Below are 72,089 nucleotides of genomic sequence, written 5' to 3'. Positions count from 1 at the left end.
AATATCTTCACCTCTTGTCTCCAGGAGCATCAAGTTGAGCATTGAGGAAACCGATGGATTTATTAATCTATCTAGAGGAAAAACTCAGGAAGGAAGGAATGAAGAAAGGAGCGATGGAGCAGCGGAATCTCCTGATCCCTCCCGTAAACAGGTCACTGACCAAATGAGAGGATCCCAGTCATATGAGCCGTCTAGATCAGTGGTGTGGAGAAATGTAACTAAGAATTTAAGGCAGATCTGCCAGATCATCTGGAAACGTCTCCAGCGTCTCTACAGACATTGCTCTGAAGACCCGACTGTCTGTAATTTGCTGGTGTTGGTGCTCAAATGCTATAACTGTAAACTAACCATCACAATGCCATGGCCCATTCTTAGATTTGGTGAGTATTACTTTGTCATCTATGTCTTCATCTGTCTCATACTAAGCATCCATGCCAACATCTGTTCCCACGTTATGGATCAATCCATCCGTAAAAGGATCTCTCCTTTAAGATAATCACAGAAGATGCGGAAACAGAAGATAAAGCTGGATAACAAAGTAATGGTAGTGGGGCTGCCTGCCTAGTATAAAGTGGTTGTCTACCAGTATACAGAGGCTGCTGTAAAGAGGTACATAATTTTCTGTGCTTGTATGGTTTGTATCAGCACCATGAGGTCACAGTGTGGTATTTGATATTAATCCATGCTCAGTCATATACGAGTAAAAATTGCCAACGTGCCATCATGTTGAATTCAGGTAAGATCCACGTCTGGTTCATTCTTATAAACATCAGGGATCCACATTGTCTGTGGACAGGCGGATGCGTCTGTCAGTTATCACACCCCCAGCTGTGCTGAACACCCATTGTGATAACAAACCTGCTGTGGGGCAGGTAGGGACCTTTAAAGCATGCCGCGCAAGCTCTGGCTACAATTCCAGCTTAGGCACCCAGAAATCAAAGGGGCCAATGCCATGTACATCCATGCAGGAACTGACATACTCTTAGACCATCATGGATAAGTGCTGCCTGTTACTGTCAGTGCTGCCAAAAAAATGATGCCACACCTCTGTTAGACATTTCCACTGCCATCAATGGTGGTGCTGCTACGGTGGCTTCCTGCTCATCCGCCATGAGCCGCAGAGTTGTGATCCATTACCAGATGCATTCTTGTGGCTAAGAGGAAATGCGGTGCTAATGCTGGCTGCTTAGTATTCTGTCCTGATAGTCCTACAATTTGAGGTCTCTCTTCGCTGCCAAAATGAGATTTGTTATTTTGACCTTGCAGCATGGATCAAGTAGAGTGACCACCCAGTAATGATCTGTTTTGATGTGGGCTATGCGACTGTCCTTCTGCAAGCACTGCACTCTTTTTGCAAGGCCCTACACTAAAAATGGCACAATAGCATTAACTTTGATAGTTCGATAAAGTCAAAGACCTACACTTTGGTTGAGAATTTTGTGTATAATAGAACCAGGGAAAAGCGTGCACTCATGGGTGACATTGGAAACCACCTTTCTGGAAATAGAGTGCTGTGTGGCACAGAGTGCTAAGGCAGCAGAAACACAGTCCTAAGCTCTCACTCATGACCTGAAGGTTGTGAGTTCAATCCCCATTTGGGTTAGGTAGCCAACTCAGCCTTCCAAGGTTGGTAAAATTAGTACCCATCTTGGTGGGGGATAATAATTTACCTGAAAGCACTGCGGAATAAGTTGGTGCTATACAAATGAAAAGATTTATTTAGTTTTTTTATAAGCCTCTCCATGGCAATCTGGTCTTTTGCAGCAGCCCCCAAGCTGGTGCTACAGCAGCACACTCCCAGCTGCCAACATAGCCCTTTCTCAGCGTATCACACTCACATTTTCAGTAATCTTTTGGTAATCAGCTTTTGGCTTACATCAGCAGTTTCACCAGTTCAGCAGCACTTGATCTAGTGCTCTGTTCAGCTGCACTTGGTCTTTCAATTTGGCATTAGCTCAAGGGAGTATGTCCCGATTCCTTCTGCCCAGACCACTCTCAGCGGCGTCATTCCACTTGTGGGATCGATGAAGCTGCTCCACAGTCTGTCCAGTACTCTGGGGTTGTGGTGGCCTCCACCAGTGCAATAGGCTGTCACATTGCATAGGACTCTCTACTCTTCCCTTTATCTGTTCAGTACTACAGGTCTAAGTGTGATTGTTCTCAGTAAGAGAAAACCGTAATCTTGTAGATATGATACCTTTCGGATTTTCTATGGACCCCTCCTCAGGCTTAATGAAAAATTAAGCCTAAGTATATATGTCAACTGTGTTTTGCTTATACCACAGCCACTGTACAGACCATTGGCTTATATAGTCTGTTTTTTCTTCACCTAGGCCATCTGCTACCTTCCCAGAAGACGATCAGGAGGAAGGTGGATTGGCGGAGACAGCTGCCATATCTTCCTCCCCGTATAGCATCCTAGAGGGCCAGGACAGAGGAGCTTTCCCTTCCCTCCACATCTGCAGCCATTACAAGGATGCCTCGTGCAAGGCAGTGTGGCACATCTGCTCAGCCCCTTCCAGGATTGCAGGTTGACCAGAACATCGTGACCTACCTGCAATCCCTCACTTTAGATGAGCGTCGCATTAACCATCAGTGGCAGCTTGCCCTGCCTCCAACCCCCCCCCCCCCCGCCCCCGCCAGCCCCATTACCATAGATACATGTCCTCTGAAACTGGTCATGGGTCTCGGAGTGCTTACGACAGAGCCCATGACCAGTTTCATAAGCATGATCCGTATTATAACCCCCCCCCCCTCCTTCCTCCAAGGCTGGCCCTAACACTCAGGCCTGAAGCCAGTGGCAGGAGATTCCTCAGCCAGTGAGTCATTTCGGAGGGAGGTGTGAAGGCTGGCAATTAGCCACATTTTCTTATTTTGCAATTTTCTTGAAAAATGAAGAAAATGTTTCTGTATTTGTTTGTGTTTTTTTCACTTTTATAAAAAAAAATTGGCCAGCACAATGTGCTGTAGCAGTTTATTCATCCAACTTGTAAAACAGGTTTATCTATACAGTTTGAAAATGAGAAAGGTTTCCTTTACTGTTAGTAGTCATACACTGTCCCCTTATGAGCTGCTGTATGCTTACTGGCAAAAAAGACAAACCAACACATGGTGATTTATGGGTATAACATTACTTTCTGACAGTGTGCTCCAATCTTGGTTCTCACAATGTCTGAATACTGGACCAAAAAGCTTTTTCACTACAAAGTACTATGGACCATTCTTAAGACCGCCTTAAACGAGGGATTGGTTAGTAATTTTGCAGAAATTCACACATATTAAAGTGTCATGTGAAGTCAATGCGGAATTAATGAAATACAAATGTGCATGAATATTGCAAAATTATTTTAAGCTCTCAACCCACGCCAAGGGTCCTCATAGTCTTTCGAGTGCCTAATTAAGAGTGCCAAATGGTATCAATCTAAAACAATAATGCTGGGCATGGCTTAACATCACAGCAAGTCCGGGTCATCCTGCATCTCCTAGACCCCATCCGGTCCAGCCATCCCCCTAAAGAGGGGTTTCCTAAGCCTGAAGACCACCACAGAGGCCCGCAACATCTGGAGGCCTAGTTCAGCCTATCCAGTCTTGGGACTTGCGGCCATCACTACCACTCACCCGTCTGATCGCTATCTCCTACTTGCTGCAGACCCCCCTAACCTCTGGCAGTCTGTGGAGCAGGTCCACCTGGATCCTGGAAGCTGTGTTGTAGTACGAGATTACACAGGACACATCAGGATCTCTCTTCAGGAAGTGGGGGAAGTTTTTTTTCTGTGTGTACACACAGACCTCAAGGGATATCACTTCCAAAGCCCAGAGTGAGTTAACCCTTTTAGTAACCAAGCCTGTTTGCGCCTTACCAAGCCAAATTTTGGAAATCTGACATGTATCTCTTTAACATAGAATAGCTCTGTAAAGGTTTTGCATATCCCAGTGATTCTGAGATTGTTTCCTCGCCACTTATTGTACTTCATTTAGGTGGTAAAAATATACCAAAAGAATTTCTGTATATTTATTATAAAATTGGGAACGTTTTTTCACATTTTCAATTGCAATATCTCAAATATGTGCAAACATACGGTACAAATTTTTGATAATATTTATATTTCCACCTGTTTACTTTATTTTGGGCGCACATTTGAAAATCTTTCATTTTTTTAACCAGTTAGGAGACGTACAAATTTAACATTAATTATCAACTTTTTGAGGAACACTTTATTTTCCTGTACCAAGCCAAGATTGTAAAGGCTCATGGTGTCAGAATGATAGATACCCCCACAAATGACCCTATTTTAAAAACTACACCCCTTAATTCATTCACTGAGGGGGGTCATGAGTATTTTGACCCCACAGTTTTTTTCAGGATTTAATGCAATTTAGAGGAGAAAAAATAAAATTTTATCTGTTTGCAAATATGTAATTTTAAAGACAGTTTTTTTTTCTATAGTGCACATGAAAATGAGCATTTACACCCCAAAATGGATACTCCTATTTCTCTCGTGTTCAGAAACATACCAATTGTGGCACTAATCTTATGTCTGCATTTACAATGGGGCCCAAACCAAAAGGAGCAGCCAGTGGCTTTCAGAACAGACATTTTCCTTAACAGTTTTTTAGGCCACATTGCCCACTTGTAGAGCCCTTGAGTGGCCAAAATGATGAACCCCCACAAATGACACCATTTTGAAAACTAGACCCCTTAACGAATTCATCTAGGGGTGTACTCCTTACTTTGATCCCACAGTTTTTGAATGAATCCAAACAAAGCAGAATGAAAAAATTACGATTTTCCTTTTTTTTCGCAATTGTGTCAATTTAAAAAAACGTTTTTTTTGTACAGCACACATGGGAATGAGGACTTGCACTCCAAAATGGATACTCCTGTTTGTCCTGTGTTCAGAAACATACCCATTGTAGCCCCAATCAACTTATAAAACACATGGCAAGGCTTAATTCCTCCCTCCATGCCATTTTTGGCATTCCCTAAATTTTAGATAAACGTAATAATGTAAACTGTGTGGTATGTCTGAAGACAGGGCTTATTACGGAGGCTGGTTGGGATGGGCCCATGGGGCAATAAAATCGGGTACCCCTCCTCCTCCCCTGATTTTTTGGGGGGTATTTCTAAACCACAGTGGGAGGAATGAGGTGTAAAAAGTGGTGCTCTGTGGGGCCGTGGCCTGGATGGAGCTGATGGTGGACGTGTACAAGTTTGTTCTGCTACTCACCTCAGCCTAAGCTACTCACAGCGACATGAGAGGACCGCAGATCTGCAGAGGAAAGTGGGTGAAACTTCCCTGCACCCAGATATGTCACAGAGGAAGCCGGTGAAAACAGAACTAAGGCGTCTGACTCACTTTTAACCAGCACGTGGCACTGAGGAGGAAAACAAAATGGAGACCGCAGCATGCAGCGATGGGAGAGTTGGGGATTCAGGGACGGTGGGATAGAAGGACTCTGCGTCTAGAGGAGGCGGTAAGCGGGCTTCTCATTGCCCCTCGTCCCCTAAGCACTCCCAACACAACAGGAAGCCACTACACGTTCCACATAAGCAGGACCCCACAAAGCTGCATGAGCAGGGGAGAGAGGACGAGACCCAGCAGAGAGGGGGCTTGTCGCCATCTTCTCCCACACAACTGATTCTATTTGCTGAGGAGGAAATTACTGGTTCCCCGAGAGTGAGCCCAGAAAAAAGAAGGCCCAGGAGAGAGGACTATGCAATAAACCAAACAACACATAGCTGGCTGGAAGAAGGGGACTCCACAGATCCTATATTGAATATAAAAGGCTCTAGTCAGGCTGCCTCTGAATATTTCAAAAGAAATATGGTGCTGGTTCTGAGAGGTTCACTGAAAAAAGAACTCGCTGAGCTTAACACCAAGGTCGGTACAGCCATAGCAGATCTGGGAGAAAGAGTAGACCACCTTGAAAATAAAACCGGTGAAATCACAAGTTCACAATTAAAACGATTGTTCAATACATAATAGTATCAACACTTGGATATACCCTGCTGATTTATAAACTGTGCAGCTGCTATCCTGATGATATATCAAAACTGATTTCATGACCCACAGAGAGTTATGATACTCTGGTGAAATTACGCTTGCAATCAGCACCCTGTAGAGGACAAACCCCGAAAGAGACCCCCCCCCCTTTTCTTCTTATTCATCCAGACTTGTCTACTTTTCCCGCCAACGACTCAAGAATAACTAAAAAATGAGTTCCACACAACCAAACCCTGCAAACATGTCCAAACTCTCGCAAACAACTAGCAAGCAATCTTCTAAAAACCCACCAACGCCTATTCTCTTTGACAACTCCTCCCACTCTGTGGTTGGGGACATGCCCCCTCCACTGAACTCAACCTTAGCCAGTCCAAAAGGGAAGACCAAGGCATCTAATACTCCATCTGAAACACTGATGTCCTAAATAGATGATGCTACAATCAGAACTCTTCAAGACATCAGCTGACATAATGGACAAACTCATGAAGGAAATTGGTGAACTTGGCCACAGTATATCTGCATTGGAGGAATGACTAAGTAATGCCACAACAGTGTTGGAATCACATAAAAAAGAGGTTGAACAACTACATGAGGAAGACCAATTTCCATCACAACAAATTAAAAGACAGAGAATAGAGCCTGTAGAGATAATCTATGCATATGTGGTCTCCCAGAAACCATCAAGAATCTGCAGTCAACCGTAACCACCCTATTCCAATAACTATGTCCCAACATCCCAATAGAAAGATTAGAAATTGAGTCCATAGAGCCCTGTATGTCTGAAAACTGAATGGCCCTCCTAGAGATATCGTGTTGAAGCTGCATTATCACCGTACCAAAGAACAACTTTTACAAGCAGCCCACTGCCCCTTTAGGTTGACGCTCCAACAATATAATTACCAACTGTTCGCAGATTTGGCCCCATTGACCTTGGCGAAACGCAGAGTTCTGAAACCATACTTGAAAATTCTGCAACAAAAACGAATCCAATACCGTTGGGGCCTTCCATTTAAACTAACCTTCTCCTACCAGGACAAAACCCACATCATTTTGTCCACCAAGGGAGTACGGCGATGTTTCAAAGAGTTACAGTTTCAACAACCGTCTTTCCATCGGACACTCCACCACAGCCTCAACACTCAATGGTAGGTGCCTTTAGATCATTACTTTGCCAATACCACCTGGTTGACTCATGGCACAAACTAAAACCCACACACCAAAGATTTTGTACCTCCTATATTCAAGAATAAATCACATTTTAACATCAGCTTCAATTTTACTGACAGAAAACACGTTCTAAAATCCTATCGGTTTCCTGGTCAGATCACTCCCTCGTTTCCATATCATGTAACTCTCTAATGTCTAAACCCATGAACTTACCGTGGTCCCTAGATGACTCGCTTCTAGCAATCCCCAAAATCATAACCTCTTTCAAATACCACATAGAACATTATTTTGAAATCAACAGCCCTTCAGTCTCATCTTCTCTCTCGTATGGCAAACACATTAAGTAGTTCCCCGAAGATTCATTATCGAATTGGCAGCCCGGCAAAAAAGAGAGCGAATAACACGAACTAGACATTTGTCTTACAGACACTATCGAACATAAGATTAGATTGTCAAATCAATGCTACTACACATTAAATAATAAACCCTCTACAGCACTGGCTCATAAACTTCACTCAAACTCTCCAACTAGCCCCTTCTATAAGCTACGAACCAGAGGGGGAGCAATTACAGCCAACCAGTTAACCAAAGTTTTGGAATTTGAACAATTCCTAACTAAGGGTGAATTCACACGAACGTATATCGGCTCGGTTTTCACGCCAAGCCGATATACGTTGTCTCTCTCTGCAGAGGGGGGAGGATGCAAGAGCCAGGAGCAGGAACTGAGCCCCCGCCTCCTCTCTGCCTCCTCTCCGCCCCTCTGCACTATTTGCAATGGGGAGAGGCGGGGCGGGGGTGGGGCTAATTCACGGACCTGAGCCCCGCCCCCATCCCGCCTCCTCTCATTGCAAATAGTGCAGAGGGGCGGAGAGGAGGCAGAGAGAGGGCGGGAGCTCAGTTCCTGCTTCTGGCTCTTCCATCCTCCCCCCCCCTGCACACGAGGACAACGTATATCGGCTCGGCGTGAAAACTGAGCCGATATACGTTCGTGTGAATGCACCCTAAACTTTATTGTCAAGCTAAACACCCCTCTTTGGAACATTTAACCTGCAGGAATCAATATTCCTTGAATTACGTGAAGCATTTTCAGGATGCCTGGCCTCAAAGATAACCCCAGATGAAATAGCTAGCGCTATTAAACACCTTAAAGCCAATAAGCGCCCTGGTCCTGATGGCTTCTCAGTGTTATATTATAAGAAATTTTCTCCAACCCTCAGCACAAGTTTAGCAAACTTCTTCCATAGTAGGCGAGATGGCCCTCCGGTGGGACAAACCTCCCTCTTGGCGGCCATCTCAATGATTCCCAAACCGGAAAAAGATCACCTCAATAAATAAAATTATTGTTCGATCTCACTGATCAACGTTGATATGAAGCTTTTAACTAAAATTTTATCAGCATTCCTTAACACTGCCTTGCCAATGCTGATTGGTAAAGACCAAGTAGGCTTTGTTCCCGGTTTCCAGGCACCCGATAACATCTGCCTGATTACTCACGTCATACATTTATGCCAATCCCGGAGTATCCCTGTTCTGCTGCTAACTTTAGATATATATATAAAGCCTTTGACACTTTAAGTTGGCCAAACCTGTTTTCTTGAACATAGAAAATTCTCAAATGAGTTCTTGACATGGTTACAAATATTGTATGCCTCCTCTAAAGCATTTGTAAGATATAAAGGTTTCTGCTCGGACTCTATCCCCATTCTCCAAGGCACACAACAGGGAATCCCCTTATCTCTTGCTTATACTAGCCATTAAAATACACAATGATTCAGATATTAAAGAGGTTGAGGTTGCCTCAAACCAACATAACCTTTGCATGTTTGCAGATGATATACTAATGTTAGTATCTTCCCCTCATACCTCAATACTCAATCAGCTTGTGGAACTATCCAGATTTGGAGCATTATCAGGCCTAGAAATTAATAATGCAAAAACCAGTCTTCAATCTAACGTTACCCCCACAAACAGTATTACAGATTCAAGCTAACTTCCCATTTCATTGGGTTTCTGGTTCATTAGAGTATTTAGGAGTCAGACTAATACTTATTTTAACACTATATACACATAATTACCCTCCTCTCCTACTTAAGTCTCGGCTCCTCCTGGAGAGTTGGAGTCGTTATCACATATCCTGGATAGAGAGGGTAAACGCACTGAAAATGACTTAGGCTGTTATATTTTTTTTAGTGCCCTTCCAATTCACGTTTTTGAGATATATACTAAAAACATTTCACAGATGTCCATCCACTTTATTTGGAAGAATTCCACCCCACGGATATCCCAGGCAAACTCTTTATAGACATAAACTAAAAGGTGGCCTTGGTGTTCTAAATATTCAAAAATATTACCGGCAGCCCAAATAGCTCAACTAGCCCTCCTCCACTCGCAAACCAACATGTCACTCTCGCTATCTTTAGAAACCCTCAAGGTTTATCCCCTGAGCATCGACTCAATCCTATGGACCCCAGCATGTTACAGACCCCCCCATTACAAATCCAATCACAAAACACTCACTGAAAGTATGGGATTCCATCAAATTCTTGGACGGCTTAATTTCTTCCTACTACCTCTTCTTCAAAGTCCATTATTTTCCCCAGGTGACGACTCTCCTCATATATTTCAGGCCTGGACAAACATAGGTCTCACCAAAATATACCATCTACTTTCTATAGAAGGTATTCTCCCATTCCCCGCCCTTCATAGTAACTATATTATTCCCTCCTCGGAAATATTTAGATACCTACAACTCAAACACTTCATATCATGTCTGTGCCTTGTCATAAGTATGTGTGTGTGTGTGTGTGTGTGTGCATGTATTTTTGTTAGCAATTAAAATGTATCACTTCTGCGCTTTTTTGGCAATCCTGTCTCAACAAAAAAAATGTAATAAAAAGTGATCAAAAATCATATGTACTCCAAAATGGTGCACATATAAACTACAGGACATGCTGCAAAAAATGAGCCCTCACGCAACTATGTAGACGGAAAAATAAAAAAGTTACATCCAGCCAACAAGCAGCCCACTCAGAACTGATGAGGCGATACACAGTGCAAGCCTGGCCACTCCATGTCACTGTTACCAGGCCATTACCAGGACTGTCTTTTGCTTTGCTTAGGTCTCCAAAAGTAAAATTGTGTGATTATGTACAAGGTGCGCCACAAGGTTACCCATATTTTTAACATGCAATCAAACATCACAGTCACCAAAGCCCTAGCCATACCAGGTATGGCATGTGTTTGATCCTAAGCACAACTGATGCAACTAATGAAGCCCTTGATTAGTGTCATCAAGTGTGTTTGAGACATCTTGTACGAGTGCAATATATAGAATGACCTGCAGAGGGTGATAGACAGGCATTCTGGCACTAAATAAAAGTTCAGTTCCTGTCACATTCGGGGAAAGAGTACCTGTGCAGCAGAGCTGAAGGGCTACAAGCTGGAGGTCTAGTGCAGACCAGTAAAGGCTGGAGTCAGACAGGAACGGCGACCCTAGACTCATACCCAGGTGGGGTGCAGGTATAATGGACTTTATGATTTGCTATATGTAGCTGATGTGATGCTAAATAAATGCTGGCAGGCGTCAGATTTATAGAAGCCCAAGTGTTTGGAGTATTTTCTACATGTGTGGTGCCCATTTCTGATGGAAAGGTCGGCAATCCAGAGGCGAGTGAGCCCCACTTGCTTACAATCTGATTTGCAAATATATGCTTTTATAAAGGATTCTATGCAGGGGTTGAAGAATTACGAGACTGAAGTAGTCATTAAAAGTGGCATTTTGTGATGAATTTGGAGAAACCGCTTGTTACATTAATTGCATTGTTATTTAAATTGTTCATGTTTGATACTTTTTTGTTTTTTTTACAAAGAGCTGATAGTCTGTAAATTTGGCAAATACATCTAATTTTCACCCGGGGTTGAGTAATTTTGATTGTAACTGTAATGCATCCGGTGGAATAAGAGACAGAGCACGGAACCCGAAAGGCAACAAGAGACTTTACTAGGCAGCTGAAGAGCAATGAAGTCATCTTAACGGCATCAGCAGTAGATATAACCGATCACTTCCAGCAGGGTTTTACCCCATATTAGAGCTGACCACTGGGAGTTGCAGGTCTTATGGAAGAACAGTTTATTGTCAAGGGACCCTTAGAGCAAGCAGGCTCAAAACAGAGAAGCCCTATAAGTAGAGATGAGCGAGCACCAAAATGCTCGGGTGCTCGTTACTCGAGACAAATTTTTCGCGATGCTCGAGGGTTCGTTTCGAGTAACGAACCCCATTGAAGTCAATGGGTGACTCAGGCATTTTTGTATATCGCCGATGCTCGCTAAGGTTTTCATTTGTGAAAATCGGGGCAATTCAAGAAAGTCATGGGAACGACACAGAAACGGATAGGGCAGGCAAGGGGCTACATGTTGGGCTGCATCTCAAGTTCACAGGTCCCACTATTAAGCCACAATAGCGGCAAGAGTGGGCCCCCCTCCCAACAATTTTTACTTCTGAAAAGCCCTCATTAGCATGGCATACCTTAGCTAAGCACCACACTACCTCCAACAAAGCACAATCACTGCCTGCATGACACTCCACTGCCACTTCTCCTGGGTTACATGCTGCCAATTCCCCCCCCCCCCCCACGACCCAGTGTCTACAGCGCACACCAAACTGTCCTTGCCCAGCCTTCAGCTGCCCTCATGCCACTCCACCCTCATGTCTATTTATAAGTGTGTCTGCCATGAGGAGGAACTGCAGGCACACACTGCAGAGGGTTGGCACGGCTAGGCAGCGACCCTCTTTAAAAGGGGCGGGGCGATAGCCCACAATGCTGTACAGAAGCAATGAGAAATCCAATCCTGTGCCACCTCCATCTGGAGCTGCACACGTGGGCATAGCAATGGGGAACCTATGTGCCACACACTATTCATTCTGTCAAGGTGTCTGCACGCCGCAGTCAGACCGCGGTTTTTTATAAATAGTCACAGGCAGGTACAACTCCGCAATGGGAATTCCGTGTGCACCCACAGCATGGGTGGCTCCCTGGAACCCACCGGCGGTACATAAAAATATCCCATTGCAGTGCCCATCACAGCTGAGGTAGTAATGTCATGTTTAATGCAGGTGGGCTTCGGCCCACACTGCATGCCCCAGTCAGACTGGGGTTCTTTAGAAGTGGAAACACATGCATTTACAACTCCCTGTGGACCCACAGCATGGGTGGGTGCCAGGAAGCCACCGGCGGTACATAAATATATCCCATTGCATTGCCCAACACAGCTGAGGTAGTAATGTCATGTTTAATGCAGGTGGGCTTCGGCCCACACTGCATGCCCCAGTCAGACTGGGGTTCTTTAGAAGTGGAAACAGATGCATTTACAACTCCCTGTGGACCCACAGCATGGGTGGCTCCCTAGAACCCACCGGCGGTACATAAAAATATCCCATTGCATTGCCCAACACAGCGGATGTAACGTCAGCTGTAATGCAGGTGGGCTAAAAATTCATTTGATTACACTGTAGGCGAGGGCCCACAAAAATTGCTGTATCAACACTACTAATGTATATCAGAAAAATTGGCCATGGCCAACCAAGAGGGCAGGTGAAACCCATTAATCGCTTTGGTTAATGTGGCTTAATTGGTAACTAGGCCAGGAGGCAGCCCAGTTAAAATAAAAATTGGTGGAGGTGAAAGTTTCAACGCTTTAATGAGCATTGAAACGTATAAAAATTGTTTAGAAAAATTATATGACTGAGCCTTGTGGCCCTAAGAAAAATTGCCCGTTCGGCGTGATTATGCGAGGTTTCAGGAGGAGGAGCAGGAGGAGGAGGAGGAATATTATACACAGATTGATGAAGCGAAAAGGTCCCCGTTTTTGATGGGGATACAGAACGATGCTTCCATCCGCGGGTGCAGCCTACCTATTGCTTAGGTATCGCTGCTGTCCGCTGGTGGAGAAGAGAAGTCTGGGGAAATCCAGGCTTTGTTCATCTTGATGAGTGTTAGCCTGTCGGCACTGTCGGTTGACAGGCGGGTACGCTTATCTGTGATGATTCCCCCAGCCGCACTAAACACCCTCTCTGACAAGACGCTAGCCGCAGGACAAGCAAGCTCCTCCAGGGCATACAGCGCGAGTTCAGGCCACGTGTCCAGCTTCGACACCCAGTAGTTGTAGGGGGCAGAGGCGTCACGGAGGATGGTCGTGCGATCGGCTACGTACTCCCTCACCATCCTTTTACAGTGCTCCCGCCGACTCAGCCGTGACTGGGGAGCGGTGACACAGTCTTGCTGGGGAGCCATAAAGCTGTCAAGGGCCTTAAAGAGTGTTGGCCTGCCTGTGCTGTACATGCTGCCTGATCTCCGCGCCTCCCCTGCTACCTGGCCCTCGGAACTGCGCCTTCGGCCACTAGCGCTGTCGTATGGGAATTTTACCATCAGTTTGTCCGCCAGGGTCCTGTGGTATAGCAACACTCTCGAACCCCTTTCCTCTTCGGGTATGAGAGTGGAAAGGTTCTCCTTATACCGTGGGTTGAGCAGTGTGTACACCCAGTAATCCGTAGTGGCCAGAATGCGTGTAACGCGAGGGTCACGAGAAAGGCATCCTAACATGAAGTCAGCCATGTGTGCCAGGGTACCTGTACGCAACACATGGCTGTCCTCACTAGGAAGATCACTTTCAGGATCCTCCTCCTCCTCAGGCCATACACGCTGAAAGGATGACAGGCCAGCAGCATGGGTACCCTCACCAGTGGGCCAAGCTGTGTCTTCCCCCTCCTCCTCATCTTCCTCCTCCTCCTCTTCCTCCTCACCGCGCTGAGATATAGACTGGAGGGTGCTCTGACTATCCAGCGACATACTGTCTTCCCCCGGCTCTGTTTCCGAGTGCAAAGCTTCTGCCTTTATGCTTTGCAGGGAACTTCTCAAGAGGCATAAAAGAGGAATGGTGACGCTAATGATTGCAGCATCGCCGCTCACCACCTGGGTAGACTCCTCAAAGTTTCCAAGGACCTGGCAGATGTCTTCCAACCAGGCCCACTCTTCTGAAAATAATTGAGGAGGCTGACTCCCACTGCGCCGCCCATGTTGGAGTTGGTATTCCACTATAGCTCTACGCTGCTCATAGAGCCTGGCCAACATGTGGAGCGTAGAGTTCCACCGTGTGGGCACGTCGCACAGCAGTCGGTGCACTGTCAGATTAAACCGATGTTGCAGGGTGCGCAGGGTGGCAGCATCCGTGTGGGACTTGCGGAAATGTGCGCAGAGCCGGCGCACCTTTACGAGCAGGTCTGACAAGCGTGGGTAGCTTTTCAGAAAGCGCTGAACCACCAAATTAAAGACGTGGGCCAGGCATGGCACGTGCGTGAGGCTGCCAAGCTGCAGAGCCGCCACCAGGTTACGGCCGTTGTCACACACGACCATGCCCGGTTGGAGGCTCAGCGGCGCAAGCCAGCGGTCGGTCTGCTCTGTCAGACCCTGCAGCAGTTCGTGGGCCGTGTGCCTCCTATCTCCTAAGCTGAGTAGTTTCAGCACGGCCTGCAGACACTTGCCCACCGCTGTGCTGCCACGACGCGCGACACTGACTGCTGCCGACGTGCTGCTGCTGACACATCTTGATTGCGAGACAGAGGTTGCGTTGGAGGAGGAGGAGGAGGAGGGTGGTTTAGTCTAGGAAGCATACACCGCCGCAGATACCACCACCGAGCTGTGGCCCGCAATTCTGGGGGTGGGTAGGACGTGAGCGGTCCCAGGCTCTGACTCTGTCCCAGCCTCCACTAAATTCACCCAATGTGCCGCCAGGGAGATATAGTGGCCCTGCCCGCCTGTGCTTGTCCACGTGTCAGTTGTTAAGTGGACCTTGGCAGTAACCGCGTTGGTGAGGGCGCGTACAATGTTGTGGGAGACGTGGTCGTGCAGGGCTGGGATGGCACATCGGGAAAAGTAGTGGCGACTGGGAACTGAGTAGCGCGGGGCCGCCGCCGCCATCATACTTCTGAAGGACTCCGTTTCCACAACCCTATATGGCAGCATCACCAGGCTGATAAATTTGGCTACGTGCACGTTTAACGCTTTAGCGTGCGGGTGCGTGGCGGCGTACTTGCGCTTGCGCTCAAACACTTGCGCTAGCGACGGCTGGACGCTGCGCTGACAGACATTGCTGGATGGGGCCGAGGACAGCGGAGGTGAGGGTGTGGGTGCAGGCCAGGAGACGGTAGTGCCTGTGTCCTCAGAGGGGGGTTGGATCTCCTCCCTCGGACTTAATGCCCTTACTACTACCTCACTGATAGACAACTGTGTCTCATCGTCATCGTCCTCCTCACCCACTGAAAGGTCTTGAGACAGTTGCCGGAAGTCCCCAGCCTCATCCCCCGGACCCCGGGAACTTTCGAATGGTTTGGCATCAGTCACGATAAACTCCTCTGGTGGGAGAGGCCCAATCTGAGCAGGGGCCCGAGAACAGTTCCTGGGAGTCTGCCCGCTCCTCAGAATGTCTCATTTTCATGGAGTGAGGAGGCTGGGAGGAAGGAGGAGCAGCAGCCAGAGGATTCAGAGTTGCAGCAGTGGACGGCGCAGAACTCTGGGTGGACGATAGGTTGCTGGAAGCACTTTCTGCCATCCACGACAGGACCTGCTCACACTGCTCATTTTCTAATAAAGGTCTACCGCGTGGACCCATTAAATGTGCTATGAATGTGGGGACGCCAGAAACGTGCCTCTCTCCTAATCCCGCAGCAGTCAGCTGCGATACACCTGGATCAGGAGCTCGGCCTGTGCCCGCACCCGGACTAGGGCCTCCGCGTCCTCGGCCGCGCCCACGTCCTCTAGGCCTACCCGTACCCCTCAGCATGCTGTATTACCAGGAATGCAGAAACACAACACTGTAATTAAATGTGCCGCTTATTGGCCTGTGGTTGGAGGCTGAGTTCGCTTACGGAACGCCAGGAAATAATTTGGCGCAAGCCTGCTGTAACACTTAGCTGGCTGCGTATTTATTTGGAGAAATAATACCCCCAGCACACACGGACCCAGAACACTGAGCACAGTGACAGGCAGGCCAAATAGATTTTTTCCAAATATTTTTTTCTAAAGGACCACTGCGTATATTCAATCTATATATGTCTTCTGGCCCTGCCTACACAATTCTGTCCCTGATGTGTGTGTCACGGAACTGCAGTGTTGCACTGTTATTAACTGCAACAGACCGGTGATTTCAGAGCCAGGAAATAATTTGGCGCAAGCCTGCTGTAACACTTAGCTGGCTGCGTATTTATTTGGAGAACTACTACCCCCAGCAGACACAGACCCAGAACACTGAGCAGAGTGACAGGCAGGCCAAATAGATTTTTTTCAAATATTTTTTTCTAAAGGACCACTGCGTATATTCAATCTATAATATATGTCTTCTGGCCCTGCCTACACAATTCTATCCCTGGAATATTACTGCAGGGCGCAATGCTCTGCACGGCCGATATACCAAAAAAAAAAAAAAGTGCAACACTGCTAAAAGCAGCCTCCACACTACTGCACACGGTTAAATGTGGCCCTAAGAAGGACCGTTGGGGTTCTTGAAGCCTACAATCACTCCTAACACTCTCCCTGCCTAACCACCACTTCTGTCCCTGTAGTATTACTGCAGGGCGCAATGCTCTGTACGTCCGATATACCAAAAAAAAAAAAATGTGCAACACTGCTAACAGCAGCCTCCACAGTACTGCACACGGTTAGATGTGGCCCTAAGAAGGACCGTTGGGGTTCTTGAAGCCTACACTAACTCCTAACACTCTCCCTACAGCAGCTCCAACACGATACCACTGTCCCTCAGCTATCTCACAACGCATCTGAGGCGAGCCGCGGGAGGGGCCGATTTTTATACTGGTGATCTCCCCACCTGATCTCCCCACCTGATCTCCCCAGCCACTCACAGCAGGGGGGTGGTATAGGGCTTGAACGTCACAGGGGGAAGTTGTAATGCCTTCCCTGTCTTTCAATTGGCCAGAAAAGCGCGCTAACGTCTCAGAGAGGAAAGTGAAAGTAACCCGAACATCGCGTGGTGCTCGTTACGAGTAACGAGCATCTCGAACACGCTAATACTCGAACGAGTATCAAGCTCGGACGAGTACGTTCGTTCATCTCTACCTATAAGTACAACGTGGTAATAGGGGATATTGTAATATGTATAGATTTACAAGGTACATGAATAAACTGATATAAAGTGAACCCAACAGATGAGTCTTTCCTTCAGCCTTTAGCATTTAACTCTTGATAACATCTGTGGTTGTGGTTATAAATCAGCTAATAAGAAGGTTCAGGAGAGACGAGACAGGGGCTGGAGACCCAGCCATCAAAGGAGGTCATGGATCTACTATTAAAAGGAAGTCTGATTGAAGGCTGTACAGCTCCGATGCCGGTAGATGTCCAGCAGGGTATTCTTATTGAATAATTACTCTGTTGTCGGAGGGCCTCTCCAGCATGTCCCATACCGCAGTACTGGCTCTAGCCAGCAGATGACACCATTGTGCAATGGCAGAAAGAGAAAGACCCCTAGGAAACCCTGAAAGCAAAATTGGATTGCAAAGGGTTAAATAAACCCCATTGCAAAAATGAACTCAGCCCAAAATACATGCATTTAAATACAAAATATGTCCCAAAGGAATCCGAAGCCTTTAGAGTTCGTCTCAGGTGTTCTACTTAAACAAGGTAATCTGTAAAAATAACAAACCATCATACAAAAATGATCGAATTAGTCATACAGCACTGAGGCCAAAATGTCAAGTTCATTCTACAGAGAGCAAAACAACCTGCATTCAAAAACATCAGCTTTTTTACTTGAAGGCATCTCTTTGAAGTGTTCCATATGGGATACAGGGTCCTTTAAAGATTAGTGATAAAATCAGGAAGTACACAGAACATTGTCTGCACTAATGCTGGTTAATCAGTGACAGAGTCTAGTTGAAGGGTCAGCTTCGATTTCCCATCAAATCCACCAAACTTCTCATGAGGGAAAGATTAGCTGCGTACTCCCTTGGGCTGGACAGACTAACTGAAGAGCACCGTGGTAAGTGATAGACTTCAAAATGTGGATTTCTTTGAGATGTAGGTGATCAATATTGAGAATTTGATGCAAAAATTGCTGAGTTGGATCCAAGTGACGTCATACGTATAGGGGACATCACGGAGTATGGAGATCGCATGACCATAGCAGATCACAGGGGGCTGTTCATGTGCCCAACTGTCTCCTCAATTTCCCATGGACAGTAAATCTAAGAAATATTGTATTAATTAATGATTTTGGTTTCTCCGAGTGTCGGCTGAGGTGGTTTTTATTGGTGAGTATGTTACTATTATACAACTATTCAATGACAACCTACCTGGAGCAATGGAAGGGAATGTCATGTCTAGTCATGGTGATTACAGGCTCCAAAGAAAGGAACCGTTCGTGTATCCGTTAGACCCCTGCTGTTGGCTGTACTTATGACGAATGTTCCCTTCCACACAGGACCAGCTCTTGGCCAATATGATTCCTTTCATAACACCTACGCTGGAACCTCTGTCTACTTCGCTCTTTGAGACCCACTCACTGTGGGAGAGTTAGGCTTTAAAAATTGCAAACTGTGGTCACAAAAGTCACATATAACATCATAAACTTCATGAGCCAGATCATTCAGTCCAGGTGATAATAAGGTTTAGTGGTCAGATCACAGAATAGTTAAAGCCCTCGAAAGAAAACAAAGCAAGAACTTAGAGGCCAGTTGTAAATCACTAGACATACTGGCTACTTGGCTTTGTTCAGTTCTGACTGGATTGCCCAGTGAAGACCATGGAAGACAGTGATTTTGGATTCAATGGATTTGAGGAGATATTTCTCTCGTTTAAACCTTTCTTGGATGATGCTCAAAAGATTAGATGTGCTTAGCGCCAAGGAAAAAAGAACATGTTGACCAAGAGGAACTTTGACCAAACACACTGGAGCCCGGCCTAATCTCAATCTTACTTTTCCCACTAAGAAAGCTGCCATCAAACAACTATTTCCACATATCAGGCAGCATACAGACATCTTGGCTCATGTCTAAGGGCTCGTTCACACAATCATATGCAGGTTTTGTTGAAAATTGTAATGGGTTATGTTTTTCGGCTATTCCAGCGGGTTTTTGTGCACATATGAACACACCCATTGAAATCAAGAGATGCTATTCGCTGTCTATTACTCGTGTAAGAATCACAGGCTTAAAACGTTGAACAAATACGTTCGTGTGAACGAGCCCTAACTACTGATTTTCTTGGATTCACTGACAATTCTTTTCATTTTCACCAACATCGAGTAGCATAAATGCTCCTAGGATAAGGGTGAGGATGTTGGCCATGAAATATATCTGTAAGCTCTCCAGATCTGTGAGGAATACTTACATCTTAGGTCCGCTTTATTTCAAGAAGCTCCTTGGAAGGTGGTTATATAATTATTTAGACTGAAATTAAAGAAAAATCCATTAATACTGGGTCTAAGTTTTTCAATTAAATCCCCCCACAATCTCTTGGTTGGAATTGTTTTGTCTATGGTCTTCCAGCGGTTTTTATAGACTCAACTTGAGGTTCTGAATTATAGCACGTCTATGACTATGAATGTGGAGGACATTGAGATACTGTCAGAGCTGGTATTTTGTTGTTGATCTTCGTTTTTTGGTTCCGTTTCTCATCGAAGACCGTTTATCATACAGACCACTGACAATCCGCTAATTGAAGTGCATAGAAGTGATCTGAGATGGGGCAGCGGGAAGCAAGATGACAGGAGTTCCTCTGGATTGCATTGACACCAGATCTCAGGTAAGCCATGTCTTAGCAATGGACAACCTCATGCAACATACCGGATACATTACTTATGCTGTACTAATACTGAGTTACATCCTGTATTATACTACTGAGCTGCACTCACTATTCTGCTAGAAGAGTCACTGTGTACATACATTACTTATCTTGTGCTGGGGGTGGTTATATTTAAGACCCGCAATGATGTATACATAACATCACTGTTATTTTATTAATTGTTAATGTACTGTGCTTACTAAGGTATAAGTTGTCTGATAGCTGGAAGCAGGCAGGACAGCTAGTACCAGTGGGGAAGTGCTGAGTGTGCTGTTGAGGGAGAGAAGCCTTCTCCCAGCGCAGACATATAGCTTACTGATAGGCAGAGCTATGATGTATCTGTGGTGGAGGGAGAGCTACTGTAGCGCTGATGAGGGTCCTGCTTGGTATTGCTGGCCCCCGGGTTCTCTGGCTGACAGTTGAGCTGTGTGGTTAACCCTGTAAGGATGTGGTACTTATATTTTTTATTTTCGGTTTCCCCTCCCCCCACTTTCAAAAAATTATAACTCTTATTTATCTAACAACGTAGCTGTCTGAGGGCTTGTAGCTTTTTTTTTTTTGTGGGATGAGTTGTGTTTTTCAATGGTACTATGTAATCATATAATGTACTGAAAAACGTAAAACAAGAATTCTAATTGGAGTAAAATGGAAAGACAATGCAATTCTTCCATCTTTGTGGTATTATTGTTTCTACGGGGTACACACTGCAGCAAAAATCATGATATGATAACTTTATTCTATAGCTTAGTACGATTGCGAAGATACCAAAATTAATATAGTTTTTTTTTTTTGCTGTACTAATTTGAAAAAATAAAATATATTTCAAGAAAACCGAAATTATTTTCTGCCGTCATCTTCTGACAGTCATAACCTTTTATTTCATCGACATAGCTGTGTGCATCCTGTAGTTTTTATTGGTAGCATTCTGGAGTACATACAGCTTTTTATTATTTTTTTTTTTCTTGGAGATGGGGGTGACCATAAAGTGCAATTCTCAAATTGTGTATTTTTAAAATTTTCTGATGACTTTCACCCCGTGGGACCAATAATGCGTTGCTTTAATAGATCAGACTTTTATTGAGGCAGTGATACCAAATATGTTTTTGGGTTTTCTTATTTTGCTTTTTTTTCATTATAAATATGGAAAAGGTCTTTTTTAACTGTTTTATTACTTTATAGTCCCTATCATGAATTTGAACTTGAGAACATTTGATTGTTCCTTTAGCTTAAAGGGGTTGTCCCGCGCCAAAACGGTTTTTTTTTTTTTCAACCCCCCCCCCCCCCCCCCCCCCCCGTTCGGCGCGAGACAACCCCGATGCAGGGACTTTAAAAAAAAAACGCTCAGCGCTTACCTGAATCCCCGCGCTCCGGTGACTTCTATACTTACCGGTTGAAGATGGCCGCCGGGATCCTCTTCCTCCGTGGACCGCAGGGCTTCTGTGCGGTCCATTGCCGATTCCAGCCTCCTGATTGGCTGGAATCGGCACGTGACGGGGCGGAGCTACACGGAGCTACACGGAGCCCCATTCAGAAGATAAGAAGACCAGGACTGCGCAAGCGCGTCTAATTTGGCCATTCGACCATTTTAGATGGCGAAAATTAGACGGCAACCATGGAGACGAGGACGCCAGCAACGGAGCAGGTAAGTGAAAAACTTCTTATAACTTCTGTATGGCTCATAATTAATGCACAATGTACATTACAAAGTGCATTATTATGGCCATACAGAAGTGTATAGACCCACTTGCTGCCGCGGGACAACCCCTATAATGCAATACTATAGTATTACATTATACTGCAAACTGACAGGTAAGCTATCAAGCCACGCCACAGGCATGGCTTCATGGGCAATCTGCAATGGCTGTCCTGCGAGCCATCAGAAGGCCCTCGGCTGCCATGGCAATGGCACCCTTCAATCTCATTGTGTGTGGGCCGTTCTGGACCTCTGAACTCTGATTGGGGCACTTAAATGCCGGTCAGAAATGGCGGTGGCATTTAAAGGGTTAACAGCTCTGATCAGTGTGAGCACTGATTGCTGCTGTTGTAGGCAGGTGTCAGCTGTGAAAGACAGCTGTCACCCACATTGTATGAAGTGGGATTGCCCCTGATCCCACTCCATACAAACCCTAAACCTCCATGACATAATTGTAAGTCCTGGAATGTTAAGGGTTTGATTGTCTTTTCTGACCGCCTGCCCTTCATATAGGCTGACAGGCAGAGCAGAAGACCGTCCTGCGCCTCTGACAGGAATGGAGGGGCTAATGGAGTGACGTCAGAAGAGAGGACGATAAGGAGGCCATAACAATAGTGACCGTCCTGTTCACCCCGCTGTTATCCTATACTGAGCTATATATACCTATGCTGAGACTGTTCACCCCGCTGTTATCCTATACTGAGCTATATATACCTATGCTGAGACTGTTCACCCCGCTGTTATCCTATACTGAGCTATATATACCTATGCTGAGACTGTTCACCCCGCTGTTATCCTATTTATACTGTTTTCCGTGAAAACTGACCAAGACGAACTTAAAAATAAATAATATGTATTCACCGTCATCCGGAGTCCCTTATATTTTAAGGAGTAACACACTGGTCAGATTCCGCATACGGGAGCCCTGACCGCAGCCGGCGACCCTGCATACCTGTCTACTTTCCTTTTCACCTGTATTGTGGATGGCCGTGGCGGCTTACCATTGGACATGCACAGTGCAGATTTTTTTTTAAATCTTTCTTTTTCCCGCGCCATTGCTAGGCGATGACGCGGGTATCCATGACCTATCTGCAATGTCAATTGTGGATGGGCCGCGGATCAGATGGTTTCCATTGACTTCAATGGAAGCCGTCCGCGCGGAGCCCAGACAAAAATAGAACCTGCTGTGATTGCTGTGATTTTTCCTCCGCTCATGAAAATTCCAGTTTGTTTCCCCGAGTGTGTAGGAAGGAGCGATTTTGCATAGCATGTTCCAAACGTAAGTGCAGACGCCAACTGCAGATTCCACAGTGGTAATCCATTCATGTGACGCCAGACTGATTCTGAGTTACATCCTGTATTATACTCCAGAGCTGTACTCACTATTTAGCTGGTGAAGTTATTATAGGTGTGGAATATGATGCAGATTATAGAGGCTTAACACCAGCTCAGCTGAACAAATAACGCTTTACTGAATGGCAGATAAAAAATAAAGTGGCAAAAACATACAACAGTATTATCTGGATAGAATGCAAGCAGAGTTATGGAGCCATGGGTGTGGTTACCATGCAGGTCCAGCGAGTATTCTGGGGGAAAGCCAAGGGTGAGTATCAAGTGGTCTCAGGTCCGCAGTACAATGAAAGAGGAGGAGAGGAGCTTGATTAAGCTTATATAATAAGCTTAATCAGGAGCAGGGCGAAGCTAGATCAGGAACTGGATAGCAGGATCTAGGAACAAGGCTAAGGTATGCACATAGTTAGAAAACTTCCCAGATCATCAACTTTGCAGGGTGCTCGGCGGTGGGAATCTTTTCTATGAGGATGAGGTGAGCCATCTTCGCATGCAGTCCACGATAACAAGGGTGGTAGTCATTCCTTTGAGGAGGACAGATCCACTGTAAAGTCTATAGCTATAGACCCCCATGGTCTGGATGCGACTGGAAGAGGTAGTAGAAAACCCAGAGGGTTAGCTTGTGGCATATTGTTCAGAGCACATACTTTGCAAGTGGTCATAGAATGGTAGAGTTGGAAGGGTCCTCCAGGGTCATCGGGTCCAACCCCCTGCTCAGTGCAGGATCACTAAATCATCCCAGACAGATGTCTGTCCAGCCTTTGTTTGAACACTTCCATTGAAGTAGAATTCACTACCTTCCATGGTAACCTGTTCCACTCATTGATCACCCTCACTGTCTAATATCTAATCTGTGTCTCCTCCCTTTCAGTTTCATCCCATTGCTTCTAGTCTTTCCTTGTACAGATTAAAATAGGGCTGATCCCTCTGCACTGTGACAGCCCTTCAGATATTTGTGGACAGCTATTAAGTCTCCTCTCAGCCTTCATTTTTGCGAGCTAAACATTCCCAGATCCCTTAATTGTTCCTCATAGTACGTGATTTGCAGACCGCTCACCATCTTGGTAACTCTTCTCTGAACTTGCTCTAGTTTGTCTATGTCTTTTTTTAAGTGGGGCGCCCCAAACTGGACACAGTATTGCAGATGAGGTCTGGCTAAGGAAGAGTAGAGGGGGATAATTACCTCACGTGATCTACAGGTGGTGACATACCTCTTCTCATCCCTTCTGCAATTGGGCCACCAGAATGCATGACGCAAGAGTTCTAAAGTCTTTGTGACCCCAAGGTACCCAGCAAGCTTGAAATCATGTACCAGTTTCAGGACTTCGAGTCAACCAGCCTCGGGAACATACAAGTATAGTTGGTGTTCTCACCATCTTTGAAAAAAAGCTTCACATTCTTAGAAGGATAACCCAGGAAAGGGTAATTTTGGTATCCTCCGTTAAACTTTTTTAGAAGGTCTTCTGAGTGCAAGAAAACCCAAAGGTTATTTGGGGACAGAATTGTGTAGTCTGTGTTTGACCTCTCTTCAGGCTCTAAAAATATCCTGGACAAAGCATCTGCCTTGCCATTTCTGGAACCGGGGAGGTAGGACACAATAAAATTGAACCTGAAGAAAAACAGGGCCCATCGTGCTTATCTCGAAGATAACCTCTGGCAGTATAGAGATATTCTAAGTTCTTATGGTCAGTAAGAATTGTTACTGGATTTGGTGAATGCCACCTTAATGGCCAAAAGCTCCTTGTTCCAAACCTCATAGTTTTTCCCCACAGGTGATAAGGTGTAGGACAGAAATGCTCAAGGATGTAGTTGCATCTTATTTCCAACATGTTCTGACAAGATAGCTCCCACTACGAAGTCAGAGGCGTGAACCTCAACAACAAAATGCAATTCTGGTCTTGGGTGGATTAATACTGGTGCTAAAGTAAATGGAGTCTTTAGTTTCTCTACAGCTATTTGTGCCTCCGGAAACCAGGAAAACGTGTGTGCTTTCTTAGTGAGGGAGGTGATAAGAGAGATGACTTTTGAGAAGTCATTAATAAATATTCTGTAGAGGTTCACAAAACCGATCAGGTGCTCTACTTTCTTCAAATTTTTTGAAATGGGCCAATCCAGGATGGCTTTAATCTTGCTGGGGTCCATTATTAGGCCATCTAAGGAGATAATGTAGCCCAGGAATTGTATTTGAGTCTGTTAAAACTTGTACTTCTCTAGTTTGATGTAGAGAATATTTTTTGGAGTCGTTCCAAAACCATCCTAACGTGCCTGTGATGTTCCTCCAAGTTATGAGAAAAGATAAAGATGTCAACGAGACAAGACACTATGTATTGGTTCAACAGGTCTCAAAATATGTCATTGATAAAGTACTGGAAGGTGACGGGAGCGTTACAAAGGCCGAATGGCATAACTAGGTATTCAAATTGACTGTACCTTGTCCTAAAATATGTCTCCCATTCGGCCCCTGGGCGAATCTGTACTAGGTTAGAGGCCCCTATTAGATCTATTTTAGTGAAGATCTTGGCAGAGCGGAGTCTCTCTAACAATTTTGGAATCAAAGGAAGAGGGTAGCGATTCTTGACTGTAATCTTATTTAACTCCCTGTAATCAATACATGGTCACAGGGTTGGGTCACTATTTTCCACAAAGAATATGGGCGCCCCAGCCAGGGGAGAAGAAGGTAGAATTAAGTCCTTTTTCAACTTCACATCCAGGTATTTTTGGAGCACCTTCAAATCTAGTTCCGAGAGGTTATAAATCCACCTGAATGGAATAGAGGATTTAGGGAGCAGCTCCACTGGACAGTCATATGGCCTATGAGGTGGTACTTGGTCAGCATTCTTCTTGCTGCAGACATCCCTGAACATGTGGTACTGAACCAGTAACTTTGCACAGTCCACTGGTTTAGGGGTAGATGGTGCCATCTTGCAGTTCTCTTTACAGTATTCTGAAGGGAAGACAAAAGTCCTGGATTTCCAGTCGATAGAGGGATTATGAGGAGAGAATCAGGGGATCTTGAGAATCAACAGAAATTTAAGTGACAAGATAAGCTCGAAGCAGATTGTTTTTTGATGGTCAGGTTTCATGCAGAGCTCAAGTTTGATTGTCTCCTGTATGACTAGTCCTGAGGACAAGGGTAACCCATCCACAGTTTCCATATCGACAGGTATGGGCTTTGGTCTACTCTTAATCAAACATTGCTAAGCAAAGGATCTTCCAATCACCCATTGAGATCTCTATGGGGAGAACAAAATGATGGAATGTAGGAAAGGTTAACGGCTGAATTGGACGCAGCCTTGACAATGGTTAGGGCAACTGTCCATTGGAACTTATTTGGGCAATGTCCCGGGTTCCCACAATTAAGGCATTAATTTTCAGCACGGCGCCTTTCTTTTTCAGTGGTTGAAAAGGGTTTATGGATGACCTCCACCTGCATCAGTTCTGACACAGCCCCAGTCCATGGTTGGGGACTCGATGAGGACTAACTGGAGGAGTAGATAATGTTATTGCCAAAACCCCACAGTCTCTCTTTTTGCTGCTCAGAAAGCCTGCGGTAAATTCAAATACATAGTTGAATGAAGTCTTCCAGGTTACCAGGGGTCTCCACCCTGGCAAGCTCGTTCTTTATAGTCTCAGATAATCCTGTCGAAATTAGCTCTGCTGGGCAGCAGGGTTCCATGTGGTATCAGTCAACCAAGCTGTGTATTCTGCAACAGAGCGTCGTCCTTGCCGGAAGTTATGTAACTTTACTTCAACTGTAGCACAGCAATTGGAATCATCAAAGATTTGATCCATTGAGGTAGGAAAGGCAGCAAGGCCAAGGCTGTCAAGGAGATTACTGTTGGTTTCTATATGCGGTGAGGCCCATGCAAGCGCCTCATCAGTGAGGAGATTGATGATAAAAAATACCTTCTTCCTGTCACTAGTAAACAAGGTGGGTTGCATCTGGAAATAGATTCGGTATTGGTTCAGAAACCCTTGATATTGAGGGCAATTAGTAGCATGTGGACATCTAAGCCTAATTGATGCAAGTCCAGAAGTTGCCCCTGTAAGCTGATGGTTTCCTTCTGCTGATCCAGCACCAGCGCCGGTAATCCAGCAAACGTCTCTGCAACTTGCGTCTGCAAGGTGGTCATTATGGGCTCCATGTTTGTTGCATCATTATTTTGTGGCATGTTTGGCACTAGATTTGGTATGGAGCCATGGGTGTGGTTACCGTGTAGGTCCAGAGAGTAGTCAGGGGGAACGAAAAGCATGTGAAAAAAACTGGTATGGAGGCGCAACCCTCTAAGCTACTAGAAGCACTTCTTTCTCCTCCAGTGTCACCCCCAGTCATCCTGTTGTCCTTTCCAGCCAAAGTGACGAAGGGGTTCATCCTCGAAACGCGTATTCTATTGTTGGTTTTTAATTTGTGAAAAAATAAAAAACAAGTGCTTTCACCATCACATATTGGACCTTGATCTTCATTTTCTAGTAGCTTAGAGGGTTGCGCCTCCATACCAGTTTTTTTCACATCCTTTTCGCTAGACTCATGCCCACACTGGTGGAGCGTCATCTGGTTGGCAGCACCTCCACCATTCGAAATACTCCATCATTGGAAACACTTTGTACTCCAGAAATATTCCACCACCCTCACTGGGTCTTGCTCCCCACTCCTTTTTTAATTCTTTTATTCACATAGTCAGAGGGAAGCCAGAAGTCAATATCAGGTGGTCTCAGGTTCGCAGTACAATGGAGGAGGTTGATATCATTGTCAGGAGGAAAGCCAGAGGTCGGTATCAGGTGGTCTCAGGTTCACAGTACAATGGAGGAGGCAGATATCATTGTCGGGAGGAAAGCCAAAGGTTGGTGACGGTGGTCTCATGTTCACAGTACAATGGAAGGGGAGTAGAGGAGCTTGATCATGGCTGAAGCACAATCATCACACAAGGAGAGAAGGAACTGGGTCGTAAGGTGTGGACTACACTAGATGTTAACAAGGTCCTGTTCAGTGTATGTCTGAATGTGTGGGCTATACCTGGTGGGAACAGGATCGTGTTCAGTGTATGTTGGAAATTGTAGACTACACTTGGTGTGAAAGAGATCCTGTTCAGTGTATGTCTGAAGGTGTAGACTGCACTTGGTGTGAACAGGGTTGTGTTCTGTGTATGTCTGTATGTGTTGACTACAATAGGCGTGAACTATCCTGTTCAGTGTGTATTATGTTGCATTTTCATTGTCTGCTGCTCCTGCTTATTACCATCAAGGGTGAGACAGATGGCCTCTAGGTTCGCGTGTGAGGCCGTCCTTATTGATACAATCGCCCTGCTTGTAGGCAGAGTTCCCCTTTCCTGTGTTGTAGTTGACTTGCTAGTGTAGAGACTCACAACTCACAAGACAACGAGGACCCTTGACGTGGGCTTGTGAGCTTATGTATTCTGGCCTAAATACTAACCAATACCTCACAGGTACTTCTAGATATTTCCATGTGTTTGGTTGTTTAGTATATTGGTAAGTATTAGGTCATCCAGTGTATTGGTGGGCCTGATGTCCTTGTTTTCCCTGTGGGTGTTTGTCTGCTTACCTGGTTTATGTTTGTTTGATGTTGGTGTCTGGTCGCGTATGCATGTCCCAACTCTCATTTCTTCCTTCCAGTCCTTAATTAGGTTGCATTCATGTAAGTCGTTGTTCTTATGGCCTGCATGGATGTAACACTGCCCATTATACCTATTATTTACAGATATATACATGAGCACTTAACCCCTTATAGAATCACTGTGTACCAATATTACTAAGCAACTGATATCAGTCACATATGATGTATATGTCTCTGAAGGCTATATGAGTACTGGAATGTTATAAGAGGAGCTGATATAAGTCAAATACTGTATATGATGGAAATATCTTTGGAGGATCTCTGCACTGAAGATATGTCACATAAAGTAGTGATGAGGGATGTCACTCATACCATTAAATGTCACTACAGTCAGGATCTCTTCAGTGGCTGATCACAGAGAACAACAGATATTATTCATATGATAGAACATAGAATGCAGGGTTATACTAGGTGTATTTGGACTCCATGAGCCCAGGTTGTGCCTCGCGGCTTGATGTGACACATTGTGTGCTCATGGATATATGGCAGAGTGACCGATCACGGCAGAGGGTAAAGTCCTTCCAGAAGCTCCCCAAGCTAATTATTACCCATAGAAAGACCTGGCCAGCACAGTGCGGGTATGTGGCCTGACACGGGGAAAACATTGCTGGGCCATCAGTCCTCCAGAGCCGACTGGGCTCTAGATGGAAACTTAACCCCAAGACTGCCATAGAACAAAGTCAAAGGAAGGTAAAAGCAATGGTATACAATATAACGAACAACCCTACATCCATAACAATGACGACTGCAGGTAAACCAGCAATTCATCATCATCAACCAGACAAACATGCGCAAAACGGATCCTTCAGACTCAAGAATAAAAAAATGTACCATTACTCCACAATAATCTACCAGAAAAAACACTCCACCAGCAGAATAGTGAGTGCTGCTCTGGAGTATAATACAGGATGTAACTCAGGATCAGTACAGGATAAGTAATGTATGTACACAGTGACTCCATCAGCAGAATAGTGAGTGCAGCTCTGGAGTATAATACAGGATATAACGCAGGATCAGTATAGGATAAGTAATGTATGTACACAGTGACTCCACCAGCAGAATAGTGAGTGCTGCTCTGGAGTATAATACAGGATGTAACCCAGGATCAGTACGGGATAAGTAATATATGTACACAGTGACTCCACCAGCAGAATAGTGAGTGCTGCTCTGTAGTATAATACAGGATGTAACTCAGTATCAGTACAGGATAAGTAATGTATGTACACAGTGACTCCACAGCAGAATAGTGAGTGCTGCTCTGGAGTATAATACAGGATGTAACCCAGGATCAGTACAGGATGAGTAATGTATGTACACGGTGACTGCACCAGCAGAATAGTGAGTGCAGCTCTGGAGTATAATACAGGATGTAACTCAGGATCAGTACAGGATAAGTAATGTATGCACACAGTGACCCCACCAGCAGAATAGTGAGTGCAGCTCTGGGGTATAATACAGGATTTGGTTTATGGGAAAACTGAAGCTTGTACTGTTTATGAATAAAGGGCCAATGATCAAGAAAGAACTTTTGACCAATCATTCCCCCGTGTTAATGTGCAGACTATCAATTAATATCGATCCATGGAAAACCAAACAATAATGTGATTGTATGTGTTTGATTGCTCGCACTACGATTATTTGGGCACATACAATAGTGCTGATTGCTTGGGCTTGCTGGCTTGAGCAGGTTTTTTCTGGACTCTTTTTGGGCTGATCTGGGTCTGCTGCCTTCCAAGTGTATTATCACCTTCTACCACTGGATGGCAGAGGAGCACCATAATACGTCTAACTATACCAGCCTCTATTCATATCACTGTTGTGGGAGCAGGAAAATGAAATGGACTGGCTGAATAGATCCGTCTTATGACGGAACAGAAGACAGAAAATGCACTGAAAATAATGGGGTCTGTTCAGTTTCTGTCTGGAGGTCTGGCATTTTCCTAGTCAAAATAGCAGTGCATGCTGCACTATTTCATTTTGGGTTTTCACAGACCCAGCGGAACCTCTGACCCTGATTGAAACACAGCTTTACTAATTATTGTTAGCTCGTTTATCATAAAGACCCATCATGGTTGGGGTCTGCCTTATGATTTGCCTCCATCCGCTGTCTACATGACTTCCACTGATTGGCTTAGTATGAGCAGACCCTAAATCATCATATTATGTGTTCCTATTACCAAACACAAGGGGAATGTCCGATTTGATGTTATGGAATATTTGTGAGATGCGCAGGGCGCCCCCTGTGGAAATGTTGGGCCTGAGTTATAAATGTCACAGATCCCATCTGTGATTGGACTTTTGACATTTTAACATATAAAGACTGTGGCGCAAAGTGCTTTATTGACTGTGGATGGAGTTTATTACAGTTGCAATAAAAATGATTCAACCCCCATTATAAATCAGGTTTAAACTGTTTGGGTAATAGCAATCAAATAAGACCAATTTAAATAGCTGAACACAACTAATGTAACAAGCGGTTTCTCCGAATTCAATGCTAAATGCCACTTTTAATGAATTCTGCAGTCTCAGAATTATTCAACTCCTTGAATAAAATCCCTCATAAAAGCATACATTTGCAAATCAAGTCTTGTCTCAATCACACCTGTTACAGGTAATCAAGGACTTCGGTAGTTGCATCAGGTGCACTTGAGATAAAACACATCAAATACCTGGACTGGCTGGGGCTTTGCTGTATATGACATTTGATTGCATGTTAGAAATTGGGCTTGGTCAAGAAAGGGGTCCAAAAAGGTAAAAGAAGAGATCCTTGCCTGCACAACCAAGGAAAAGCATACAAAAGATAGCTAAGGCACTAAATGTTCCTAGAGATACAGCTGGAAGCAGTTCACAAGTTCAAATTTAAAGGGACACTGGCTACAGTACCTAGACGTGGCAGAAAGTGGGAGCTATCACCGTCTGACACCAGATTCCTGAGGAGGCAGGTGGTCAATGACTGCAGTCAGTGACTGCAAAAGACCTGCAGCAAGATCTGGTGGCAGCAGTACTGAGGTTTCCATTTGCACAGTAAGGTCTTCAAATCCGAACTCCAAGACGTCCACCTCTACCGACCAAAAACAGAAGGAAAGTTTCCTGTAAAAAGCCCAAAACCATTTAAATAAGCCACAGAAGACAAAACTGGAACTTTTTGGGCCTACAGATCAGCGGTATGTCTGGGGGAAGAAGAATGAAGCAGATGCTGAAAAGAATCCCCTACCTACAGTGCGGCATGGCGGTGGCTCGGTGATGCTACACTGAGGCATGGCTGTTGCCTAGTGATGCTACAGTGAGGCATGGCGGTGAGCCGGTGATGCTACAGTGAGGCATGGCAGCGGCCTAGTTATGCTACAGTGAGGCATGGCAGCGGCCTAGTTATGCTACAGTGAGGCATGGCAGTGGCTCGGTGATGCTACAGTAAGGCATGGCGGTGGCCCGTTGAGGCTCTGGGGCTGCTTTGCTTCCTCCAGCGCTGGAAACCTGCAATGTGTGGCGGGTACGTTGAATTCAATCAAATATCAGGAAATCCTAGGGGAAAACGTCATGTCTTCTGTGAGGAAGCTGAAGCTCTGGTGTTATTGGACCTTCTAACAGGACAACGATCCCAAGCGTACCAAGGCTTGATTTCAGCAGAAGTCCTGGAAGACTCTGTAGTGGCCATCACAGTCACCTGCCTTGAGCCCAATATAAAATCTTTGGTGGGATGTGAAGAAGACAGTTGAAGCACGCAAGCCCAAGAGTATTAAAGGGGTTGTCCCGCGAAAGCAAGTGGGTCTATACACTTCTGTATGGCCATATTAATGCACTTTGTAATGTACATTGTGCATTAATTATGAGCCATACAGAAGTTATAAGAAATTTTTCACTTACCTGTTCCGTTGCTGGCGTCCTCGTTTCCATGGAGCCCGTCTAATTTTCGGCGTCTAATGGCCAAATTAGACGCGCTTGCGCAGTCCGGGTCTTCTTCTTTTCTCAACGGGGCTCCGTGTAGCTCCGCCCCGTCACGTGCCGATTCCAGCCAATCAGGAGTCTGGAATCGGCAATGGACCGCACAGAAGCCCTGCGGTCCACCGAGGGAGAAGATCCCGGCGGCCATCTTCAGCAGGTAAGTAAGAAGTCACCGGAGCGCGGGGATTCAGGTAAGCGCTGTCCGGTGTTCTTGTTTAACCCCTGCATTGGGGTTGTCTCGCGCCGAACGGGGGGGCTGTTAAAAAAAAAACGCGTTTCGGCGCGGGACAACCCCTTTAATGCCCTCAAGCAGAGGCGTAACTTGAAGTTTCTGGGCCCCAATGCATAGCCTGTTACAGGGCCCCCAACTATAATGCATTATTCATAGTACTGGGCTCCCTATATGGAGAGGAGAGCCTTATGGCCCCCCTGAGGCTCCTGGGCCCGGGTGCAACCACATCCCCTGCACCCTCTATAGTTACACCCCTGCCCTGAAGACCCATGCCCATGAGGAACAGGTTAAGATTCCTCAGGAACACAGTCAGAAGCTGCTGTCTGGCTGCATCATGTTTGCAGCAGGTCCTAACAGCAAAAGGTGCTTCATCAAATACTAAAGACACTTGGCATGAAGGGGGTGAATAGTTATGGAGTCATTAAAAGTGGCATTTTGTGGTGAATTTGGAGGAACCTCTCGTTGTATTAGTTGTGTTGAGCTATTTAAATTGTTCTTGTTTGACTGTTTTTTTTTTACAGCTAAAAGACTGTAAATTTGGCAAATAAGCCTACTCTGTAATAGTTTTTTTTCTGCCGTATTCCCTAATTTTTTTTAAGTGATAATCGTTGTGTTTAAATGGACCTTTACCTATATACTGATATACAAGGCAGTCACAAACACTACTTCCCAACAGAATGCAAACAGGCAGATTACTATATGGAGAAGCATCATACAAGTGCATAAAAGACAGAACAACTGCTCACTGACAGATCAGATTACATGCTGCCCAAAGAAGTCTTTGGAAAGAGGAGGGGGTGGAGGAGGAGAAGGAACTGAGTGAGAGAGAAGCTGAGAGACGAACAGAGATTCAGCCTCAGCTGACAGTAGGTGTTTTACTGCCTGACAGCTACTGGAATCAAATCGACGCTGCTCAGTGCTTCACTATAATTAGTGAGTCATTAGTAGAATAATCGGTTTGAGTCAATATCAGTCCGATTTCTGGAATATCATCGTTAATTGGGGTGGTTGATTTTGACTCCCATTAAAGTCAATGGGAGTAAAGATCAAGCTCACTAATTTGCCCTCCAGAAGGTCCCTAATGCAGCAAAAGCCCCCAAATTGCATGGGAATACAGGCATACATATGGGGAACACTGTGCTCCTCCCAGAAAGTGATCAAAATAGTGTACAGTGGAGTAGAAGACATTTGTAGCACAGTGTGTCACTGAAAACAAGGCCCACATAGGGTCTCCTAGATCAAATGTTGCGCCAAGTAACACAGCAGGCGTGCTGCCTGTTTAAAAGCAATGTCAAGTACGGACCTCCTACTCCTCCTCCATGGAACAGCTGTAGATCTACCAAAAATTTTGTTATACAAGAAAGCATTTTGCTGCTTTTCTAAGAGCGATGTCATAAAGGAGAAATTCTGCTAGGTGAATAGAACACTCAGGCACGGACCTTCTCCAAGTAAAAGCTGTAGAGCTGCAGTTGTTTCTTGTGCTTTAGAAAAGTTTTGTTTTGGGAAAAGCAGGAGGAAACATGGCAGAAGCAGGAAAAGGGGAGTAGCAGTGGAATCTGTCATGGGGGTGCAGAAGTCAGGTGAGATCCACACCTGGTTCATCTTTATAAACATCAGACAATCCACATTGTCTGTGGTCAGGTGGTTGTATCTGTCAATTATCACACCCCTAGCTGTACTGAACACTCTTTCTAATAGCACACTGGCAGTGGGGCAGATAAGCCACCCTAAAGCATGTTGTGCAAGCTCTGGCTACTCTTCCAGCTTAGACAACCAGAAGTTAAAGGGGCCAACACCATATCTGAATATGTCCACATGGGAGTTGACATACTCTTGGACCATCAGGGATAAGTGCTCCCTATGATAGTCAATCCTACCCCATGTTGTTGCTGCAGGCTTCGACAGACTGAAAAAAAACTATGCCAAAGCTCTATTAGACTTTCCCTGTCACCAGTGGTGGTGTTGCTATGGAGGCTTTCTACTCATCTGCCATGAGCTACAGAGCTGCAGATGCATCCCCGTTGTCATGGGGAAATGCTATGCTCAAGCTGCTTACCAGGCTTTCCTGATAGTACTGCATTTTGAGGTCCTTCTCCATTGCCGGAATGAGGTTTGTCATTTTGGCCTTGTAGTAGGATTTAAGGAGGGTGGCCATCCAGTAATGATCTGATGTTTTGATATGGGCTATGCAACTGTCCTTCTGCGAGCACTGTAGCATAAAAGCATTCATACGCCTCAAAGTGCCTAAGGGTGATAGTCCAAATTCCTTGGCATCAGGTCTAAGAGTTTTCCCTGGCTGTTCCTGCCATTCACATAAAATAGCTGGGGTTAATGATGTATAGAAGGAACGTTGTGTATCCCCCTTCCCAGATTCTGGGCCTATATTCTCCTCCTCTACACTTTTCCCATGAGTGGAGAAAAGTGTTGCAGAAGACAACTCCCTTTCTTTCCCAAAGCCACATTTCTTGTGGCGTTGAGTAATGGCATATTGGCCAGACAGTTGGGAGATTGGTATCCCTTCGTCCTCTTGTGACAACAAAATGTCATTGTCCCTGATGATCTGTAGCATCTGTTCCAGCAGGCAGACAACAGGGATGGTCATACTGTTCACTGTGTCATCACAACTAACTATTTGGGTCACTTCCTCAAAGCAGGATAAAACAGCACACAGGTCTTTGACCTGCAACCATTTCACAGGCATCCAGTGACCGACCTCCATACAGCGTCTGCTAATGGCATACACCATCTGATACTTTGTGATCGCTCTCAGCCGCTGGCTTAGTCTCTCAGTGTAGGTACGTCACAGATGAGATGGTTGGGTGGTAGCCCAAACTATCGCTGCACCTCTCTCAGACGAGAGGCGGCTGGGTTTGAATGCCGAAAATATGAGCAAAGTTTCATGGCCTTTCCAGCACTGGATGTAAACTTGGGCAATTGGTTAAGAAGTGCTGCAATACGAGGTTCATCACATAAGCCAGGCAAGGTACGTGTGGGAGATTGTCGAGGCTAAGAGCTGCCAGCAAGTTGGCCCCATTGTCACACATAACCTTGCCTGACTTCAGATTGTGTGGGTCAAACACATGCTAGCCTGGGCCTACAGAGCCATCAACAGGTCTTCGGCCATGTGGCTGCACTCCCCTAGATATATGAGTATTTGGAGAGCATTTTGGCATTTACCACATACACCGCTGTATGGAGGTCAGATTTTGTCACATATGGATATCTGCGCCATATCAACTTTCGCCTCTAGCCCGGTTGTCAGTGCTGTTGAAGAGGCGTGAAGTAGGTGTGCTACTGCCCCTACACAACTGCTACTGCTAGCTTCATACAGTCTACAAATAATATGTAGTGGCCGGTCTGGTGACTTTGAACAATGCCTCAGGCCATAAACAGAACTCCAATATTCTCCACACCAAAGTGTATTTTGTCTACTGCTAGAAATATATCCTCTCCCAATGTACAGACCAGCTTTCGTAGAGGCATATAAATGTGATGCAGATTCTTTCTCTGCTGCCTTCAATAGAACCCTGTTTATATTCTCTGCTGGTATGGAAGCTTTCACGCCCAGAAGCAATATATCCTCTGTAGAATATCTGTCCCTAACAACAGACCACGTTTTTTTATAGGCATATAAACATGATGCAGCTTCTCTGTCCTGTGCTCAACTTTAAATGGCAGCTGGTTACAGTTTGCCTATGTTATGTATGGCTAGGTCATGTGATGCAGGCAACCAATGAAACTGCTGCCCATATACGCATTTGGTGACATCAACAAGGCACCCTGTCTGCTGATTGGCTGCATGCTGACCTTTGCAGCAGATATTAGGAAAAATTCTATTTTCCCACAATTTTTGCCAAAAATTGGTTCGGACTAACCCGATTCAATTTTGCGAAAGTTGGTACAATTTTATCGCCCGGCCGATTAAGATGAACAACACTACCTATAATGTTCTCTGTACTGTTTCTCTCGATATGAAAGATGGTGACAGGGAGGCAGGATCTTCTTTATGTGTGCAGTGTGTGAGAGACAGAGTTAGGGGAGCAGGATCTCCTCTTCTCTCTGTGTGCAGTGTATGGAGACATCATATTGTAGCAGCAGTCTCAACTCACTGCCTGAGAGACAGAGAAGAATAGATCCTGCTCTCCTATGTGTGCAGTGTATGGAGACATCATAGCAGCAGTTTACACTCACCAGCTTAGAGAACTGAGAATCAGGGATGGAGCCTGCAAAGAGGAAAACTGGTAAATAATCGCAAAAAATAGTGTTATTTCTCATGTACACAAGGCGGCTTTTTCTGAAAAGACACCTGTTATGACAAATTTGCTTTAAGATAGCTTAGGTGATACTTCTGTAAGGACTGGTGAGTTCTCTTGTGTATTGGATTTGGCCATGCCCATCTAATATGGTGATGAAGAATGCCGGCCTCAGTGATTGGTGTGGAGCTACATGTTGATTGGTTTACAGCAACATAAAAACACATAAGCGTTCATGTGCTGCGTTCCTCACGTGGATAGGCTCTTTTTAAGGAATGCTGTTTCCTGCCAAAGTATTATTTGTGGTGGATGCCCTCAGCAAGTGACAGGGCAAAGGGGGCAGAGCGAGTTATCTGATGCAGTATGCTAAAGGAAGATAAACAGGTGCCAGGACCTCCTGAGCGCACACTCCATTCTCTGCACCTTCCCCTCCAGGGGAGCAAGAAGTCGGAGCGTGGGGATCTTGGGCTGCTATGAGGTTGACCTTGACACCATATTGCGGGTGGATTATAATTCTGTATTGTGGCCCCTATTAGAGATAGAGCGTAAAACCCAATTGCAAAGTTGAAGAGTGGAATGTGAGAAGCAGAAATCCACGTCCCTCTAAATCCCGTGAGACTGCTGCTATGAGTCAAGTAAGGAAAGTGTACTAGAAGTGGCCCCCTTCTGCTGCGATACATGCATGGAGTTATTGTTGGACCGGTATTCATTCCTGGGATTCTCGACACCGATCAGTACCTGAATATTCTGCAGACGATGGTGGATGCCTTCCAGGTTCATCTGTTCCTATCATAGCAGGGGGCAACTTTCTTACTGCAGTCATAGCAGCAGTCCCACGGGACTTAGAGAGACACAGAAGGTGGATTTCGGCTTCTCACATGCTGCTCTTCAAGTTAGCAATTGGGTTTTGCTCTCTATCTCTTACAGAGGCCACTACATAAAATTAAAACCTATGTTCTGGAGCCCACAGGAGCCGTGTGTCATACCATCATTTAGCGCATCCATACTTTTTTATTAAAGTACCTACTATTATTTCACTGTAGGACAGCAGTAGTGAGATATAGCGCTGGATCCGTCTTTTTGACTCCACCTTGTATATGGTGCACCACTGAGATGTTAGAAGAGAAGAGTTGTATCTATGCAGCCTCCCGTAGGGTAACCCTGGACACATGGCATACGTTGAGGAACTGGGAGGGTAGAGTGTTGGCTTGTCATGGCGGTACTTACCAGGCTCCCTCCCGGAGGGATATACGCAGCCAAGGCCAGGGCAGCGCTGGGCCTCTTCCGGACACCCCCCGGCATGGGGATGCCCAATAAACTGGAGAACAGAGGTTGTAGTTGTCACGTGTAACGTGACCGCTCCGGTACCCCCCGGCATGAACATCGGTTGGGTAATAAAGAAGCCACAGACAATAGTGCAGTACCTCAGGTCCTCGGAAATGGTCGTGGCCTGGAATATCTTTTGCTTGAAAACTTCAGATTAACAATACAAGGCATGAATTCAAAAGACACACTAGTGGAGGTCAGACAGAAGATGTGAGGTCAGGGAGGAAACTCGGGATGACACCAGTCCTGCAGTCCAAATCATCTATCAGATACTGCGCGTGGACGGGGAACACTCCAGAGGAGGATAGGGGTAGGGTCACTTTACAGACTCTCGGTCAGACAAGTACCTCCACCAGCGGTCCCAGACTTCAGGACGCGCGGATATGTAAAACAGACAATTGAGTACCTCTGCACTAGGCCTTGACAGACTGAACTTGCTCTCTGCTCACTCTCTCTCTGAGGGGTGGGATCACTTACAATTCAACTAAAGACAGGCATTCCGAGAAACCTCTCCTTTTCTTCTATCTTCAACACATGAGGGCTGAAGGTGCCCCCATGTGCCTCTGTATTCTCTGAAGCAGCTCTGGAAGATGGACCTCTTCCGACTCTCAAGTACACACATTTATACCTTCACTCACACCATGTGACAGCATAGGATTGATACATTCACAGGCAGACAGCTCATAGTTTGCAGACATTAACCCCTCACTTGCTGCAGCTGTGCAATACACAACAGAATGACAAGACAGTTTTGCACAGAGCATCTACATAAGACGTACATGTATGACATTATGGAGGAGGCCAGGAAAGCATATACTGGGCCACTACCCCCACGTACCTTATTTGATACTCTCAGGGGACCGGACTATTTGTGCCTCATGTAAAGTTGGTATTTAGTGTAATTGGCACTGTGTCCGCACCTTTTATAATAGCAACTCGTTTGCACCACCTGGTGAGAGGATGCAAATGAGATTTTATCAGGGATTCCTCACATGGGCATGATTTAACCCGTTATGCGGCCATGATAATTACATAACAGGACACAACAAAGCCATTGATTTCAATAGTTTCATTTTCACTTGCGGAATTCTCGCCCGTTAATAGTACATGCGGGAGAGCCTCCGTCTTCACGCAGTTTTTTCTTCAAACGCAGAGTTTGAACGGCCCAAGAAAGGGAAGAAACAACCTGTTCATGCGCTACTACGTTCCGTACCGGTGAGCGTAGCAGCACATAAGCTACTGTGTTTTTGCTCTTATGAAAAGGGCTTTGGAGGAAAAATTACATCCTTGCCACAATCTTACATGTTCATCCTGTCCAACATACATTAAAGGGGTTGTCCCGCGCCGAAACGTTTTTTGTTTTTTTTCAATAGCCCCCCCGTTCGGCGCGAGACAAACCCGATGCATGTGTTGAAAAAAAAAAACGGATAGTACTTACCCGAATCCCCGCGCTCCGGTGACTTCTTACTTACCTTGTGAAGATGGCCGCCGGGATCTTCACCCTCGGTGGACCGCAGGTCTTCTGAGCGGTCCATTGCCGATTCCAGCCTCCTGATTGGCTGGAATCGGCACACGTGACGGGGCGGAGCTACGAGGAGCAGCTCTCCAGCACGAGCAGCCCCATTCAACACGGAGAAGACCGGACTGCGCAAGCGCGTCTAATCGGGCGATTAGACGCTGAAAATTAGACGGCACCATGGAGACGAGGACGCCAGCAATGGAACAGGTAAGTGAATAACTTCTAATAACTTCTGTATGGCTCATAATTAATGCACAATGTATATTACAAAGTGCATTAATATGGCCATACAGAAGTGTATAGACCCACTTTGTTTCGCGGGACAACCCCTTTAAGGACCGTCATATATTTCTCTCCAGCTTTGAGGCAACTACAAGTTCCAACAAACTCTTAAAGGAAGTCTGTCAGCTATTTTTTGTCTATTAGGCCTCACAGGGTGATCCTTGCGTGTAGAAAATCACCCGCAGGAACCGCAACCATTAAAACCCATGGGTTTCGATGGATTCACTGACTTTGGTTGATTTTCTGCACGGCATGCGCAATATTTGCTCGCATTTCTGCACCCGAGGCTCTATAGGAGTCTATGGTGGTGCGCAAATGGGCGCCCATGTGCACATAATTAAGCTCGTAACTGCGCAATTTAACAGTGTTAAAAACTAACAACTAATTAAGCCAGCCCGCCTACTCATTAGACTGGCCCAGCTGTTCACACATGGCGCGGGTCTGTGGAACGCATGAAATCTCCATTACGGTCTATGGGTGCGTGAAAAAAGGCAGCAAATACAAATTATCGTCCGCGTTCACTGTGTTTTTTGCACATCCTGTTTTCTGCGGGTTGTGACAAAACTGGCATCACTCGGGCATTTTTGCGCTCTCTGGTTTTGTTTGCACATGTGAAAAAGGGGATGCAACACAGATGTGAGAAACTGCGCATATGCAGAAAACGCATATAACACGCTCATATACACGCAGTGAAAACGGTGCCTTTATTTTACGGACTGAAATGCCATGCACTCGTGTGGATGAGCCCTAACTGTGGGGGTACTACAAGTCACAGCCGCCCCTCACTGTTTCTTACTAATCAAGTATAGGCAACAGAACCTGCAGGTAACCTCTCTGCTGGCTCGGCGATTTCCATTTTAGTGAATAGAGACCTTTTCTGTTTCTGCAGGGCAGATCTGTAGATAGGATCCCTTGTTCTGCGTCCTGGGCGGTTGGTGAATGGCAGGTGGGAGATGCAGAATTGAGGGAACCTTTGGTGATGATTGATAACCGGGAAGTGGATCCCCTCCAAGTGTGTGCGGGGGATGGGATCAATGTGTTGTCAGACGTTCTCCCCTCCCCTCGTCCTGCCTCTCATCGCCCCCCTCCGTAGACTGCATACCTGCCTCACCTGATCCCTCCAGGACAGAAAGTTACTTGTCTCTCTCATTGCACTGACTGTCTCTTCCTCCAGGTTCAAGTTCTTCTTTCTTCTCAAAGTTTTGGAAACTTTCAGTACTTTCCTTCTCTTGTTCCTCTTCTTTCTCCATCTCCCCTGCAGACGGTCACTTCCCCACCGACTCCTCTCATCAGCCATTGTTACTTCTCTCATGTTTTTTTCTTCCTGTCTTTCCAGTGGAATGGTCTCCTCAGACCCCCAACCTCCCCGCCTGAGATTTGAGGGGGAACAGGCAGCAAAGATCCTGTAAGGTAAGAGGGGTTTCTCCATAGACACTCCAAAAATTCTGCAATGTTTAGAAAAAGAGGTCATCAAGCAACAAAAAACAAGAGGATCTAGACAGGTTGGGTGCAAATGAAGTGTAAGGCAGAGGAAATACATGTCACCATTACACAATAAATGGGAACAACTGGGGATCCCGGGCATGGAGAAGGACTTGGGGGTTTTAGTTAACTGTAAGCTTAACTGGAGCAACCAGTGTCAGGCAGCTGCTGCCAAGGCAAATAGGATCATGGGGGCATCAGAAGATGTCTAGGGGTACATGACAAGGACATTGTTCTTCCTTTTTACAAGTCACTGGTCAGACCACACATGGGATATTATGGACTGTTTTGGACACCGGTACTCAAGAAGGACATATTAGAGCTTGAGCGGGTACAAAGGCAGGAAACTAAAGTAATAAATGGAATGAGCGGACTACAATACCCAGAGAGATTATCAAAATTGGAATAATTTAGTTTAGAAAAAAGACCTAATAACTATGTATAGCTATATCTGGGGACAATACAGAGATCTCTACCATCATTTGTTTATACCCAGGACTGTAACAAGGGGGCGCTCTAATAACTATGTATAGATACACCAGGGGACAATACAGAGATCTCCCATCATCTATTATACCCAGGACTGTAACAAGGGGGCGCTCTAATAACTATGTATAGATACATCAGGGGACAATACAGAGATCTCTCCAATCATCTATTATACCCAGGACTGTGATTGTAACAAGGGGGCGCCCTCTACATCTAGAGGAAAGAAGGTTTCTACACCGACATAGAAAGGGGTTCTTTACTGTAAGAGCAATGAGACTATGGAACTCTCTGCCTGAGGATGTGGTGATGGAGAACTCGATAAAAGAGTATAATTTGGGCCTGGGTGCCTTTCTTGAGTGTTACAATATTACATGTTATATCACTGATTACTTCAGATCGGTCGGTGATGCGAGGATTAATCTGATTGCCACATTGGAGTCGGGAAGGATTTTCTTCCACTTAAATGAGGGAAGTGGCTTCTAGCTCATTTTGGTTTTTTGCCTTTCTCTGGATCAACATTGGGGTTAATAAGCTGAACTGGATGGACATGTGTCTTTTTTTCAGCCTTACATACTATGTTACTATGTATGAAGTTGTCTCGGTGTCATAAACATTCATATTAGCTTCATGCTATAGAAGTGTGCAGAGACATAACATGAAGATCTTGGGCCCTGATGCAAAATCTGTGCCAGGGACCCCACCTACCGTGTGGATTTATAATGGGGTCGTTTTGTAAGGCAGAGGAACTTCACACACCAAGGTCTCAGTCGCAACTGTGACCATAGCACCCCCTATTGTTACAGGGAAGCTCAGACGTTGCAAGTCAAGCAGTGAGACATGATGTGTGTCCTATTCACATATTGCAGGCTACATTAGACAGCAGTCTATAATCATTGCAATGGGGGGGGCATCACTTTTTAATATCATCCAATATCATCCAAAACTGTTCCCTGCTCGACATCTAAGGTTTCTATAACTGTATGTTGTGGACACTGTAGATTTAAGGCATCTTCTTCTCCAATCACTTGAAGTCCAAAATTGCTTCTATAAAAGTTGATCCTTTGTATTCATGATTTGCCCACCCTTCCCCCCACCTATTGTGTATAATTTGTGGCTTGAGGATGAATAATTGGAAGACTATGTCATTAATGTCTGCTGGACAGAAGACAAAGAGTCTTTTATAGACGCTCTGCAGGTGGACGGCCACTACAGTGCTAACTCCCATGTTGCTTTCAGGGTGCCTGGACATCCAGGAGGACGTATCGTACATTCCTGTGCTCTTATCTAACCGCTCTACAGAAATGGTACACAAAGACGGTGAGTTAAAGAGAAATTATTGGCTTCTTTACAATTTTTGTGGATGTTTTTGTACTCTTATGACTATTCATGAGTTCTAAAGTATTGCAGTTATCCTACTGGCCACTAGATGTCAGTACAATGAATTCCATTCCTAGGAAAGCCATCTTGCTCTACAGCATGCTGTAAAGATTGATGAGAATTAGCAACTAGAAGAGAATTGACCTTGGCCTTCAGCACGCAACAAACCCTTCATCCTTATAATTGAGTCTCTAGCTTTCCATTCCTTAACCCTAATCCTAGAAGTGACCATAAAAGTAAAGTCCCTCCTTTATAAAACCAACAAGCCTTCAGGGTCTATATTAGCTATCTCTATTTGGACTTCTTAAACATTTGCATTTAACGTATTACTAATCGTTGTCCTTCTGGTTGCAGTGGGTAAAGGCTGTCATTGGACCCCCCTGAGGATTTGTGCATTGACCATCTTTATTTTCATCTCACTGGCTGGAATCGGGGTCACAATTTGGGCCGTTGGTAAGAATAAGGCTGCCATTGGGGTTCACTAAAATGTTTACTGTATAGAGAATCCATGGGTATGAAGGGCAACCTGAGACCCATATAAGACTAATCTGAAGCCTCCATGGTCAGTGGGTGGCGCTACACTACATTTTATGCAAATCCTAAAAGTAAGTGAACACCAGGGTTTTCATGCTAGGGGACAGGGTGCAGTACAGAATCTGATTAATGTGGGAAGCTGTACAGGATCAGCCCTGAGTTATTATATAACCATCTACCACCTGGAGAGTTCTGTCTGATCCTAGTGTCCACCTATTGTGTTCTGTCTTCACAGTGACGTATGTACTGAACAACGAAAACTCAAATCTCTATGCAGGTAATTAATAGCCCCATGACTCAAGTGGAATGCATGGAAAGAATCTGCTATACAGGGGATCTCTGGCCCATTTTAATTGATTCTGCTGGGCCTTCTGATTTAAGCTGCATTTAGACACAAAGATGATCTCTCAAAAGATGGCTTTTGAGCAATCATTTTGCATAAACGACTAATTGGTACTAATGCCTTTTAGTACCAATTAGTAGTGTGAGCCGCCCAGCACTGAATTTTTTCAGAGGACCACCCACTGTTCTCTGAATAATTTCCTTTTGTTCTGCAGGCGGGGCTGTCAGCTGAGAACAGCTGAGACAATGCAATCAGCTGTTATCAGCGGTCCCCGTGTAGAGCACAGTCACGGTCCGTCTTATCAGCTGTTTTGCTGAAGGACGGATTTCAAGCCGAACTCAGATCTGTTGTTCGCAGAAAAATGAAAGATGGGCACATTTACACGCAACGATTATTGCACAAAAGATGGCTTGTGAGCGAATTTTGAGTGATAATCGTTGTGTCTAAATGGGCCTTTAGTAGAGAGGAGGAGGGTCCTTCATTCAGGACTTCCATGCATTGAACAGAACAGCTACAAAGAGCGTCTCTCACCCTGGAGGACCCAGCATGTATGTTGGTTACATGAACTGCCCATTGATATCAACAGACACCATGTAATTCTTCACTTACCCTGTGGAGGCACTGCAGGGATAATGAAACACTTGTAGCCAGGATCTCCACAGATCTCAGCTGATCCCTCAGGATCTCAGTAGTTGGACGCCGTGTATCCAGCTAATTGTTGAGGGAGATTCTAACAAAAATAGTTATGTCCATTGAGGTTTGGTCACATGATTAACCTGTTTAATCAAAATAAAGTTAAAGATGACCTGCAAACTTTCCTGATATACCTGTAAGAAATAATAATTCTGGAGCCTTGTTTTCTCACAACTCTGTTTTGTGATGTCCCTCTGTTATTCCTCCGAGAAATGAATGAATACATTGACATCTGGATGTTACCAGTTTTTGGGGGGTGTTCTTATACACTAGCAATGTCCAGTCAAGGCTAGCGGTATAAGAATGCACAGGGACACACCCCATTGACAAGCACATAAGACAGTGGTTGAGTAGTTTCTCCTTAAAGATACAGGCACAAATCAAAATAAGTTGAAACGGAAGATGTACTTCTTCCTTCTTCACATTACAGTGGCACAGCACACTTCATGGTTGCAATTTACATAATAGGGGGCAGTAAGCTTGGCAGTCGCAGTTTAATCTACGCTCTATTCCTAAGAACCCATCCTTATCGGACCACCTCTAAAATGCTCCCATTCAGTGTACCACATCACAGGACTATTTACATTTTTGATGTGGAAGCGAATAGTTGAATGATGCAACCCGTCTCATATTTGTGAGTCCTCGTCAATGTCCTCGTTTAATGTCTCAGTCCAGGTAAACTCTCCAGATAATCGGCTCACCGTGTACGATCAGCAAGAACAAATATGGCGGCTGGTTTGCTCATCTTTAGCCAATGCAGAAGTGGCGACTCTGAGCTGTGAAGAGATGGGCTTCATCAGGTATCTGGGGCTTCTTCATCTAGAGCAGGGGTGGCAAACTAATTTTTACCAAGGGCCGATTGTGATTGTAAGACTGTATAGTAATTGTGAGCCCCATAGTGACCGCAGTAGTAATAGTGTCCTCCATAGTAGCCCCAGTAGTCATAGTGACCCACATAGAGACCACAATAATAACAGTGACCCCAATAGTGGCCCCAGTAGTAATAGTAACTCTAGTAATAATAGTGACCCCCCACCATAGTGGCCCTATTAGTAATAGTAACCTGTATTCCGTCACCAGTAGTAACAGTGTCCCTCATAGTGGCCCCAGTAGTAATATTCCCTTCACAGTGGCTCCAGTAGTAGTAGTGCCCCCCCCCCCCATAGTAGCTCCAGTAGTAATAGTGTACCCTTAATTGGTCCCAGTATTAATAAGTGCCCTCCATAGTGGCCCCAGTAGTAATAGTGCCCTCCATAGTGGCCCCATTAGTAATAGTGCCCTCCATAGTGGCCCCAGTATTGGCCACAATATGAATAAGGGACTGACATACTAGTCCCAGTAGTAATAGAGACTCTCCTATTGGCCTCTGGCCAGGCAGCTTCCCTATAGGTATTCCACTCAACTAGCCTGCAGCTCCTGCCTGGCGGCTGCAGCCGCTGCCGAGTCCATGACTGCTGACCTGCTTCCTTGGTGTCTGCATTGCATACAGGACAACACAGTGAAGAGGTTAGCAGTCACAGACCGCACTGCTGTCGCCAGACCGGAGCTGCAGGCTGAGTGAGTGGAATGCCTGGCAGGCTACTGCACGGCCGTCAGGCAACATAAAACGAGGTGGTGGGCCAAATTTGGCCCGTGAGCCCTAAGTTTGAGATGTGTGATCTAGAACTTTTCATAACTTTATATCAAAGCAATTGATGCCAAATAGAAAGCCACGGGTGCTTTTGGGGCCCCTGAAAATGAATCACATCTCAGGTTATCAGGACGGACCCTGATATTCTCAGAGGGAAGGAAAGAGTGCAATGGAGTGAAGCACGAAGGGGTCCCATCTCTGGGTGTTGTTTAGGGCCCCATAGTGGTCTGTACAGTCATGTTTGATAGTTTCTATAGGAGTTTTTTATCAGTTGTGTCGGCCTCCATATTGTCTTCTTAGGTCCATGAGCCACCAGGTGCTTCAAGTGGAGATGGCGGGAGCCAACGGGTCATCAGGGTATTACTGCGTCCACAAATCTCTGTTGAAGACCGCCAAAAGACTTCAAGATGTGCTGAGTGTGTGGTAAGTGTCCGTCTCCGCTATCCGTGAGCCTCCAAGCTACAACTACAGTCACAAAGTCCTCGTATCTGAGAGAGACCGGTGGAGAAACCTGTCTGACAGCTCCATAGAAGAGACTGGTTGTTAGACCATGTGACTCTAGCAACCAGACATATTGACTGATGAGCTCAAGGCTGGACTGGCGCTGTAAGAGGACGGTCAGCCGGCTAAGAATGCCGTTTCCTATGTCAGCTGTTATCAAACTCAATGGGAGCTACACTGAATGGCCACTTTATTAGAAACCCCCATCTAGTAGCGCCTTGGACGCCTTTTGGCCTTGAGAAATTTGGCGTGGATTCCCCTAGGTGATTAAATTCTTCTGCAGAAATATCGGCCCCTGCGGACAGGAAGCTTCTTGTAGTTGCTGTAGATTTCATAGAGGTGCTGACAGAAAGGGTACATTGATTCTTGCGCCAAATTCTGACCTCCCATCGGCTCGGTGGATCCATCTGACCAGGTGACGCCTTTCTGCTGCTTGGGGACACAATTTTTGCACTCTTTTTCCCGCTGTAATCTCGCCTTTCCGTTTCTCATAGACAAAGTGGCGCTGAAAATGGTCATTTGCTGTAATACCCCCCAAAAAGTTGTGTGCTTAGATAGACTAGTTGTAGCACCAGCCTTGTATTCAGCTGCTCCTGACTGTGCAGCGGCTGTTGGGCAGAATGATTCCTGATGCCCTCCTCTGACCCCTTTGGGTGAGGAGCTGTATCCCTTTTGCTGGATGTTCTTCCTCAATCACACTATTCTCTGTCCACTTTCCAACTGCTGATACGAAAACCCCACATGGTTGGCAGTGGGACCCCGGCTAGTCCAGCACCGATGACCTGGCCTCGTTGGAAGTCACTCAGATGGCTGGATTTTCCCATCTAATGTGGCTTCACACTGAAACTGATTTACAGAAAGCTTGTCATGTTTTATGCTGCGCTCCGGGGTCAAATTGAAGCGCCAATCGTAAGAGGATCAGGGCTCTAATATAGTGGCTATTCAATGTATATACTTGTATTTAGTGAGCTCCCCCTAGTGGTAGCAGCAGTGTCACCACAAGTAGAGGAAGCAGTTTAGTGCGGGGTCATCTCCCACCATTGACCCTCTAGCCCTGGGGTGTCACATATTATAATGTTCAATCTGCAGAGTATAAGATTACATAATATCTCCGGTTTTCTCTTCTCCTCCGCAGCGAGTGCCCGACTGGTCAGTTCATCTCCGTCCAGTGCCAAGGTAATGTCACTATGCGTCGCCCATGTATACCAGGCTGAGTACACTGAGGTTTTGCTCCCACCTGATGGACACCAGATAAGGATCAGAACATTGGTGGCAGTTTTCTATTTGCAGATCTCTGATTAGCATAAAACAGAATGTGTTTTCTTAAAGTGACCTTCCGATTTCCAGACAAGATTCCGTCCCTGGACCGGAGGGGTCGTGGGGTGTATTACCTACAGTTGTTCTTCTTCGCCCCCTCTGATCCGCCTGTTTTCAGTCCCGTTGAACAGTTATCAAAGCCGTCCACCAGCCTGTAGGGAGGCATCAAGAGGATGTAGGCTGGGGTCAATCACCTTCCTTAGGTCCAACTGACCAGGTGATCTTCTTCCTCTGTATAGCAGCGCCTTGTAGAGCTACATCCTCCTCCTGGCTCTGGCTCCACCCCTCTGATATTCCAAGGCTCTATTGTCAGACCATCAGTGCCCTCGCAATACAATCAATTAGTTCTGCTACTGTTTTTGTTACGAGCTTGGTTCTTGTATTTTATTTATATTATGAGCTTGTTTCTGGTGCTGTATTTATGTACTGAGCTTAGTTCATGCTGTTTTTATGTTGTTTCTGGAGTTATATTAGCTTGATTCTGGTGTTGCATTTATGTTCTCGTCCTGTAATTATGTTATGAGCTTGGTTTTGATGCTGTATTTATGTACTGAGCTTGGGTCATGCTTTATTCATGTTATGAGCTTGGTTCTGGTGTTGTATTTATGTAATGAGCTTGCTTCTGTTACTGTACTTTTGCTATGAGCTTGGTTCCAGCTGTATTTAGATATGGTGCTTTATTCATGTAATGAGCTTGGTTCAGGTACAATATTCTTTGAGCTGTACTGCTGTGGATATAACACAGGCAGAATGCCTATCAGTGCAATATATATTCATTTCTTATGATAGAGGGGCCAAAATAGTCCTGCACAGGGTTATATCAAACCTGAGGCCGCCACTTGTGATTGACATAACATGGGGTGCCTCTACTATGTGACTCCTCTGACCTTATCACTCTCACACGACTCCGCAGATTGTGGACGGAGAAAGCTGGCCGTGGACAGAATTGTGGGAGGAAAAGACGCAGCCCTTGGTCGGTGGCCATGGCAGGTCAGCCTGAGATATGAAGGCACCCATCTATGTGGAGGCTCTCTAATATCCAGTGAGTGGGTCCTAACTGCGGCGCACTGCTTCCCAGAGTAAGTGAATGGACCGCAGTGAGGAGAAGAGACAGATCTGCCTTCAGTGCGAGGAACATTGCTTTACTATTTCTGTATCCTCAGGAGAAACCGGGTGGCAAGTCTTTGGACTGTGTTTGCAGGGGGTGTATCACATGTCTCACCCAGTGAGCCCCATCAAAATCTACACCGTGTCAAGAGTGTTATATATCACGCTGGATACTTACCCTTCATATACACAGATAGTGAAGAAAACAGCAATGATATAGCCATGGTGCACCTGCTCACCCCACTCACATTCTCAGGTAAAGGCTCTGCTCCGTGCATATCAGCCAGCTCGGACCAATCACTAATAACATGCCATGGAGGATCACAGGATAGTGAGTGCAGCTCTGAAGTATAATACAGGATGTAACTCAGGAGCAGTGCAGGATAAGTAATGTATGTACACAGTGACTCCACCAGCAGAATAGTGAGTGCAGCTCTGGAGTATAATACAGCATGTAACTCGGGAGCAATACAGGATAAGTAATGTATGTACACAGTGACTCCACCAGCAGAATAGTGAGTGCAGCACTGGAGTATAATACAGGATGTAACTCAGGATCAGTACAGGATAAGTAATGTACGTACACAGTGACTTCACCAGCAGAATAGTGAGTACAGCTCTGGAGTATAATACAGGATGTAACTCAGGATCAGTACAGGATAAGTAATGTACGTACACAGTACTCAACTTCACTTTAGGGATTGGTAGTATAGCTTAAATGTATAACAAATATAACAGAATAGTGGAATGTACACAGTGACTCCACCAGCAGAATAGTGAGTGCAGCTCTGGGGTATAATACAGGATGTAACTCAGGATCAGTACAGGATACGTAATGTATGTACACTGTGACTGTACCAGCAGAATAGTGAGTGCAGCTCTGGAGTATAATACAGGATTTAACTCAGGATCAGTACAGGATAAGTAATGTATGTACACTGTGACCCCAGCAGCAGAATAGTGAGTGCAGCTCTGGGGTATAATACAGGATGTAACTCAGGAGCAGTGCAGGATAAGTAATGTATGTATACAGTGACCCCACCAGCAGAAGAGTGAGTGCAGCTCTGGAGTATAATACTGGATATAACGCAGGAGCAGTACAGGATAAGTAATGTATGTACACAGTGACCCCACCAGCAGAAGAGTGAGTGCAGCTCTGGAGTATACCACAGGATATAACTCAGGATCAGTACAGGATACGTAATGTATGTACACAGTGCTCAACTCCAGGGATTGGTAATATAGCTTAAAATGTATAACAAATATAAACCTGTGTAATCCTAGAATACGTGCAGCCGGTTTGTCTTCCTGCGCTGGGACAGCAGATCATAAATGGAAAGGTTTGCACAGTGACGGGATGGGGTAATACTCAGTATTATGGTAAGTGACATCTATGGAACTTTTCTTGGGACTGAATATTGTCCAACTTCCAGATTTCTTCAGCATTTTTCACCATTTCTCAGTAACATTTGGAGTAAATGATTCATCTTTGTGTTCAGGTCAGCAGTCGGACATCCTGCAGGAGGCGTCGGTGCCTATAATAAGCAGTGCCGTCTGTAATCAGCCAGAGTACTACAACAGCGAGATCACAGGGAAGATGTTTTGCGCCGGATACTCCGATGGGGGTACTGATGCTTGTCAGGTAAGTGACCGTCTCTGAGTTTTGCACCATATTTTTAATAACTAGAAGCGTTAATTTGCTTTACAGCTAACATGGGAAATATCAGTGAGTATTAGATACACCATTGTCAGAGCAAAAGTGTTGACTGGTTCTTCCTGTAGTGATGTCAGACTTCTGACATCACTGTTTACTCTAAACCAATCAGGTATCAGATTACTTTTGCTCCTCCTACTCTTTGACAGGAAGAAGAAAGAGAGAAACTGCAGCTGCATCTGCCTCCTCCCTCTCCTCTCCTCCATGTCTTCAAAGTAGCACTCGAATAGAAATGACTTTATATAAAGAACATAGATTCATATTTTTTCCATTTACACATTGTATACAGGGAGACAGCGGAGGCCCTTTTGTTTGTGAGGACACCATCTCCCGCACTTCAAGATGGCGTCTGTGTGGAATTGTCAGTTGGGGAATTGGCTGCGCATTGCCAAACAAGCCTGGGGTATATGCCAAGGTGGATCAATACCAAAACTGGATTTACAGAGCCATGAAGGTCAGAATATTGGATGAAAAGAAGGTGGTGAAGGTGGTAGAGATGGTGGAAGAGGCGTTAGAGGTGGTAGTGGTGGTGGTAGCAGAAGTGATGGAGGTTTGTGGAGATGCTAGAGATGGTGTTGGTGGAGGTGGTGGCGGTGTATTGAGATAATGCTAGAGTCATTAAAGGAGGTGGTGGTGGATGTGTGTGAAGGTGGTGGTGGAGCGGGTGGAATGTATGGAGGTGGTAGAGATGGTGATGAAGATGATGAGAAGAGTGGTAAAAGAGATTGTGGTAGAGTTGGCAGAAATGTGTGGAGGTGGTTATAGAGGGGGGTGGTGGTGGAGGCTTGTGGAAGTGGTGGTAGAGTTAGTAGAGGTATGTGAAGGTAATGATAGAGGTGGGAAAAGTGTGTGGAGATAATCCTGGAAGTGTTGGAGGTGCTGGTGATAGAGGGGATGGTGATGGTAGTGTGTGAAGCTGGTAGAGTTGTTGGAAGTACATGGAGGTAGTCGAAGAGGAGGTGGTCATGAAAGTGTAAGGAGGTGGTGATTGTGGTGGAAGAGGTGGTGGTAGAGTTTTTGGAGGTGTGGAGGTAGTGATAGACATTGTTGAGGTATAAAGAGATGATTCTAGAGGTGCTGGTGGGGATAGGGCAGATAGTGGTGGAAGTGTATTGAGGTGGTAGTAGAGATGGGTTAGAGCTGGTGGTAAAAACTGGGGACGGAAGCGGTGGCAGAGGTGATGGTTGTGATGTAAGTTTGAGGACGTGGTGGTGGAAATGTGTGTAGGTGGTGGTTGCGGTAATAGCAGTGGTGGCGTTGTGTGAGGGTGGTGGTAGAGTTGGTGGAGGTAGAGGTGGTGGTTGTGGTAAATGCAGTGGAGGTGGTGGGAGAGGTGGTTGTTATTAAATAATTAAACACAGTAAGTTGTAAGTTATTCGTAAAGATTTGATATTTTTGGACTAATGGTGGCAAAAGAAGACGAGGAGCTCCATAGTTTGTATCCTTTTCTTCCTATAATACTTGCTTTTTTATTCTTTGGTTGTTTTATTTTGCCAAGGCCAATGCTCAGCAGATATTTGTCAGAAAGTAGTGCCCCTTTTACATTAGCCCGAGAATCTCGCGATTCAGTTTTGCCTGAATGAACGAGCATCACTAGCTCGCCCGCGCTCGGGCAGCATGTTTAGCGCAGTTCTCTTGCACTAGTCATTCAGTGTATTACATACTTATGTGAAACACTGACCAATCAGTGTTTAAACTGAACAATAAGTGCACAAGCCGACGCTGATTTTTACGCCGGCTGAAACCGAATGACGAACGAGAAGTGCACGATTTTCGTACATCATTCAGTCATTGGCTGCATTTAAACTCAATGATTATCGTTCAGTTTGGCTCGTTTGGACAAAAATCGTTCAGTCTAAATGCAGCATAAATTGGGTTATTTGGGGGGTTTGACCCGTAGTGATGGATTATGATTGATTATCATCAGTTTTTAGGTTTATGAGAGGTTAGACTGGACTGGTTAGCTGGCCCTCAGCTATTGGCCAATGAACTTTTCTTTGTTTTCTTCCCCAAAATTCAGACCAAATCAGAAAGCACAGGAATACTTGAGCTGCAGTGAAGACAGATCACGATTTACAGACTGGCGAGACAAGTCAATTATGGACTGGTACAAGACGACTATTTTTAATTTTTTTTGCAGCATGTGAAGAACGTTCAGTCAGGGCGATGAGAGACTAATCCATGGCCCTCCATTCTATTAACCCTGTTATGCCATGATGAGATATTACTTCATAAGCTGCTACAAAGTTACTAAATTAGTTACCAAGAACTCAGGTTTGATTTGCCCGTCCAGCGACGGCCATTGTTGTATTGTGCATCAGAAAGCACAGCTACACGTTACCCATGGAGCCGAGGACACGTCAGCGCTATTATAGTCTTACTCTAGATAAGGTTTGATACTTTCTATAAAATTAGTCGTCTTTAGTGGACCTGCTTCAAGGTCTTTGTGTTTTGTATAAAACTCTGCCTCTGTGTAGACAAAAGGGCTACAAAAATGAAAACAATCGCCATAAATCACTTCTGCCCAGGCCTCAGCTCGGCACTTGATGGAACCTTGTCTTGTCTTGAGTTGATTGGATGAACTGGGTGGTTGGACTACAAGATGCTTCAAGCAAGAGGAATGGGTATGCCATAATCTCATGGGGGGTCTTCTACTCTGTTGTGTCATCATTGGTTAGGACTTGTCCAGTGGCCAGTGCTGGAATGAACTAATTAACCAATTAACATTCTCCAGAAGACTACCTTTTTGGGAAGACCATTCATGGGCCACTTTTTAGACAGGACTATTACTGGGTTTTTAAGTAGTCGTTTCAATGTAGGTGGAAAGAAACTATTGTTGACCATGAAAATTTCTGGACAAACCAATATTTTACCCTTCTGATGCTCTTTGATGCCTTTAACTTTGACCATAATTATAACAACTGCTTATTCTGCCAAAGTATTGTAGTCCCAAAGTAAAATCTGAGGTTCAAAGACCAATGTCTAGTTAGGTCATCATAGAAATAGATGATTCATCATAGGAAGGTTCAAACTAATTAATATGGATGTGCAATGACTGTCGTCTGATGGATGGTCCTGTATATGGTTAGACATGGATAGTTTAGCACATAGTCATGCATGGGTCCTGTACAGGGCTGGATATGGGTGGTCCAGCACATGGTTGAGAATGGGTGGTCCTGCCCAGGGTTGGACATATGCGGTACCACACAGGATTAGACATGGATGGTCCTGCATAGGGTTGGAAATGGGTGGTCCTGCACATGGTTAGACATGCATGCATGGTCCTGCACAAGGTTAGACATGAGTAGTCATCAACAGCATTAGACATGCATGGTCCAGCGCAAGTTTAGACAAGGGTAGTCCTGCACAAGGTTAGACAATGGCAGTCCTGCATGGGTTTAGACATGGGTGGTCCTACAAATGGTTGAACCTGGGTGGCTCTGCAAATGGTTAGACATAGATGGTCCTGCACAGGGTTGGACATGGGTGGTCCTACAGATGGTTAGTTATAGGTAGTCCTGCATCTGGTTCAACATGGATGGTATTGCACAGGGTTGGACATGGGTGGCCCTGTACTTGCTTGTTTAGGGCTAAAGCCCAGATATATGAGTGGGCCTGCAGTTTTCCTGATTCTATCTTTGGACGTAGTGCACATTATGTCACCTTCTGACCAGTTGATGTCTCCTGCTCAGAACAGCATTAGGTTCCTGCTCTGGTACCAGATTAGTATGGTGACCTCCAGTGCAGAACATTTCCAGGTAGCTTCTATGAGGTGAACATTTTAGGAACCAACTTCAAGCACTCTATGTTTTGGAAAGAAGGAATGTCTTCTTCTAGTCAAGCCATAATGTACAAGAGTGTCTAGGATGGTCCTTCATATTGCTAGAAAGGTGCAAATTTGGACAAAGGAGGCTCAGGGTTTGTGGTGCCTCATTATATTACCAAAGACTTGCATAGAGGAAGTTATAGGGGTTCACTGGGACTACAGAATTGATAGCCAGTCCTAAGGATAGTCTTGGAGAACATCATCCAGGGCGAGCCTGCGCCTGATCTGAAGCTGCATTGAGGCTGAATTCACACGGATGAGCGCAATATCGGTCCGAGAAACTGCGACTGGTATCGCGCTCGAATACATGCCATTCTCTATGAAGGTGTGAGGCATTTTGTGAGAAAAACACATTGCGTGTATGTATGTGAGAGTTTCACACGCTCATGAAAAAAATGGCATGTCCTTCCAATAGTTTACGGCCGCCAGCACACGAACGGATTTGCATTGCAGAATCAGCGTTCGGCGCCTGCACCGCGGTTCCGCAGCAGATACCGTTCATAGCATGCCCTGGAAAACTGCTTCTTTTTGCACACTCGGCAAAACAAATTACGCTTTGCGCGAGCGGAGAAAAAATCCCAGCATGCTCTATTTTTGTGCGACGTCAAAGGAAGCCGTTCGTCCCGCGGCTCGACTGACATTGTAGACAGGTCGCAGATTTTGCATTATCACCTAACGACAGTGCGGGGAAAAAAAAAGATTTGTGAAAAAATTAGCTGTATTGCCCATGTCCGACGGCGAGCGACCGGGTCTATCCGCAGTATAGATGAAGACGAAAGAAGACAGCTGCAAGTGGTCACCGGCCAGGCACAGAGTCGGATTCCTCTGCGGGCTCCTGCATGCGGAATCCGACCCGTTCGTGTGCAGGCGGCCTAAGATGGTAAATATTGCATTGCACTCACAATGTAAACCCCGCAGAAAATAATAGGCGATTCTTTGCGAAAAATCACCAAAAAGGACATAAAGAAAGCAATCGGTTATTTTGACATGCGAGTTCCATCCATATCGCCATCTGATGGAATCCATGTGAGTCCGGCTGTATCTGCATGCAGTGTTGGTTCTCTGTTTTGTCATTTTCCTCCCCGCTTCCTGATTTCGTCTTTGAATGCCACCTTACAGTTTACAGTTTTCCACAGATAACTTTGCAGATAGTTTTCTTCGTACTCTAGTCGCATCCAGAGCTGCGTTCAAAATGATGCTGACTTCTTAGTTAGCTTGAGAGGATCGAAATTTCACAGAAGTGATGTGAGGCGTCTGAGGGCGGCTTCACATGGGGATATGCGTTCTTGCGCATGTATTGATGCATTTTTTGCGTTCACATGAGATGTTTTCTTGCGCACGGGACACCACAATTTAGCCTAATTAGTTCTAGATGTGTTTTTTTTTTTTTTTTTGCGGAATTGCGCAGGAGTCCATGCATTACCTTGTGCATTGCACATGCATTTACGCACCTCCCATAGACTTCTATGGAGACCTTTGGTGCACAAATGCGCAAAAAAGTACAGCATGCATTTTTTTGTGCATGCCAATGTGGGTCCTAATCTCAGTGTGTCGCGCAAGGGAATTCTGCGCACACAAATCCGCAAGCAAATACGCCCATGTGAATCCACTCTAAGGGCATATTGTGCTGCGGTACGCAGTAAATCGAACCCATTGATTTCCACGGGTCCGTTCATATGCACGTATTTTGTGTGCGCATTTTGGCCCACGCAAAAAAAGGTGAGACGGGCGCTAACATTCTGCGCATTTGCACTGCAAAGATCCCCATAGAAGTCAATGGGAGGTGCAGAAATGCTCGTGCCATACGCAAGCAGATACGTGAAACTCTGCGTCATTTCACTGGAAACACATCTGGAACTCATTAGCTCTTTCAATCAGCGCCTTTGTTTGCCGCATGCAAATTAACATTCCCTGCGGGCAGAAAAAGTACAGCAAAATACGCCTGTACGCTCGCAGAAAAGCCTCGTTTATAGCGCAAAAAAGTCACGCTCGGGCATGCGCAATTGCGCTAACGCCTGAGTGTAGCCACCTAAAGTGTATCTCAGGATGTGATTGAAGCATTCAGTGTAATATAAAGTGAATATAAGACAAGTAATGCACAGTCCTCGCAGTTACTCAATATTCTGTGTCAGTATAAACTGCAGAACCATTTGTGAAGGTGCCGCAGACAACAGTAATGTCCATTATGTGATCCAGACTGTAGCACGGATCAACACTGATGACCGATGTATGTCCTGAACCTCTAATAAATGTACAGTGTAAAATAACATTCACCTCGCTGTCACATTTGTATTCACTTGAATTCTTTTCATTTCCTGTCCCAATGCTGGAGATGGAGTCATCATGGTGATCTGTAAAAAAGCCCAGGTGACATTTACCAGTATCTGGAACTCTATTGAGGGCCGGGAAGAGGAGGCACGCCGCTATCTTGCTGTATTATTTAACTGTGTGAGCAGATCTGTGTCCGTACACTGAAGAATGCAGTTCCTCATCCCTCGTTCACAGCAAAACATCCCAGCGCAGTATGCAGACCTATCGCAATCTGAGTTAGGATGGCTTTACACGAGAGAACTATCATCTGAATAGTCGCTACCTAGAGTGAATATAGGCAACGGTTGTTCTGTGTAAACTCGACCACAAACCAGGTGACGGGTGAGAATCTGTTTACTAGTCGCTTCATTTCAGCTCACCTAAAAATAGTCGTTGGTTGACTAATTATTTTCTGGTGCAAATAAGTGATTGCTGTCTTCCAACAACTTTGCAGGGAGGTGAGCGCTTGTACGATGTGGGTCTCCCACCGAACGCTGATTGGCTCCCACTATTGATGGAACATTTGGTGCTGCGGTCCCTCACAGAGCAAATCTGGAACTAAATGCTGGACAAATTGGCACAGCATGCTACACTATTTGACCAGGAAAATGCCAGAGGTCATGGTTGGAAGTCCGAATAACTCTATTATAGGGAATGGTGTCCCGTTGTGTGTCTAGCATGTACCCTATCCATTTTTCCACCATACAGGGGTAGCAGCATGTTGGGAACAAACGGATCACCTGGGCCCCTGTGGCCCTACTGAATAGAGCTTACAACATTGTAGGGGTCAGACTCACCCAATGAGTTGGAGAGGACAGGACTTGCCACGACTACTGCTGGGGGGTTAGACTTGCTGCAGGCATACTAGTCGCTGGTAAGGGTTTAGGAGAAGTTCGGGGCCCAAAGATAAACTTTTGTACCCGGGCCCATGAGCCTTTAGCTACGCCCCTGGCTGGTGCTAAGATGGTACAGAAGGCTGTTTGGTGGCAAAGCATATTTATAGGCCCACATTGTGATACTTCTCCAACAAACTTTGCCTGAAACTTGGAGAACAGTCTCTCTCCAGTGGTAACAGAGATACAAGCAGTTCATGCTTGGTGGCAGCGGTTGGTGGCAAGCAGCGCAAACTGCTTGGCCCTTGGTTGGTAAGATGGTCTACTGGGCTGAAATATCATTTCAATGGTCTCTGTATGAGTTACTGCAGATGGCGCTCTGAAGGTTTTCCCCACAATGCCAGCTGTGCAGCCCGCAGGGGCGCAGATCCCTGGTCCGCAGCATCCCGAATTAAACTCCTATGTAAAGACTCCTCTAACACAGCCATACTAAGCCTCTTCTGTACACCGCTGTGCGCCATTGCAAGGCTCAGTCATTTTAAAGCCAACACAATGACGAGAGCACATTTCAGTCTGCCCCCCCCCCCCTTCACAAGATGGTAACATACTGGGGAGCCCCAGTTTGGAGGGGACAGAGCTGTGCGGAGATAAGAGTGTGGACAGAGGGAAGGGAAGGGGAAACAGATGTATGGAGGACACAAAGCAGTCTGGAGAAGAATAGAGGGGTTTGGAGGGGGCGATGGAGTGTGGAGGGGGGACATGAGTGTATAATAAAGGACAGAGGAATCCAAGGAGTCTGGAGGGGGAAGAGACAGCTAGAGGTGGGGGACAGAAGAGGGTGACAGAGATGTATCGTGGAGGACAGCAGAATCTGAGGAGTTAGCAGGGGAAAGACGGTCTGTAAGAGGGAGATAGAAGGGGGCAAAAAGATATCTGGAAGTCACAGGGAGTCTGGAGGATGACAAAGAGGTTTGGGGGACACAGATGAGTGTGGAGGAGGACAGAGAAATCTGATGAGTCTGAAGGGACAGAGAAATGTGGAGGGGACAGATGAGTCTGGAGGGACAGAGGTATCTAGTAACAGCTTTCTCCCCTCTCTACATCCAGAACACATGGCCAAGTCAAACATATATGATTGTGTGGGGGCCAAGATAGTTGTCTGTTGAGCAGGTGTCTGTATGGGCAATGTTGGTCGTTGTGTCTTCTACTCTATGCATGTCCTCTCTGAACACGTGTCTGTTCAGTGTCAGTCTGCAGCAGGTAAGCTTTGCACATCACTTCCAATGGAGTTACATCTGTATTATCCATGTATAGTTTAACCAGGGTAGAATACGCCTGCATGAGTCCAAATGTCATTCTGTTAGGTGGATACTTGCACCGACGGCCCATAACCACAAGGTGGCGACAGAAGAGAATGTTACAGTGAAGCGTTACATTGTGTGTATTATAAACAAGGACGATGAGTTATACACTTTGTCTCTGGTGTAAAGATGTCACATGACCATTTACTGAACACTTTGGGCAGCTGACAAAGAAATAACAGCCGCCCCAACACTTCTGTACATACATTGTGTGTGACAAGTCCTCACGGTACGAGCGTGTGCCGCCTCCGCTACAGAAAGGTCTATTTCTGTCAGTTAGCTTCCGTTTTATTCCATTTATATTAATTTTCTTCTCTTTTGTCTTTCTTCGCTTCCGCACAAACGGAAATCCTTCCATTCAGTTCCGTCAGCCATCACTAGAATGTAAAAAGAGATTGCAGAAAAAAAAAAGGTGCAGCATGCGCTATTTTTTTCTGTAAAAAAACATAAAGCAGATGGAAGGGGACTGCAGAGAGCGACTGAGGCTCAGAAAATCCAATCCGAATCAACGGAAAGTTAAACAGAACCAAAAGGAAAGTAACTTTGTCCATCCATTTTTATACTCCAGTTACATCCAGAGCAGCATTCAAAAAGCCTGCTAGTTTTTTTGTTCCTTTACATCCCTCTGCCTGTTCAGTAACACAAGCACAAGCCTCGGCCCTCGCATGTAGTATCTGAATAACACTGCACAACTCTTGTTTATACTAACTGCATAAAAATGCCAGGCTTTTCGCTCATATTTTGATCAAAACATGTGGGCCCGTCTGCCACATCCAGGGGAACCTTATTGGATGGGTTCCTAACTTTAGGCCTCCTTCACACGAGCGTATGTGTATTTGCGTGTGTCTCAACGCAACTTTTTTTGTGGACTGAATGATGAATTTTACGGTACATTTTGCGCCCACAAGGAATGTTCATTTGCGAGCAGCAAACAAAGACATCCCGATCCAAATGGCTAATTAGTCTAATGGGTTCTAGAAATGTTCTTTTTTCAGCAGAATTACGCAGCATATCAAGCATCTCCTCGTGTATTGTGCACGCATTTGCGCGCCCCCCTATTGATTGGTACAGGGACTTTTGGTCCTACTTTCACGCAACTGAAATATATGCGAAAGTGAATGAACACATTGAAATCAATGAGTTCTATTCTCTGCATATTGCATGTGACAATACACCCATGTGACAATACACCCATGTGACAATACACCCATGTGAATCTATCTTTAAGGCCTCGTTCACATGAGTGCTATCTTCATGCATTAGAGGTGTGTGAGAAGAACACTTCTATAAGAACCAATGGTTTCCTGTAGATCGTTCACACGAAGGAATTTTAGACACGCTAAATACTCGCATCAATCGAAGATAGGACATACGTGGCTAAAATACCCGTATCTACGGTCCGCGCTGTGAGAAGAGATAGGACCTGACCTACCTTTGTTGCAGGAACTTCCATAGACTCCTATGGGAGCTGGAGTCTATGGAAACTATGCAGGAAAAGAAGATTTCTGCTGACACTTAAAATGTGCTTCTGGGCGGCATGTTTTAAATGCCCTGCTATAGGCAGCGGGGTATTCCTCTAGCCCTGCCGCTGGGCAATTCCCCAGCATCAGGGGGCAGTAGAGACTCCCTCCACCTCTCTCCGAAAGAGATTTCCCTATAGTGGAGAGAGAAAGGGAGGCGGGGTTACAGGGCTTCTCCAAAAGCGTGGGAGGAGGGGGTGGGACTAAGGGGACCCATCCTCTAGGCCCGCCCCTCTAGCCTTGTCCCCTCTATCTTTGCTATGGGGAATCCCTGTGAGAAGCCCTATAGCCCCGCCCCATTGCTGTAGCCCCCCCCCCCCCCCCAACTCTCTCTGCGCTATGGGGATATTCCTTGGGGATCCCCAGAGCAAGGAGAGAGAGCGGGGCTTTGGGTTAATTCCCCATAGCAGGGAGAAAGGGCGGGGCTATGGGGGATTAACCATAGCCCTGGCAATTTGCATGCTGCGAATTGCCAGCCGCGAGTAGAGAATCGCAATGATTCTCTGCTCGTGGACTGGGGGCTGCGTTTTCCATAGCAACACTATGGAAAGCTTTAGACAGCGTGATTCGCTGGTGATTTACCGCCAGCGAATCATCGCCTGTGGACAGGAGCCCTTAGGCTGCTTTCACATAGGCAACAAAATCGCAATGTTTTGTAGGCTGCTTCGCTGCAGGAAAAAAAACGCCAAAACATATGCAGAATATCACGGCGATTTGTGATGTGTAGTGTCCCCCCCATAATTGTCATACATGTTTGTCTTATGTGGATGCACTGTGCAAAACTGTCTTGTCTATTTTCTGTATGTGTGTTGCACAGCTGCAGCGTCTGAAGGGTTAACTCCCTTATAATCATTGCCTGTGAGCTTGGCTGCATGCTGTATGTATCTTTCTTGCTATGTCATGTGATGTGGTGAGAATGAATCTATAAAGAGGGGTGCATGTCAGCGGGAAGGAGGTCGATAATCTTCCATCTGCCCATGATGCTGGAGGACCCACAGTGATGCAGGGAAGCACCTTCAGCTTCCTTGCATTGAATATGGAGAAGAAGGAGAGGCTCCCAAGTTGGAGCTGAGGATCTTCCCTCTTCCCCGATCAGCTGGAGAAACCGCAGGGGCATCTAATATGGAGGAGACGTAGAGACCGCCAAAATGTATTTGAAGCGCATGGAAGTGAGTGAAACTGAGTGTTTTCCCCATAAAACCCCACCACAAGAGGGAGCCGTAGTGAGTAATTACACTTGCCAGTGACAAGAAGTGTATACAGTTATATAATAGAGCAGAAGTCTACTGAACCTCTGAAGATAATATTGAGATTTATTGATGATTCCTATGTGGCTGTCTGAAGTATAGATGCCCGTATAGTGGTACACTGACACCCACGCATGCTGAAGTCTATGAGGGCAGGGTGATCATTACTGCCATCCTGTGGCCATTGACTTTCATGTCATGTTTGGCTGAATATTCACTAAATTTTCCTGCACTGTAAACTCTGCATTCTGAAGTCTGTTGTATTATGTAGAAAGTCACTAGTAAAGTTTTACCGGGCCTCCCCCATTCCGGAGGACCCGAGGTACTATACACTTGTCCAGTGTCATTAATGTGCCAAGCGTGAATGTCGGTGTATGGAACAGTGGCATCACAAACTGACAACTACTACCCCAATCATTGCCTGCCATTACAGGTAACAAGAAGTGTGCATATAATTTATTCCTCGGCCTCATGTACAATTCCCTGCCATTCCACATAACGCTATTCATATATTCGCCTGATTGTTACAGTCTGGCATCTCTCACAGGATATATATATATATGTGTAAAAAGACTGTTACAGTAATTGGCCTCACCAATGGCTTATTACACGTTTCCCTATAGAGACTTCTATTGTGTTGCATCGCATCGAAATTGCGGTTTTCGTGTGGTGCGATGCAACTTTAACAGTAGGAAATCCTACTGTTTCCCCTAAAATAAGCCCTAGCTGCATTAAAGACACACAAAAAAAAACCCAGTACATCACCTAGCAGGCGCTGTTCGCTCTGCCGCACTTCTCCTTTGAAGCTCTGACACACTTGTTTGTAGTCTTCAGCCGCCACTTCCTGGTCAGGGGGTTTAAATACCCCGCCTCCAGAAAGCGCTGATTCTGATTGGTTTTCGAGCTCTGTATCCCAGCTAATCACTGCAGTGCTCGATGAACCAATCATAGACATTCAATGCGATGGCCAGCCCCATTGAACGCAATGGGCAATATCGCAGCCAGGGTAGTATTGTATTATGTCTCCACCAAATAGTGGGTAGAGACCTTGAGTGACAGCTAAGGGCTAGGTAACGCTCCCAAAGGTCCTGATTGGCTGGCTGCTGTAAGCTGCTAGCAGCATGGGGATGTAGGCTGGCATGGAGGGTTAGGGTTCATTTTAGTGTTAGGCTTACATTAATAGGTGTAAATCCTTCCATGTGAGAGCCAGGCCGCAGTAAGGGCTTTTAGCCACTAGCGTTTTTTTTTTACGCTGCGATATCACTACATTTTTTTCAATAGGACTTTCTAATGGTAAAATCCCATTGTACAAAAATTGCAAGTTTGTGCACTTGCGATTTTTTTGCAATATCGCAGCGTTAAAGAAGACACTAGTGGGTAAAAGCCCTAATATGGAAGCATATACAGCTCATAATGTAAGCCTAACAGTGAAACGAACCCAAACCCTCCATGCCAGCCATAACTAAAACCCCATGCTGCTAGGAGCTTGGCGGCCATCTAACCTCAACTCCCATGCAGCCTCCACCCCCCCACACTCCGCCACCAAAGTGTTAACGCTCCCGCACCAATCCATGCATACATGCAGAGAGAGCGTCACAGCTGACCGAGCCGTGAGCATTAAAGACATGGGGGGAGGGGGGGTGTGTGAGTGGCAGGACCTGAGAGCCGGACAATGGGAGCGAGCCGTCAACAGAAAACGGACACTGCGGTGGTGAGTTACCGGACCTGAGATTCTGACTACGGGAGCAGCAAAGCACGAGCGACTGGGAACGGAGAAGGCAGACCAAAGTGGTGAGTCCCAGGACCTGGGAGGCTTAGGAGCCGTGCAGCCAATCAGGAACAGGGGGCATTACCTGGCTGTCAAACAGCCTTACCCTTGTCAACACCCACCATTTCCAGTGTCGACAAGATACAACAATACCCACAGCTAGATGGAACATACTGCAATGTGTTTCTCGCATAGCATCACATCGCGGTGCCATGCGAGAAAACATCACTCGTGTGTGAACCTATTCAAATGGATGGGGTTCACATTTATGCAACATTTGTGCGTCTTAGGGTGGGGTCACACGGGCGAGAAAACCGCACAATTTTCGCGTAATGCGATAGTATAAAAGCAGATTAGGAAACCGATGACTTACGATAGATTCCTTCCCATCTGCGATGTTCTCACTCATGCTGCGAGAGCACAAAATTGTGCCATGCTCTATCTTTTGCTAGAAAAAAAAAACAGCACTGATGCTCAAAAATCGTGTGAAAAAAGAGATGATTTTGCTGCGGATTTCTTGTGGCAAAATCGGGATCGTCCTTGTGGAACTAGCCTTCAGCCGCCTGCACACGTCCGGGTTGGAATCTGCATGCTGGATCCCAAAGCGGAATCCTGACCCTGTCCAGATTCTTCTTATTCTGTACTGCGGACGTGCTGGCCGTCATGCCGGCACACATTATGCTGCGCCGTCGCTAGGTGATAACACGAATTCTGCGACCTTTCTGCAATGATGATTGTGGAAGGGCTGCAGGTCAGATGGCTTCCATTGACGTCAAGCATTGAATAAAGCATTATAGTTGGGGGCCCTGTTACAGGTTTTGCATTGGGGCCCAGGAGTTTCAAGTTACGCATCTGGTTGGGAGGTATGCTATTATAACCCCCTCCCCTGCAAATCATACTGCCCCCCCAATCCTTGCCCATGAGGACAACTCCAGGGGTGGCTGATGCACCAACACAGGTAACCACACCAGACACTGCATACAATGATGGTAGATAGCGGCGCTGTGAAAGATAAAGCATAACCCCGACAGCTTGTTCCTGAAGAGCGGCTGCTCCATAAAGATACTGAAGATGAGGATAATGGAGACGGCAAGTGACTCTTCCAGTTATACCACATGTAGCTCCAGGCTTCTAGAACAGGCGAGGACTGGCTCTAGGTGGATAATACAGACACAAATCCACTGGAAGTGATGTGCAAAGCTTACTTGCTGCAGCCTGACACTGAGGAAACACATGTTCAGAGAGAAGGACATAGATAGAGTAGACAGCACAATCACCAACATTGCTCTTCGGAGGCCCATACAGACATTTGCTCCACAGACAACTATCCTAGCCCTCACACAATCATGTATGTTAGGGTTTCTCATGTGTTCCTGAAAGAAAACCCTGCCAGAGTCCTCTGTCCTCCTCCAGACTTCTCTGTCCTCCTCCAGACTTCTCTGTCCTCCTCCAGACTTCTCTGTCCTCCTCCAGACTTCTCTGTCCTCCTCCAGACTCTTCTGTTCTTCTCCAGACTCTTCTGTTCTCTTCCAGACTCCTCTGTTCTTCTCCAGACTCTTCTGTTCTCTTCCAGACTCCTATGTTAGCCTCCAGACTCCTATGTTCGCCTCCAGACTCCTCTGTTCTCCTCCAGACATTGCCGTCCCCTCCAGACTCTGCTGTCTTTTACCAGATCGCTCTTTCACCCTTTAGGCTCCTCTGTCCTCCCTTTGATTCCTCTGTCCCCTCCAGCCACCCTTCTCTTCTCCAAACATTTCTGTCCTCTCCAGACACCTCTTTCTCATTTCCAAACTCCTCTGTTCTGTCCAAACACCTCTATCCCCTCCACGCTCCTCTGTCTCCTCTAGACCCCTCAGATTTCTCTGTCCTCTTCCATACAACTCTGTCCTCCTCCACATTCCTCTGTGTCCTCCAAACCCCTCTGACCTCCTCCTGACTTCCACACACTCCTGTGTCCTCCAGACACTTCTATAGCCCTCCAGACTCTTCTGTATCCCACTCAAGACCATCAGTCCCTCCAGACTCCTCAGATTCCTGTCTTCCTCCATACACATCTGTCCCTTCCAGACTCTTCTGTCCCCACACCTCTAGACACCTCTTTCCCCTCCAGACTCCTCCAATTCCTCTGCCCTTCTTCATACACTTCTGCCCCCACTCAAAACCGCTCTGTCCTTCTCCAAACGCCTTTGTGTCCTCCAAACACCTCTGTCCACTCTCCATAACCTCTCTGTCTCCCCAGACTCCTCTGGTAGCAGCTTATCTCCTTTGAGTTCCAACGGCTGATCCTTAACGTCCCCAACAACTGCTGTTAGAGAGAGTTAGGAGGACCCCCTATATGATCAACTCATTCAGCCCAAATGAGCACATATACACCTTACCTTAACACGGGGCAATTACCACCGGATTCATCGCTGTAAAAGTGAATTTGTTAGATCCCGTTTAACGAGATCTCACTGACTTGTCGAAGTCATTTAGTTTTTAGCAGAGCTAAATACCAAGCAGCTATTGGCCATATAAACAGGCAGATATTCATCTATGTTCGACTGCCTGTTTACAGGGAATGGAGGCGAACGACTAGAAGGGATCTCTGGCCGCTCCGTCTTCATTCATAGGATGACTGTCGCTCCTGCGTGAGAGGACAGAAGTGATAGTCGGTGAGGGGATTGTCAGGTGCTTATACACTCAACAGTCATCCCATGTAAAGGGACCTTTAATTACTGGCCTAAAAATTACCTGGAGTCAGATAAAAAGGTCCTCTAAAGAAACGACCGATAACAGTGTGTCATCCGCAGATCCCCAATAACAGTGTGTCATCCGCAGATCCCCAATAACAGAGTGTCATCCGCAGATCCCCAATAACAGAGTGTCATCCGCAGATCCCCCATGACAGTGTGTCATCCACAGATCCCCAATATGAGTGTGTCATCCGCAGATCCCCAATAACAGTGTGTCATCCACAGATCCCCAATAACAGAGTGTCATCCGCAGATCCCCCATGACAGTGTGTCATCCACAGATCCCCAATATGAGTGTGTCATCCGCAGATCCCCCATAACAGTGTGTCATCCACAGATCCCCAATAACAGTGTGTCATCCGCAGATCCCCAATAACAGTGTGTCATCCGCAGATCCCCAATAACAGTGTGTCATCCGCAGATCCCCAATAACAATGTGTCATCCGCAGATCCCCAATAACAATGTGTCATCCACAGATCCCCCATAACAGTGTGTCATCTGCAGATCCACCATAACAGTGTGTCATCCGCAGATCCCCAATAACAGTGTGTCATCCACAGATCCCCAATAACAGTGTGTCATCCACAGATCCCCAATAACAGTGTGTAATCCACAGATCCCCAATAACAGTGTGTCATCCGCAGATCCCCCATAACAGTGTGTCATCCACAGATCCCCCATAACAGTGTGTCATCCACAGATCCTCCATAAGAATGTGTCATCTGCAGATCCACCATAATAGTGTGTCATCCGCAGATCCCCAATAACAGTGTGTCATCCGCAGATCCCCAATAACAGTGTGTCATCCGCAGATCCCCCAAAACATTGTGTCATCCGCAGATCCCCAATAACAGTGTATCATCCACAGATCCCCCATAACAGTGTGTCATCCGCAGATCCACCATAACAGTGTGTCATCCGCAGATCCCCAATAACAGTCTGTCATCCGCAGATCCCCAATAACAGTGTCATCCGCAGATCCCCAATAACAGTGTATCATCCGCAGATCCCCCATAACAGTGTGTCATCCGCAGATCCCCAATAACAGTGTGTCATCCGCAGATCCCCAATAACAGTGTGTCATCCGCAGATCCCACATAACAGTGTGTCATCCGCAGATCCCCAATAACAGTGTGTCATCCGCAGATCCCCCATGACAGTGTGTCATCCGCAGATCCCCAATAACAGTGTGTCATCCGCAGATCCCCAATAACAGTGTGTCATCTGCAGATCCCCAATAACAGTGTGTCATCCGCAGATCCCCAATAACAGTGTGTCATCCGCAGATCCCCAATAACAGTGTGTCATCCGCAGATCCCCAATAACAGTGTGTCTTCTGCAGATCCCCCATAACAGTGTATCATCCACAGATCCCCCATAACAGTGTATCATCCGCAGATCCCCCATAACAGTGTGTCATTCGTAGATCCCCCATAACAGTGTGTCATCCGCAGATCCCCCATAAAAGTGTGTCATTCGTAGATCCCCCATAACAGTGTGTCATCCGCAGATCCCCCATAACAGTGTGTCATTCGCAGATCCCCCATAACAGTGTGTCATCCGTAGATCCCCAATAACAGTGTGTCATCTGCAGATCCCCCATAACAGTGTGTCATTCGTAGATCCCCAATAACAGTGTGTCATTCGCAGATCCCCCATAGCAGTGTATCATCCGTAGATCCCCCATAACAGTGTGTCATCTGCAGATCCCCAATAACAGTGTGTCATCCGCAGATCCCCAATAACAGTGTGTCATCCACAGATTTCCCATAACGGTGTGCAATCTGTAGATCCCCTCCATAACAGTGTGCAATCTGTAGATCCCCTCCATAACAGTGTGCAATCTGTAGATCCCCTCCATAACAGTGTGCAATCTGTAGATCCCCTCCATAACAGTGTGCAATCTGTAGATCCCCCATAACAGTGTGCAATCTGTAGATCCCCCATAACAGTGTGTAATCTGTAGATACCTTTCATAACAGTGCGTCATCCGCAGATCCTCAGTAACAGTGTATAGAGCCCCTCATAACCGCATGCCATCCATAGAGCCCCCTAGTAACAGTGAGTCATCCGCAGATCCCCCATAACAATATGTAATCTGTAGATCCCCTCCATAACAGTGCGTCATCCACATATCCTCAATAACAGTGTGTAATCTGTAGATCCCCTTTATGACAGTGTGCCATCCACAGAGCCCCTCATAACCGTGTGCCATATGTGGATCCTCCATAACAGCGTGCCATCTGTAGATCATTCCTATAACTGTGTCATCTGTAGATCCCCCATAGCAGTATGCCATCCATAGATCCCTCTCATAACAGTGTGCCATCTGTAGATCCCCCATAGCAGTGTGCCATCCATAGATCCCTCTCATGACAGTGTGCCACCTGTAGATCCTCTCCATAACAGTGTGTCATCTGTAGATCCACTCCATAACAGTGTGCCATCTGTAGATCCACTCCATAACAGTGTGTCATCTGTAGATCCCCCATAACAGTGTGTAATCTGTAGATCCCTCTCATGACAGTGTGCCATCTGTAGATCCACTCCATGACAGTGTGCCATCTGTAGATCCACTCCATGACAGTGTGCCATCTGTAGATCCCCCATAACAATATGTCATCCGCACATATCCCCATAAGGCCGGCTTCACACGAGCGTGACGGGCTCCGCTGCGGAATATTCCGCAGTAAAGCCCGTCACGGCGCCCCCCAGAGACCCCATACTTACCAGCGGAAGATAGCATGAAGACGCTTCCCCGCCCACCGCGTCACATGACGCGGCTGGCCGTGTCATGTGACGCGGCGGCCACGTCATATGACGCGGCGGCGGTAGGCGGGGAAGCGTTTTCACGCTATCTTCCGCTGTGTTACAGCGGGAGATAGCGTGAACGGACGGCTTCCATTGACTGCAATGGAAGACGTCAGCGCGTACACCCGCAGCAAATAGAGCATGCTGCGGGTGAGGACGGGAGATTTCACGGTGCGAAATTCCGCGGTGGAATTACGCATCGTGAGCATGGAGCTATTAGGTTCAATAGAACCTAATAGCTGCGGGCAACGCAGCGGATTTTTGCCGCGAATTTACACGGCGTAAATCCGTTCGTGGGAAGGAGGCCTTACAGTGTGCCATCTGTAGATCCTCCATAACAGGGTGCCATCTGTAGATCATTCCTATAACTGTGTCATCTGTAGATCCCCCATAACAGTGTGCCATCTGTAGATCCCCCATAACAGTGTGCCATCTGTAGATCCCCCATAACAATATGTCATCCGTACATATCCCCATAACGGTGTGCCATGCAGTGAAACGCGGTAGTAATCATGCCGACCCACAGAATAAAGCTAGGCCTCATGCACACGGCCGGGTCGGATTCCAACTGCGAGATTTTCACAGCGGGATGTGACCCGTGCCCCTGCAGGGACCCGTGACTTACCTGTCCAGCGTCTTCTCTGCTCTGCGATGTGCCGGCTGGCGCACAACCGCACCTGTGCAGAGCCGGCGTATCAGAAATAGGACATGCCGCATTTTGCCACTGCATGGATCTTCCATGATCACAATCGCAGCTGTCTGCATGGGACTGCGCGCCCGTATGCGATCCTATGGCAGCGTGCAACGGTGGGAATTCCCCACGGAATTTCTGTCCACGGGCATTGGGCTGATCATGTTATTTTTCCTACAGTGTGTACGCCGTAGAAACAAGAACACCACAAAGATGGCGGACGTTCATCTTTTTTTACATTTCTTTCCACTTAGAATTTTTTAAACGTTTCTTAGCGCATTATATGGCAGATCATATAGTAACATCCAAAGATACATCTCAGCCCGCAAAAACCAACCGCCGACGCCTGCGCTGATGGAAAGAGTTATGATTTTGTGGGGAGGAAAAAAAGGGCCGCGTCCTTACGGGGTTAATGATTTTGGGAGACATCAGAGGATCTTTTAGGACTGTTTTTCTTCCTGCCTCATTTCATTTTATGATCAGCTAAAACAATGGGGGAGGAGGGGCAGAATAATCCAGATGGGGGCTGATAGCAGATAACAGCAGCACAGAGGAGATCAGTTACATTGCTTGGTTGTTGCGTTGTTTGGTTGTTAAAGAAGCTCTGGGGCGCCCCCTATGTTTCTCTTCTGTGTAATGGTGAATGTCCAATACAGACCCCATATGGTTATAAGAAGCGACATAACTGCAGGACGTGACGCCAGTGCAATGTGAAAATCCCACGTTCAGCGATGCGACGCTCTTGCAGAACACAGCGCACTCGCAGTGAACATCGCATTTCTACAAGTACGTGATCGGCCCGAGTTTCTCGGACCAATATTGGGCTCCCCTGTGTGAATGCACCCTTCACGAAGCGTATGCGCATTTGTGTGGGCATGAGCGTAGCTTGTTTACAGAACGAATTACACTTTTTTGCGTGACCGAAATGCGTGTGATAATCTGCTAATGTGAACGAACCCCTCTGAATCAATGGTTTCTATTCTCTGTGTAATGCGCCTGCAAAGCCGGCCCTCGGTGCCTTAACACAGGACAACTCAACTGTCATGTGATTCGACTCTCAAAATAGTCGCCAAAGCGTGCGAATGACCGATGTTTGTGAGGTTTTACACGGAGTGATTGTTGTTCACTTGTGAATCGAGTATTTACACGAAATATCACTAGCGGACTAGTTGGGGGATTTGTGGTACTTGGGGGAGCGTCTATATGAGATTTTGACCCCTCCACAGCCCACACTCATTGTGGTTCAACTGGTCTCTTGCACGCATTTTGAGACCCCCTATAAGCATTAAGGGACCTGTCACACAATTAGTCCCGCAGACAATGTTATCTCTACGGGGCTTGATAAAATCTGCGTGTTTTTCCTTCAAATCTGCAAGATTAAACGCTGCAGCGGAAAAGCCTTCTGCCGCTGAACGAAGGGCGTCTTGTGGAATTGATGCAGGTTTCCAACGTACAAGAGGTGTAATGTCGCCATTAACGTCTGCGGAACAGAAAAACGTAAGAAATTCCGAATTGACAAAGTCTGCACCTGCGCTGCGCCCCGCAAACAATCC

At 46.0% G+C, this 72,089-nt stretch overlaps 1 protein-coding gene across 3 annotated transcripts; it reads left to right on the top strand.

Annotated features, from left to right (window-relative positions):
* The first annotated feature begins 18,189 nt into the window (after positions 1-18,189).
* Positions 18,190-57,532, top strand: HPN (hepsin). 3 transcript variants are annotated; one of them, XM_066606435.1, is made up of 15 exons: positions 18,190-18,215; positions 19,873-19,978; positions 41,583-41,656; positions 43,454-43,534; positions 43,949-44,047; positions 44,364-44,405; positions 45,835-45,964; positions 47,095-47,217; positions 48,431-48,471; positions 49,526-49,691; positions 49,776-49,975; positions 51,004-51,099; positions 51,219-51,361; positions 51,723-51,887; positions 53,454-57,532. In XM_066606435.1, the coding sequence occupies exons 4-15, from the start codon at positions 43,519-43,521 to the stop codon at positions 53,490-53,492; spliced, it is 1,260 nt and encodes a 419-aa protein (XP_066462532.1). In that variant the 5' UTR covers positions 18,190-18,215; positions 19,873-19,978; positions 41,583-41,656; positions 43,454-43,518; the 3' UTR covers positions 53,493-57,532. The 3 variants fall into 3 exon arrangements, with proteins under 3 accessions (XP_066462532.1, XP_066462531.1, XP_066462530.1); XM_066606434.1 differs by lacking the exons at positions 18,190-18,215; positions 19,873-19,978 and adding an exon at positions 41,323-41,420; XM_066606433.1 differs by lacking the exons at positions 18,190-18,215; positions 19,873-19,978 and having other exon boundaries at positions 41,432-41,656.
* The last annotated feature ends 14,557 nt before the right edge of the window (positions 57,533-72,089 follow it).

This window comes from Eleutherodactylus coqui, chromosome 6, assembly GCF_035609145.1.
Source record: "Eleutherodactylus coqui strain aEleCoq1 chromosome 6, aEleCoq1.hap1, whole genome shotgun sequence".
NCBI lineage: Eukaryota > Metazoa > Chordata > Amphibia > Anura > Eleutherodactylidae > Eleutherodactylus > Eleutherodactylus coqui.
Note: the sequence above shows the minus strand (reverse complement) of the source record. Positions and strands in the feature narration are given on the sequence as shown.

Coding starts and splice junctions, on each gene's coding strand:
- HPN (XM_066606435.1), top strand. Junction 51,100..51,218: donor GGGTAATACTCAGTATTATG/GTAAGTGACATC, acceptor CTTTGTGTTCAG/GTCAGCAGTCGGACATCCTG. Junction 51,888..53,453: donor GGATTTACAGAGCCATGAAG/GTCAGAATATTG, acceptor CCCAAAATTCAG/ACCAAATCAGAAAGCACAGG.